Source organism: Mya arenaria, chromosome 16, assembly GCF_026914265.1.
Source record: "Mya arenaria isolate MELC-2E11 chromosome 16, ASM2691426v1".
Taxonomy (NCBI): Eukaryota; Metazoa; Mollusca; class Bivalvia; order Myida; family Myidae; genus Mya; species Mya arenaria.
Window position 1 is genome coordinate 48,332,290 of NC_069137.1, and position 72,089 is coordinate 48,404,378.

General features: G+C 36.4%; 3 protein-coding genes across 3 annotated transcripts; 1 reads left to right on the plus strand and 2 right to left on the minus strand.

The window, feature by feature from the left end:
- Positions 1–11,673: 11,673 nt before the first annotated feature.
- LOC128221061 (uncharacterized) lies at positions 11,674–33,806 on the plus strand. The gene is made up of 5 exons (XM_052929482.1): positions 11,674–11,774; positions 15,614–15,693; positions 24,552–24,668; positions 32,118–32,184; positions 33,355–33,806. Exons 2-5 carry the CDS (start codon positions 15,642–15,644, stop codon positions 33,479–33,481), a joined length of 363 nt encoding a protein of 120 aa, XP_052785442.1. The 5' UTR covers positions 11,674–11,774; positions 15,614–15,641; the 3' UTR covers positions 33,482–33,806.
- Positions 33,807–37,219: 3,413 nt separating this feature from the next.
- On the minus strand, positions 37,220–49,037 carry LOC128221748 (collagen alpha-1(XXVIII) chain-like). The gene is made up of 10 exons (XM_052930350.1): positions 48,909–49,037; positions 46,542–46,752; positions 45,257–45,321; positions 44,315–44,372; positions 43,083–43,118; positions 42,717–42,823; positions 42,303–42,410; positions 41,473–41,665; positions 39,603–39,767; positions 37,220–37,466 (listed from the first exon to the last, which is right to left on the minus strand). Exons 1-10 carry the CDS (start codon positions 49,035–49,037, stop codon positions 37,360–37,362), a joined length of 1,179 nt encoding a protein of 392 aa, XP_052786310.1. The 3' UTR covers positions 37,220–37,359.
- Positions 49,038–52,019: 2,982 nt separating this feature from the next.
- On the minus strand, positions 52,020–70,726 carry LOC128221749 (hemicentin-1-like). Its single transcript, XM_052930351.1, has 14 exons — positions 70,457–70,726; positions 67,526–67,622; positions 65,796–65,991; positions 64,982–65,052; positions 64,473–64,613; positions 63,241–63,381; positions 62,418–62,539; positions 61,941–62,091; positions 58,334–58,471; positions 57,425–57,553; positions 55,780–55,855; positions 53,807–53,870; positions 53,004–53,140; positions 52,020–52,208 (listed from the first exon to the last, which is right to left on the minus strand). Exons 1-14 carry the CDS (start codon positions 70,724–70,726, stop codon positions 52,127–52,129), a joined length of 1,815 nt encoding a protein of 604 aa, XP_052786311.1. The 3' UTR covers positions 52,020–52,126.
- Between the last annotated feature and the right edge of the window lie 1,363 nt (positions 70,727–72,089).

Below are 72,089 nucleotides of genomic sequence, written 5' to 3' on the forward strand. Positions count from 1 at the left end.
TACTTGCTCATTGTGGCTTTCATCTGCCATTTTGTCTAAGATAACGTCTGAACACTTACTTATATTTTTTCTTCGATGATCGATTATAACCAAATACAATCGATTGTCACCAATTTCAGGCCCAACCAATCGATTTTCGATTATAATCGATCATTGGAACATCACTACCCATTATGCAAATTAATGAATACCTTCCGCTTTTTCGCTAAGTGTGATGGTTTTGAAAAACAAAAATGCTAAGATACATTTTATTCATTTAATTTAAGTTGTTTTATTATATCTCCGGTTAATTAAAAAAAAAAATTCTTACAAGTTTTTAATAAGCAATGATTTTTTTGGTGCAATATACTGCCTTCTAAAGGCTGTTTCCCCTTGCGAAAAACTGTCCATTTTTCCCAAAATTTTATAATTTTTTCCCAATTTTACAAACGCAGATTACGTTTATGAATAAAAAAGCAATGAAATTCTTCAATATCGGTCAATGCTAACTAAAGTTATTGGGCAGAAACCATTTTTCTATTTTAAGTAACAGTGACCTTGACCATTTTTCTATTTTAAGTAATAGTGACCTTGACCTTAGCCCCTCCCCACTCAAAAGCATTCCCAAGCTAGCTCTTCACATAAGCAACTTACACACCAAGTTTCATCAATATCGGTCAATGCTAACTAAAGTTATTGGGCAGAAACCATTTTTCTATTTTAAGTAACAGTGACCTTGACCATTTTTCTATTTTAAGTAATAGTGACCTTGACCTTAGCCCCTCTCCACTCAAAAGCAATCCCAAGCTAGCTCTTCACATAAGCAACTTACACACCAAGATTCGTCAATATCTATAAATGCTAACTAAAGTTATTGGGCAGAAACCATTTTTCTATTTTAGTAACAGTGACCTTGACCTTAGCCCCACCCCCCTCAAAAGCAATCACAAGCTAGCTCTTCCCATAACTACCTACACACCAAGTTTCATCAATATCTATCAATGCTAACTAAAGTTATTGAACAGAAACCAATGTTTGACGCCCGCCCGCCCGCCCGTCCGCCCGCCCAACGACAACCTCATTCTAATAACCCGGTTTTCGTTGAAAACCTGGTCAAAATGTATGCATTTTGAAAGTTTTGTTTAAAACATTTGCCAAAAATAAATTGTCTAAATGTTATTTGATTCACTTTTTTACAGGGTTATATTTGCAAAGTGTAAAGATGAACTGCTTCCCTGGTGAACATACTGACAATGCTAAAAAAAAAAAAAAAAAAAAAAACCTACCTACCGACCCATCTTTTTTTCAGCATGTTACAGGAAACAGACATTTATCAATTTATTTACTATATTACAAACATTATAAAGTACATGAATACCAGTCTAGGACGTCACTTACTACTTTAAAGACAGTGTGCGAAATTAACCTTTTTTACCTGGTGGGGCTATAGACTTTGAGATTTCTGTAGCCCAAGCCAGATTTCCATAGCCCACCGGTTAACAGAAAAACACATCTTGAGTACCTAATATGGTTAAAAACAAGGAATGATATGACAACTGTACAATATCTTTTATATTTTGTATAAAATGCAAGTATGGTGGTTGTGTGGTCCTGTGTTGCCAGGGGGCTGGTGGTGGTTTGATGGGGGGGGGGGGGGGGGGGGGTGGGGGGCTGGTTCTGTCAAGGCAGTTGGATTGTTGATGAAGGGGGAGGATGGAAGTCCTGTCAACATGTGCTGCTTGTGGCATTAGTGACAGGATTTTACAAACATCTTTTTCATAATTTTCGGTGACTAAATAATCCAAGTTTATTTTAAAAAAAAACACACAACAAAAACAACATCCAAACTTTAATATCTCACTAAAGCAAAAAAAATAAGCCATAATGATTATTCAGGATAATCTGCACAAGGGCAAATCCTTTTCAACTAGAAATGTGTCCATAGGACACGGATGCCCCCACTTTGATTTTTTGTCACAGAAAATAAGCCATAATGATTATTCAGGATAATCTGCACATATAGGATAAGTTGAGTTGAGTTGGGTTTTACGGCATCGCAAGACTGTATAGGTTATATGGCGCCATTCAGGCAGGAAAAAACTTGTTGGATCCACATTGGACACATACTTTTCAAGAATTAGATTGGAAACATATATTTTTGAAGTATTTTTGGCAAAAAAGGGCCGTAACTCCTAAATGACTAAAGCGATTTCCATGACTATCGAACTTGATCAAGATATTATGGTCACAAACATGTGTTTAAAGTTTGGTGAGGATTGGACAAACAGTTTTCAAGAATTAGATTGGAAACATATATTTTTGAAGTATTTTTGGCAAAAAAGGGCCGTAACTCCTAAATGACTAAAGCGATTTCCATGACTATCGAACTTGATCAAGATATTATGGTCACAAACATGTGTTTAAAGTTTTGTGAGGATTTGACAAACCGTTTTCAAGAATTAGATCGGAAACAATCTTCGGGACGTACGTACGTACGTACAGACAGACAGACAGACAGACGTACGTACGGACAAGGGCAACCCTATATGCCGCCACTTTGTGGGGGCATAAAAATTAGATCGGATAAGATATTTTTTAAGTATTGTTGGGAAATAAAGGGCCCTAACTCCTAAATGATTAAAGCGATTTCCATGGCTATCGAACTTGATCAAGGTATTATGGTCACAAACATGTGTTAAAAGTTTGGTGAGGATTGGACAAACAGTTTTCAAGAATTAGATCGGAAACAATCTTCGGGACGTATTTTTCAAGTCTTTTTTTGCAAATAAAGGGCCGTAACTCCTAAATGACAAAAGCGATTTCCATGGCTATCGAACTTGATCAAGATATTATGGTCACAATCATGTATGTAAAGTTTGGTGAGGATTGGACACATACTTTTCAAGAATTAGATTGGAAACATATATTTTTGAAGTATTTTTGGCAAAAAAGGGCCGTAACTCCTAAATGACTAAAGAGATTTCCATGACTATCGAACTTGATCAAGATATTATGGTCACAAACATGTGTTTAAAGTTTGGTGAGGATTGGACAAACGGTTTTCAAGAATTAGATCGGAAACAATCTTCGGGACGTACGTAAGTACAAACAGACAGACGTACGTACGGACAAGGGCAACCCTATATGCCGCCACTTTGTGGGGGCATAAAAAGTATTGACAGTCCGAAATATGATTTCCGTCAAAATAATTATTTTCAAGCAGTATATAATTATATAGCGTATAATTGCTTGACAAGGGAGATTACTGCAACAGAAAATATCCATAACAATGAGAGATTATCCGGAAGTCGGTCAACGGTGTCGAGGTAAACATTTAACCGACAATTTTTTTTAACCAACAAGCCCGATGATTTCATCACCAGTCGGGCTACCTTAAAGGATTTTTTCATAGCCTGGGTCAATTTTTCGTCGCCACGGGCGATCGGGCTACCGTTAATTTCGCACACTGAAAGGTCGTCTAAATGATAAAGATTTGACGAGTCGCAAAATTATTACATGCTTTCGGATACGTTTTACCTTCGAATACGATTTGTGTACAATTGGATTTTGAAATGAAGGAGTCCAACAGACTGCCTAGACAGAAAATCCGGTAGTCCAAGCCGATTTTTAGAAGTCTCGGACTACCAACACTTTAAACCTAAATAATTTAGTTCTGAGTGAGGGGTGCAAGTCAAAAAGCAACACCCCTAACAGGGTTCGAATTTAGACTTGCATACTCGCAAAATACGAGCGACATTTGCAAATTGCAAGTGACTTTAATTCAAGCTCGCATAATTCTGCGAGTGGCTTTTTCTAGACCACAAAATGTTAAAAGGAAAGTAGAATAAACGAACTTAACTCCGCTACGTAGTCAAGTGTAAACAGCCTATAAGTGGCTTGTTACTGTACCAGTATAGATAAGACAGTACGGAGTCACGCTCTAGTAAGTTTTCAAAAATAGAACAAATACGGAAAAGGCAGTGCATCATCTTGAATATTTCCAGGATGCTCCGAGGTGTGCCCAGTACAAAGTGAATACAAGTGACTTAATCACCTACCTCAATCATTGGTTAAATTTAGAGTTTTCGCACACTATATGTAAACCCCATCAACCTTTTATTATATCCGCCCAACTGTCAAAGTGAACAATGTAGTAGTGAACTTACCCTAAGTAAGCCCCCCCTCTTACGTCCAATCCTGGACTGGAGGGGGCGTAGTTATAGTGGATTGGTGCATAAACAGGACCAACCCCACAACCCAACTTGCACTAATCAATTGTAACCTGTTTTAACCTTCCAGGTGGCCCTGCAGTGCCGGGGGAATGCGGTGGTTTTGTCTTCCCGCAAAATATAGCGGGGAATGGGACTCGCCTAGGGTCCCTGTGGGGGCGGGGGCATTTGGCGGGGATTTTATTATCAGTTTGTACCCACAGGGTGGGGATTTTACCCGGGCTTGGCTGGACCGAAAGTCATACCCCTCTATTCCCTGGACGGGGCGGGGGCGGGGTGGGGGGGGGCGTGATTACAATTGACTCAGGGCTCTCACTAGGCTGAAATTTTTGGGAGAAGTGACTTCTCCCTTCAGTCAATTTAGGGAGAAGTTGGGAGACTTTAGGGAGAAGTGATACTTTTCGTAACACCTGATACAAAAACTATGCCATACCACACACCTAAGTTTATATTCACATTCAAATTAATTGCTTATAACTATATAAAATGTTCACAAATAATGTATCATTCTTGGCTCAGCAAAAGTGTATTTGTCAATGTCACATAGTTTATCTCAAAACAGCATCTAAAATGAATCAAAAACCAAGACAGTTAAGGATTTGAAACAATCAAAATGACCTTATAAATGAACTGTCAATATAGTAGGGGGACGAATCTTATTTTGGTACGTTCAGGATGGGTACGAATGTCACATTCAGCTATGCTGTTATATACTTGTCTCTGGCTAAATAATTTTCAATATGCTGACATTTAAGAACCAAATGACTTTTAAATCACTCAACTGTTCTTGATGAAATTTTTACCAATACATGATGGGAGGTTGAGAAATTTACTCGGAAAATTGTTTCGCCGATTTTTTAAAGTCATAAACAGGAGAAAAAAATTGTAAGTAAACACTACATAAAGCAAAAAAAGAAGATATTTTTGTGTTTACAAATAATTTTCTATCATTTAATTTTATCATGAACATTTCACTAAAACCAATCAAATATTTGTTGATACGTCATGTTATTGATTTTCTTAGCGCCACCTTGCCGATGGCCCGCGATGGCTTATGACCGTCTGCTTCAAAAACAAAATGTTTAAAATGTCTTGCATTGTTTGTTCAATACATATATCAATTACTTTTTAACTTCTTTTATGCTTGACAATTATCGGATTAGGAGATTACCTAATATTATGAATGGCTTATTGCGGTGTTTTCACTAATGTGACAGTGGTAAAATACTCGCTGATTGACAGATTTACAATGTGCTAATTTTTTCGGCGAAGTCAATGTCGCTTTCATGATACAAATGGGCGAAGTCTGGGAATTTTAGGTGACCACTTCGCCCAAGTCGCCCCCTCGCGAGAGCCCTGTGACTGGTGCATAAATTAACACAATAAGATATTGTACAGTTTTCATATCATCCCTTGCCTTTAACAAGGTTACTGGACCTTAGGGTTTATAGGTCCGTGACAAAGCACTCTCATTAAGATTCCCTGTGCTTTCTAAAAACTGCTTGGCTACAGAAATCTGGCTTTGGCTTCAGAAATCTCAAAAGCCCCATAGGCTACCAGAATAAAAAGGTTAATTTCCACACTCATTTCTATGGACACCAAATTTTGAATTGTGTGGTGTTTTTTACAAGGTGACAATTTAAAAAAAAGCTTGATGGAAATTTATTGGTAAGCACCGTAACTTGCCGTAGTGTCAAAGAAATGGAATTTGCAATAATCAGCAGGCAGTTATTAAACTCCCTGTCGAAATACTGCCACAGAGGCAACAGGTCCCTTCCCGTGAAATATGTTGTATCAAATTTCTTACCACCGTGAGTGGTGCTCTAGATGCCATACTGTGAAACTTGCAGATGAATTGTACAACACAACTTGATCTTGTAGTCGAATGGATGAAAGAATCACTGAGGAAAGAATTAAATAAAACGTTAGGCTAAACGATATCACAAATCAAGCGAGTATTCATAGAAACACATAACACTTGATATCATTTACATAAATGACATTGGCATTATTAAAATACTATATTCCTACAAAATAAACAAAACAATAACCTCCTGCTTTACCAAATCCGGTGCAGACGATGATTGTGTTTTTGCGCGCACTCTTTCCATTGGCTCTTCAGCGGTATGATGTAATCGGGTTATACAACACTATTGTCACCAGACTAAAAGCAGCGGTTACTTCCCTTTGGGGTACAGGTTACTTAGTTTTCTAGTCCGGACGCATATGTATCCCATGTTCCTAATCACATGGCGTATTTAAACGGGTTAAAATATTATTTCATTTCATAATTATTTATCCATTGTATCTTTTAAACAACGTTTTTTAATGAAATATATGTGTCAAAATGTTTTTTTAAAGTATGCATTTCGTGAACGCGGTGAAAGTGCGGATATCGTCTCAACTCTTCGAGTGGGATTTATGACATCTACTTATGTACGCGTACCAGTCTTTTTTTGATATCTTAATTCTGAAATACCTTAAGACACGCGTTCCAAATAGCTGATTTTTACCCTCATAATTTTTGTAACCACTAAGGTATAACATTGTATCCTAAACATATTTGTGAATTCGTAGAGTGATTTTTTATGGAATTATTTTCACCGCATGTGCCTGTCAAATTGGGGAAAATCGACTTTGGGGAAACTACAAAATCAGGCCAAAGAAGTTTATATAATGACAAATATACATGTTTTCACTTTTTGACATTTTGTTCACATTGTAAGATGTTCCGTTATATTTCCCTTAAAGATGCACTCTTACTCCCAAATACGATTTACCACAATTAATACAATTGTTTTAATTTATCAAAAAGGATGAACACTTGTCTAAAACAATGGTTCTTATGAAGGGTTCCGAGGTTTATTTGAGAAAGTAGTGCAAAAAAACATGGTATTCTACTTTATGAGACTATATAGTACATCAAAGTAAATCTTTTAACAATCACCAATCATTTAATACTTTTGCGTTTTCAGCTATTACATACAAGGTTACAATTTTGTTACCAGTTATTAATATTTTCCATAATTGCATTATTTGGTAAAAAGGTTTATCACTCAAAATTTCGACGGATTCGTGTTTTCACACCAGGTCACCCGAAAAGTGTCCTTTAATAATTACCCCTATTTATTAAAATACAACAAGAATATATAGGATATAGACTGAACATCACTGTACGCATATCAATAATTCAAGTTCGAAAGCAACCGCAGCGGCCTTCATCGCTTACAGCGCTTTCAAATTTAAAGCTGCACTTTCACATATATACCATTTTTACAACAATTTTTGCTGACAAAAATTCAGATCGTAGATATTCATATTTCCGTTCGAAAATTAATGTTTCATGGCTTAAACCGTTACTTACGTTTTGAGAAAAATGTATAAAACATCAATTTTTGAACTTAAATGTAAAAATCTGCGATCTTAATTTATGTCATCAGTCTTATTTGAATAGTTTCCATGGTTGTTCGCAAAAATTGGCTCGTTCCAAGACAATTTAAAAAAAAAAAAAACCAGTCAAAACGTTCAATCTGTGAGAGTGCAGCTTTAAAAGTAGGCAAATATTAAAATATGTATAACTGAAGGTTTGAAATAAAATTTAATTTATTTTGATGATGATAATTGTTTGTTTTAACTAACTTCTCCGTATATTTAGATCCCTATATATGTACGTTTTCGGAAGTTTTATAAAGTAACGAAATAACAGGGGCGGTAGCTAGGCCTAAAAAACTTGTTGGCCTGATGGTTTTATGTGAGTTTGAGGAATTTGATATGCACATTACATGTAATTATATTTTCAATGATGACAATAAATTCAAGCAATTCACCCTAGACGTAGTTTAAATAAACACTAAACTTGCTTTGGTTTAAAATAAAAGAATTTTTAGAGTTGTTCAACGTATTTTATTAAGTAGCTATTTTTATCGCATTTTCGGGATACTTAAATTTGTCATTTTTCGAAAGAGTTGTAGGCCCAGGCCACTGAAATTTTGTAATCAACACAGCATAACAAAGTGCTATTGCCTTTGAACATTTTCCGTTTGAAATTCAAGTTAATCAATTAAATCAATGGTGCTTTTTCAATTAATGCACGGTTACAACTATTAGCAAAATTATAAAAACAAACAACAAAGGTTTGTAACAAGACAACAATTAGATATCTAATATGGCTGAACTAATGTATTAGAGGAGCGCAGCACTTGTATAATGTAATCAATATCGGAGTCATACGGAACTCCTCGGTCATTTTCCATCGAAAACAACCTAGGATGTAAATGGACGGTTTACAATGTCAGAAATCTTAACTTTTAACTTCGTTGCAAGAAGATCGCGTTGATATTTCAATTTAGCAGTTAAACTTGTGTGATTTGTTTGCTTGGGAATCTTAGTTATTTACGCAATAATATACTCCACTGGTAATCAATTCAAACTTAGATGTACAAAATACATATTAAAGCTGCGCTTTCAAAGATATACCATTTTTACAAATTTTTCATTTGTTGTCTTGGAGAGAGCAAATTTTTGCGTAAATATCTGCAAACCAATTATATAAGATTGCTGACAAAATATCAGATCGTAGATCTTCATATTTCCGTTCGAAAAATAATGTATTATGGCTTAAACCGTTCTTAACGGTTTGAGAAAAATGCATTAAAAATCAATTTTTGAACTGAAATATAAAAATCTGTGATCTAATTTTTTGTCAGCAATCTTATATAACTGGTTTCCATGGATTTTCGCAAAAAAATAGCTCTTTCCAAGACAAAAAATAAAAAGTTGTCAAAACGTTCAATCTGTGAGAGTGCAGCTTTAAAACATTACAATTAATGTATACTATTATTTGAAGTTTACGAACTATTTATATGTACAGGCATACATTCGAAGTTGTTTTTTGGAAAATGGCAAAGGTGTTCCGTATATATGCAAGATTCAAAAGCGTCTGCAAGGACCAATGGCGGATGATTTTTTATAAGATATTTTTAATTATTAAATTTATTAACATGTGTGCTATAAGTTAATTTAATGTCTCAACTTATCATCAAAATGGTTGTTTTCTGTATTTTTATATGTTTTTTTAATACTCGCTAATTGTACCACTGTATTTCGTTGGATGTTATTTTCTGTATGGCTATGACGTTGCCACAACATAAGTGTCACTTAAACAGAATTTTGATGCCAAAGGGGGAGTTTTACTCCCATCGGTTGATGGTTCGCCAAAGGAGTCATTTTGTACCCAAAATGCCGCGAAACCGGCGATGAATGACACACAGCGGTCACACAGCTCTACACTACTGAATGTTGTTATTGTACGGGTTATAGAAGTTTACCCGCCCACTATGGCTGCATTATGGCCTCAGCCTGTCACACCCCTGGTGTGACTGAAACATATTTTTGAGGCCAAAGGAGGAGTTTTCTTCCCACCAGTTTGTGGGATATACGCCGAACGAGTAATTTTTTATCCCAAAATGCCGCGGGCCCTTCCATGAATGACACCTAGAGTGGTCCCACAACTCTGACTTTTGGATTTTATTTTATTTCTTTGGTCTTAAATTGTAATATCGGAATTGAATAGTGCTCGCGCGTGCCTTAAAAAGCCTCGCTCGATTACCACCTTTGTCAATTGAGTGGCACGCTTCTCATGAATACAGAATAAATAAGTCTATAAACAATTAATATTTCTTACCATACCAATAACCTAAACAGTGAACAAAGTCTTTAAACTTTGAAGCAATAGCAACCACAGTGCGGATGGGTGTTTCAAAACTATATAGTATTCAAATAATGTGTTCATATCAAAACAATATACAATCGAAACCCGTTGGCTCGATATCGCTTGACTCGATTTCCTCCTTGGTCCAAACTTGATGTCCAGGACCGATTTTGTTTAGGTCTTCGTAAGCATTCCTGCTTGGCTCGAATTTTTCGGCCGGTCACATGGATATCGAGGCAACGGATTTACAATGCATATTTCATAATCATTTCACAAACATTTACTCGCTTTATAGGTGTTTTTTATACGGTGGCAAAAACGTGGCATACTTTCTTTTTATCTCGTTAGGACGATTTACGTATCTCGTTTAAACGACTTACGTTGCTCGTTAAAATGACTTATGTTTCTCGTAAGGACAACTATTGTTCCCTCGTTTTTAACCACTTCCGTATCTCGTTTAAACGACATATGCATCTTGTTTAAACAACATATGTATCTTAAATTAAAACGACTTATGTATCTCGTAAGGACGACTTTTGTATCTCGTTTAAACAACTTATGTATCTCGTTTAAACAACTTATATATCTCGTTTAAATGACTTATGTACCTCGTTTAAACGACTTATGTATCTCGTTTAAACGATTTATGTATCTCGATTAAGCGACTAATGTATCTCGTTTAAACAATAAACGAATCTCGTTAAAAATGTATTTTGTTAAAACAATTAACTTATCTCATTATTTCATTAAAACGACTTAAGTATCTCGTTAAAACAACTTACTTATTAAAACGACTTATGTATCACGTTTGAACAGCTAACGTTCGTATCTCGTTCAAACGAGTTATGTTTTTCGTTTAAACAACTAACGTATCTCGTTAAAACGACTTATGTATCTCGTTTAAACAACTTACTTATTAAAACGACTTATGTATCACGTTTGAACAGCTAACGTACGTATCTCGTTCAAACGACTTATGTTTTTCGTTTAAACAACTTACGTATCTCGTTAAAACGACTTATGTATCTCGTCTAAACAACTTACTTATTAAAACGACTTATGTATCACGTTTGAACAGCTAACGTTCGTATCTCGTTCGAACGACTTATGTTTTTCGTTTAAACAACTTACGTATCTCGTTAAAACGACTTATGTATCTCGTCTAAACAACTTACTTATTAAAACGACTTATGTATCACGTTTGAACAGCTAACGTTCGTATCTCGTTCGAACGACTTATGTTTTTCGTTTAAACAACTTACGTATCTCGTTAAAACGACTTATGTATCTCGTTTAAACAACTTACTTATCTTGTTAAAACGACTTATGTATCTCGTTTAAACAACTTACTTATCTAACGTGTGTCACCTCCATGCCATCATAGTTTTCTATCGGTCGTAACAATATAATCAGCGAATGAAATAACTTAGTGCAAACAAATTAGTAATGGCCTACCCTTCTTCGGGAAAGAAAATGCTGTATTAAAATTCCAATTTCTATTTCCGAGATATGACGTTGGTTAACTTTCCCTAAAAGTCATTATGGTTCGTAAGATAAGCACGATATTCATTTGCCAATAATATTACGAAGTACAAACAGAATAATTATTTACTCACCAAACACGCGGGCGTAAACTTCAATAGCACGGCGTACAGTAATTTCCTGGTAAATGTTTATTAGCCAATCAAATTGTCCCATACTCATTTATTTAATTATTTGGCGAATCAATGTAACGATATCAGACGCATATGCCCAAGCAGATTTCCTTTATAACTAAATACGTGAGCGACGATACTTTAAAAGTTTCGCTTATTAATTACAGCTCACTCGAAGGCGAAAGGATTTTACACTACTAGGTATGGAACTATTTTTCATTTAATTTTGTTACTTGTTTTCTGTTAGGACACTATATTTTAGGTTTAAAACTTTTTTCTTAATGAAATATATCAGTAGAGTTTTAGTGTACGTTTAAGGATGCCACAATTCTATGTATGGAATAGTTTTCTAAACAAGACATAAGCCTAACGATGGAGTTACACTCTTATTTTCTCCGTTACAGATTGTATATTTGGTATTAATTCTATATTTTAAATATGGTTATTTATTAAAATATATATTTTCTATATTTCATTTAAGCCTTTCCATTTCATTGTCATTCTTATGTACCTCAATTTTTTCATATCGTTAAAAAAACGTGTAGGATTGAGTTGATTTCAAATTTATATATAGCTGGTGATTATTTTGATAACTGGAGCTAGGGGTTGGGAACTTATTTCTTAAGGTAATCCATTTATATTTTTTCACCAAACGCTATAATAATAGTGTCATTATTGTATTATTTTAAACGAAATTCATGCAAAAATGATATAATGGTTAATCACTATTTATTTAACATAAAAAATAATATCGCCATTAAAATATAAAATTTACTATTATTTAAAGCTGCACTCTTACAGATATACAGTTTTTACAACTTTTCTTTTTTTTCTTGGAAAGAGCATTTTTTTGCGAAAATCCATGGAAACAAGTTATATAAGACTGCTTCCAAAAAAAAAATAGATCGCAGATTTTTATATCTAAGTTCAAAAATTGATGTTTTGTGCATTTTTCTTAAACCGTTAATAACAGTTTAAGCCATAAAACATTAATTTTCGAACGGAAATATGAAAATCTACGATCTGATATTTTGTAAGCAATCCTATATCATTGGTTTGCAGATATTTACGCAAAAATTTGCTCTTTCCAAGACAATAAATAAAAAAGTTGAAAAATGGTATATCTGTGAGAGTGAAGCTTTAAATAAATATCAGTCTTACCTTACGGTTTATATTGTACTTGTATGCATATAATTTTATTAAGTGTACGTAGATATATAGAACGAAATGGTAAACGAAACATTTTTTTTCTGTGATATAGAATTCGAACAAGCGAGATCGTTTTTATTTTCATCAATGACATTACAAATCATGATATAAAGGGGGCTAAATTATTATTAATAAGCATAGACGCCGATTTTTTTTGAGTTCCGTGAAAAAGGTGATCAAATTGCTTGTTTCAACGGTAAATACACATTAACATTTTAAATTATATTTGTATTTTAATAATTATGTGCACAGGCAAAGAAGAATTTGTAAACTATGTTCACAAAATATTATGGAATCCGAATATCATTCCTTGCTTTGCCGCAGATCTTTCTTAAAAAAAAGAATTACGTTCATTTATATGGCAACCAAAGAGTCGCCAGACAGAACTGAAAACATGTTAACAGTCTACTTTGCAACGAAATTAGAAAAAGAAAAACATTTTTCTTCTTAATGAAATATTTTTTAAATAACATATGGCATACAAATGTTAATAAATAGTGTAAATTCAAACGTGTTTCTACTCTGCTATTTCCATGTGTATTTGTTAATTGAACAAGTAATGCAAACTATTCCATTGAAACCTGAAGAGTATAAACTGTATAAACAATGTAACAAAATTGAACATTTTTTTAATTTCGAAAAGCGCGCTAGAATGTATTTTGAAAATTGAATCATTTTAGGCCAGAATTTACAAAGTCAGTGTGTGTAAACCACGTGATGAATAACGTCATAAATGCTACGTCGGAAGGCAATATTTTGCTTCGAATGAAGACGTTAAACAAAGATAACTTATTTCTGCAACATTTTAAATGAAACATAGCGCAGTTTACGCCGCTTACGGAGTCCCGCCTTCGGTCTTTTACAAGAGTTTGATTGAGAGTTTAGTTTCTTAAAACACTTCGGCCGTCTGACGGAGCACTGTCAGAACATTATTTTGGAAACAGCTTTGTCGAAGTGTTTGATGAAACTAATCACCTTATCAAACTTCGGTCAGAAAACGAAGGCGGGGCTATTTAAGCGGCATAGACTGACCTTTGTTTTGTTTAAAATGGTGTAGTAAAAGAAAAGATATCTTTGATTGAAGTCTGTATTTTAAGCAAAATTTTGCCTTCCTACGTAGCATATATGACGTAATTTATCACGTGATTTACACACACTGTTGTACGGTTCATAATCATTAGTCATCACAGGGTCGCTTATTCATAAAACACATTAAGTCATTTCTCATCTTAAGTCAAATTCTTAAAATGTTCTATACAGAAAGGTATAAGTGTTTTATACATTCAACTCACTGAAACAGCCACAGTAAGATATCATGAAGCGATGATATCATCATATGTTAAATGAGATAATGAACTTTACTTAAGTTAAGACGTAAGATGTTTCTCAATACCGGACCAGTTTAAAAAGAACGACAATGTCATTAACGTATTTTACTATTTTATTCAAACCACATAACATCCCCCTTTTAAACCAATATAATAAATTATCGTATCACCTGTACTGTGCTCTTATTCATATCTGTCAGATGTTCTTTCCAAGGCAGATTTATAAGGAATGTCGTTAGGGCCTGTAAATGTGTTGATTTGAAACGCGATACTCAATAGTACGATGATGAAAACGCGAAATCACGAAACTACGATGATGAAAACGCGACAGAATGATGATGAAAACGCGACAGTACGATAACAAAAACGCGATAATACGACAGTTCGTTGATGATAATGCGATAGACTACTGTCGCGTTTTCTCCATCGTAGTTTCGTGATTTCGCGTTTTCATCATCGTAGTATCGTATTGTCGTGTTTTCATCATCGTACTGTCGTGCTTTTATCATCGTACCATCACGTTTCCTTCATCGTAATGTCGTGTTTTCATCATCGTTATGCCATGTTATTATCATTGTACCATCGCCTTCCGGTGCGCATGCGCAGAGGAGAATGTGACAAAATGTCGGATGCAGGGGTGCGTTTCAGAGCAATTGTACGATCTGCCATTATCGTCAATGTACGATCATAATAACGACCAACTTAATGACAACTTTAAAGGCATTTATGAAACGTCTCTTAAACTCTCCAGTCGTTTGGGGAAAAAACTAACGATAACGCAGCGTTTAAGCGAATGTCAAAGTCTGAAGTAAAATTTATAAACATCTGGTGAAATGTACCATGTGTCGTTTTCTTGAACTCTTAATCATAGGTCTATGTTGTCAGCAATCCAATGAATTGAATTGAACTAACTTCAAAGTTTGCAAATAAAAGTTACTGTATTCGACATAAATATGTGATATATTTGAATGCCTGCTGAATTTCGATTTCTTCGATAATATTTGAAAGGGGTTTTTGTTCAGAAGTAGAAAGCGAGGGAGTCTTACATAAAACGATACAACAAACAAGTTTTTTTGGTATTTCAAAGACGTCTTAATGTCATTTACTTCCGATTTCAGTTTAATTAAAGAGCACTTATACATCGTTTTACATTTTATAACATCGTTTATGATGTTCTTTTGGTTAGCTACCTTGTGTATAAGAAATCAATAAACCAACACTGTTTGAACGTAACCGAAATTATATGGGGTCACAACACATCAACAATAACCTTAAGGTAATGAGCTTTCAGAGAATTAGCTGATTTCTGGCTCAGGTACCTTAAAGGTTTATTATTTTTTTCATGATAATAAAAGTTAATAAAAGTTGTCAGCTATAGTAAAATACTGCCACATAGGATTCGAACGTGAATAACCATTAGATTTGCTGTGTACGAGTCGTCGAATATGCTTTTATATAGTATATTAAAAAAGTAAAATATTAAAATATGGTACATCATTTCAGGACCCGTGACAAACATCGACCAATCAAAATGAAGTATACGTACCACGTGACTGCCATGCACATACTCGTTGTTCTTTCAAGTAAGTATGATATCATTGCCAAATATAGAGCATTGAATGTTTTCCTTACATGTATTCAATTAGCCAACCAGCAAACTATTGGTCAGTGACGTAATTCCATGGAAAATTAACCAATCGTTAATTGGTTTGAAATTACCATATGAATTATTACGTCACTCGCCAACCTCGCTGGCTCCATCTAGGCTTTATTGTAAATTATTCACATAAGCGCTTTTTGTCAAGATTATTTGACGAATGGTTTTCAGTTATTTTATTTCATAATACACCCGTTTGCTACGCAATGTGCGAATTGTTTACAACCTCTTTAAAGTTAAAAAAGATGCCAAAATTTAAAGCTGCACTCTCACAGATTTACTGTTTTGACAACTTTTTTATTTTTTGTCTTGGAACGAGCAAATCTTTGCGTAAATATCTGCAAACCAGTGACAAAAGACTGCTGACAGAAGATCAGATCGCAGCTTTTCATATTTCCGTCCCCAAAATGATGTTTTATGCACTTTTCTTAAACCGTTAGTAACGGTTTAAGCCATAAAACATTAAATTTGGAACGGAAATATGAAAATCTGCGATCTGATCTTTTGTCAGCAGTCTTTCATCACTGGTTAGCAGATATTTACGCAAAAAAATTCTAATTCAAAAATAAAAAATAAAAAAAAGTTGTCAAAACAGTAAATCTGTGAGAGTGCAGCTTTAAATCTTTTTTTCTTTATTACCTTTGTGAGCATATTTGGGATTTGCAGTTTTCTGTAAGAAAGTCGTGACAACTGTTTATGGAACAATAATGACATTTCCGTTCTTCAATTAAACAGTGTCATACAAAGATTACATGATCAGTATTGCCAACACTGGTTTTCCCTATTAGACACGTCATCCAAATTAAAACCTTATTGTAGTATAAAGCGTAGGTTTGGTTACGAGAATTATCTTAATTGTATTAAAAACGACAAGCATCGTATTTCGCTAACCAGATTAAGATGCTCAACTCACAAACTTACAATCGAAGAAGGCCGTTTTAGAAATATAGAACAATCTGAACGTAAATGTATATTTTGTCAAATGAATGTTGTTGAAGATGAGTTTCACTTTGTGCTTGTATGTCCTTTTTACAGAGACATACGGATTGAATGCTTACCTAGATATTTTTGTCATTGGCCCACAATGCAAAAAAATAAATTGTTAATGTCAGCTGAGCAGAATACTACACAAATTAAACTTGCTAAATATGTATATCGTTCAACTTTAAGACGAGAAAGTATCATAAACCAATAAATGTTTATATTATTTCTTTTTTTTCTTGTATTGCTATTATTGCTTGCTTTGAAACAATGTTTTTTGTTGTTTTTTAGTTGTTGTTGTTTTTATTCTTTTTTCTTCTTAAGTCTGATCAGTGAACTAAAAAAAAAAAAATAATTATGCTCTGAACAGTGGCCTTACAACGATCACTTTTCATCACTAACATACCTGTTACTGTCAAAACATGCCTGACCGCATTAGCGAGGGTGGTCAATTTATAGATATTGTTCTGTAAAGGATTAAGGTACGCCAATGTTCAAGCAATTTCACGTTAATGATTACTTTTTTACGTGAATTATCAATATCCCAATAGTGTTATTAATCTGTGTATTATAATATCATGCTCTTCTCATGTATGTAAATAAATGTTACCGCCAGAAGTAAAGGCGATGAACTTGAATGTTTGTGCTAATAAACTATTGAATTGAATTGTTTTAACTGTACTTGATTTTTTAAAATGTATCGGATCATCATTAAAATATTTCAGCATGAAAAGTTAACAACGATGTAGTTGTGATTATCGTCGTTAGGCCAACTGCTCACAAGCGGTATTGCAAACAAGTACAAACAGTCCTCATTGGTTTAAACGAGCCTGAGACGTATTCTATAAGCAACTTAGATGAACTTAAACTTAAGATTAGAAACGAGGTGTTTTGATTGGCCTGTATATTTAGCTGACCAATAGGCTGAATGGAATCACTGAGGCATGTCTACACATTATAAGGATATGATCAATATTGAATACAAGCCCTGACCATGTGATGTCCCAGGGTTGATATTGGATAAACCTTGTAATACCACTAAGCATACAACCTACTTTTCAGGCAATGGAATTGCAGATAGGCAATCATTGAGTACTTTTCAATTTCCCCAGGTGTTTCAAGGTCCGCCTACTGCCATTCATCCGATACACAGGCCCTGTGTCAGGTTTTGCGTTGACAATGAGTTCACTATTCTTAATCATTAAGATATTACTTCATGTCATCTGACTATAACGACAAACTACTGTATTGTAATACCATTGTATGTAAGGTTCATGTTAACATGTGCGGCTTGTTCTACATTCCTTTATGTCCTATTTTAGGGTGCCCAAGTGATTTTTAATCAGTGGATTTCATAAACATATAGTTTATTAATGTAGAAATATTAAAGTTATTAAATCATTTCTTTTTATTTCGTCGAATTCGTTTAAGCATGTGAAAAATTACGACAATTATTAGCTTCGCTAACGGTTGTTATTATGTAATCAAAAATATAATGGATCCATGAAAGATTTATGGCACCATTTCCAGAGAGTTTATATTCCATTTCATGTCACTGCTTCTTGTAGTAAAAATATCAAAATGAGTTATGCAAAGCATATGTCGTATTCGTCATTAAGAGTTAAAGGGTCTAGACACCAGACGATCCCAACATAAGCAAATTCGGTATTTCATCCAAACACGCCTAGAATAATAATATATGTCATGTGTTCCCGTTCCGGATAGAAAAATCCGACCCGAGGGCACCTGCGTTGCCAGGTAACGAGGCTTGCCGAGTTACGGCTACGCAGCGTGCCCGAGGGTCGGATTTTTCTATCCTGAACGGACACACATGATAGAGATTTTTTCTAGCATACCTTTAATTACATTTTTTGTGAAGAAAATACATAAGAAAGCGCGTTTTTGTACATTTCACCAAAAAGCGCGTGCGATGATGTTTACTGATGTCATGACGCGCAGTTATTTGTATTCACTGCATACGTCAATAAGTTCCTTCGATATCACGTTTTTTAAGGGTTATTTTGTTTTGTTTTTAAGGAATATTTTTGTAAATTTAATGTAATGGAACTCATCAATTGAAATCTCAAAACTATGGTTACATTTAGTGTTTAATAAAAGAAATTGAAAGTATTACGTCACAGCGCGTGACTCATCTGGCATGGGGGATGCCAGATGGAGTTTTCCAGCATGGCTGAATTCACCGGAAATGCCTATCCGGTGTGCTTGAATTGCATATACGAGCTACTATGAAACTGCGAACACATCACTTTACAGGATAAAAGGAATATGTTGTCACTGTCTCATCTTAGTTTTCCTGGTAGAAAATAGCGCATAACGGTTATCAAGTTTATAGTGTGTATATTTAGCATGTGAAAGTCACGTGATTAGTACAGATACATAAACATTTACCCAGTTAATTTTGATTTCGAAAAATACGCTTTAACTCATGCAAAAGATGCATGTGTCGTAAGCGATGTGATACATCAGTAAGTTATATCCAATGCGTTGTACATAACCATAGTGTGTATACCACGTGATAAACTACGTCATCAGTGTGTGTATATCATGTGATAATGCGCTTCGAATAAAGACTTTAAACAAAGATAACTTCACTATTTTCCCAACATTTTATGATTTTATGATACATAGCGTAGTCTGCGCCGCGTACAGAGCCCCGCTGTCGGTCTTTTACCCGAATTTGACCGAGAGTTAAGTTTCCTAAAACACTTCGACAAATTTATTCACAAAACGGCTTTCTGACGGAGCACTGTCATTTAAATCATTATTTTGGAAACAGGTTTGTCGAAGTGTTTGATGAAACTAATTACCCTATCAAACTCCGGTAATAAAACGAACGCGGGAATCTCAAAACGGTATAGTCTGCCCTTTTTTCATTTCAAATGGTGTAGTAAAAGAAAAGTACTCTTTGTTTTAAGTCTATATTTTAAGCAAAATGTTGCCTTTCGAGGTAGCATTATGACGTAATTTATCACGTGTTTCACACACGTTGATAACGGTATCTTTTTTATTTTGACATTTTTCTTTTGTTCTTGATATTGTATCATCTGGTGTCTAGTCCCTTTAATAAATGTTATGTACCGTACAATTGAATATCTATTAGCTGTTATTTGATGCAATCAAAATACCAAAAAACAAACTTCAAAGATGATATGATAAACATAATAAATAAAATGATAAAAAGATAATTAGCATAGTAAATAACAAGTTTCAAGAGTTTCCGATCGTATCCAGGCCCTTATTACTCGATACTTTTTAAATTAATAGTTTAAATTAGCCAAAATACATACTTCAGTATGATTTTGATAAATGGCATATATATATACATAATCATTGCGGTGTAGTTTGTCAACTTTGAAACAGTGGTTGTTAACATGTGTATGTTTATTGTTTTTATGTATTATTTTGAACATACAGTCCGCCTCCTATTTTTAATATTGTTATAACTCTTTTTACACGCGTTGTAAAATGAACACTGGCCAAAATGTTATGAAACTTCTTAAGTCCCTTATAACAAGATTAAGCTAGTCTCGTTATTTTTGTTTCCCTATAATTTGTGTAACATTGTCTTTTTTTCAGAGATTTTAGACTTTAAATAGTAATAATGTTTATGATAACCCCATAAACAATTTTTCATGTATCGAAATCATATTTAATGATGTATGTTGGCTTAGTGAAATGAGCTACATAGGCCTTATTCAAAATCAATACATACACATGTATTACAAACATCAGTTTTGAGTGCTAAACCTTTAACTACTCACTAAATAATGCATTTATGGAAAATATTAATTAGTAAAAACAAGATTGTAATCGTGTATTTAATAGTCGAAAACGCTAAAGATATTAAATGATTGGTGAGTGCTAAAAGATGTACAGTGATTTACTATCGTCTCGTAGAAATTCCGTCTTTTCTGCACCTTTCTTACAAATTTGAATCAGTATCGTCCATAACAAACATGGTTTTCGACATTTATTCATCTTTTTTAGCATATTGAAACATTTGATTTAATTGTGGTAAATCATATTTGGGAGTAAGAGTGCATTTTTAAGATTAAAATGTTTCGAGAAATTGGGGGCAGTTGATCAATCGACATCGTCGGCAACCACGGTACTTTCACCCGTTACACTTCATACATACACAAGAATAGCGTAGTATGTATGGCGGGTCTCCGACGATAATCAGTCGATTGGTTTCGCGTGCGATTGTATAATTAAATAAAAACCGACGGACTGGGAGCGGGGAGTTGCAGTGGGTGTTAATTATAGTCAAGGAATGAATGCACCAAATAAAAAAAGATCAATTGAAAATTAAATCATTTATCAAACCGAGATCGGACCCGTGGCATTTTCAATTTGTATATCTCATCTGAAGGACTGAAGAACATAACCAGTGGACCATTACAAATATCGATAGCAATATTCTCGAAGAAGACTCTACTTAATTGTTTTATTAAGATAAACAGAACTATTGGAAACACGATAACTTATATATCCATGGCCTCGCTTCAAAATGCCGAAGCTGCATTTTTTTTTTTGGAATTTTCACATTACTTAAATCATAGAGTCGCATCTAACTACAAAATGCCGAGTAAATAGTCGAATGAGAAAATGATGTTGTGTCATGTGATCAAAATGTCGAGCAATGATTGGACATCTCACAGATAAGCAAAAAAGCCGAACCTTCTGAAATTGTATATACAAAAAAATGTAACTTCGGCATTTTGTAAGAAATAATGTGTGATCAAATAACAAAGATTAAATACTAAAAACATTGGATTTCGAAGCTTTGACATTTGGAAGCGAGGCAATTGATTTGCTCTACCGATGATCACGAATGCCAGTTTCTCAGCGGTATCCCGGGGTCGTTTCAAAAAAATATTTTATTTGTAACCTAAATTATGTGTAAACGTGACAAATGCCAATAAATGTAAATACATTTTTTTAAACCTCAGCTAAATGTTCATTTTCAATTCTGGCTAAAGGTCAATTCGCACAAAAATAAGGAAACTAGTGCACTGAGATAATTTCAATTTATGACATAACCCGATCAAAATCTTTATTGAAACGGCCCCCTGGTACCGGACACGTCCATGGAAACCTGCAGATAGCGCTTGGAAATATCAAAAATCTTATTAATATAAATAAAAAGCAAGTTCCCATTTTACAAGTTGAAATTGTTTAAACACCACTTAAATATATCATTAAAATTAATACCTGTTCAACATCTCTCTAGAATATTGCAAGATTTAAACATAAAAAAGGGAAACCGGAAATAAAGTCCTTAGTAACTGCATTTTTGCTTCCATGCGCATGCGTTAATTCACTTTGACAATATTACGCTTTGGAAAGAACTTGTATCAACGAAATGCATTTGTAAAGAAAACTTTCGCTATTTCTTGTATTGTTATTATGTTAAAGGGTATGAAATAAAAGAATTACTATGTTAGTGTTTTTGTTTTTGAGTTGTATCATCTAGCCTTGTTTGTGTAAAGATACACCGAAGATTATAAGTATCTTCCATGGCCGAGAGCATTCGGAGCTCCTCGGCCATTTTTTCAAAAACAACCTCGGATGTATATGGACGGTTTACATACTTAAAAAGTGGTACGTTTAAGTCCGCTGCAAATAGATCGCGTAGTAATCTTATTTAGTAGTTAAAATTTATGACTTAACTCTTGGGAATCGTAATTATGTTTGCAATAATACACTTCACTGGCAATCAATTTAAACTGAGAGCAATGAATAGAACTCTTAAACACTACATTTAATTAATGCTTTTTTAAAAAAAAATACGGACTACTTCAACAGATGTACCGGCATACATCCGAGGTTGTTTTTGAAAAAGTGGCCGAGGAGTTCCGAATGGGCCGAGAGGGTAGGGTAGGTTAACCCCAACCCGAGCGTAGGTATTAAACGGGGTATACTGAGATTCCGCAGAACATCCTGCCCGAGGGTTTGAGTGAAACTGTTTTATACAAGCGATACCGTTAGATGCTCCGGTAATAAAACAAAGGCGGTGCTCCTTAAAGGCCTAGTTTAAACCTTCTACAAGTGACCCCCCCCCCCCAAAAAAAAAAAAAATATAAATAAAAAAAAATAAAAAAAAATAATTATCTAGACGATCTAGTGATTTCGTTTTCGGTTAACTTCTGTGTCATTTCAAGGAACTGCATGGACGTTCAGGACTAAAATGAAATACTATATCATGTCTTAAATTGACTTAACAGCTTTTCAGAGAAAATTTTGGTATCTCTCTCTTTTATAAGTTAGGCATTGAACAATGCATTATTCCTATCAGGAGGAAATAAAGAGTTTGATTTGACTTGATTTGAAAAGTCACTCCCCAATTGGAGTAATTTGCACTAAACCTTAAACTTAAACCAATTTTAGGTTTTGTAATATCACCTTGATTTGAATGTTTCGCTTCCCAACGAAGAAATCGTTCTTTTATAAGTTTCGTGACGTTTCCCTCTTTTCGTCAATGTAGTTCTGATTAATGTTTTGCGTCATGAGGAAACATTTGTGTTTATTATTCCTGATACATTTGAAGTATAACCGTTGTTATCAACAATTGCTACCAAGTCAGAATCCCCCACTCTCAATTAAAAAGAAATACAATGCTAAACATATCTATACGAAAAATCACGCAATATTTCGATCCTTTCTGACGCTATTCCTGACAAGTTTCCTATTAATTTAAGTTAATGATATCAGTTTCAATAGAAATCGCCACGGCCTTAAGTCCAATATTAATTTTTAGCTTAAGGAGAACACTTCAGCAGTGATTTAATTACATTTTCTCGTGCCGATATCAACAAGTAGCCCGTTTCCGGCGTTTTGCAACAATTGAAAGCGGTAAGTTTACGACAATGATATCGTTATACGGTAAATTTGTCACGTGGCATTATTTGCGCCTTGGGAGTCGCCATTGTGTCTTCAGCTGCGCGGGTTTCTTTACTCTCTTATAGTTTTCAGGATTCCCCTAGCAGAAAACAGTCTTATATTGATCTTCGGAATATAATTAACTCTGAACTCTTCACATATAATTGATCAAAATTTCACGCCTACAATAAGTCTTGTCTAGAAAAGTTGTGTCTTTATCATAGTTGATTTTACTTGCGCATTATCTTCAAGAGACGTTTGCTGCCAATAAAACTTTTGCAATGGTCACTGAAGAATAAAACTTATTATTTGCGATTTAGCTGATGTATGTTAGATTTGGTCTTTCACTCATTTATTTAACAGGTATCTTAAACGCTTAAAATCCATCTATCCGAATACTGTAGAAAAAAGACTGTCGTGGGAAAGTAGAGTTACACACACTAGCGGGTCCAAGGTGCCCCCTCCTCCCCCTGAAATCGTCAAAATTGACTTTTTATTTTGATATAGGGGCAAAAGTAATAACATACGCCCAAATTGCACCATTTAGGATTAAAAATTGTTAAAATTTTCATGGGGGGGGGGGGGTGCCAATTTGGCGTCAACGACAATAGTTCAGCATATATCAAGATTTGCTAAAGGATTAAAGCAGTCAGTATCTCGCCACGCTTTATTTCATCATACAAAAAAGTGCTTTTTACAAAAAAAAACATGACCAAGTCCCTAAGGGATTTGACAAAAATGTACCTACTCCAGGACACCACTAAGAATTTGGTGAAAAAATGTAACTTTTTTCATTTCGAATATTTAAGACCAGGAACCTACCAGCTTTGAAAGTATTGCTCAGAAGCACGGACCTCCCTTAAACGTCCAATATAAGAAAATCACATTTTCTTATTTCAGTACGAGTATCTGAAGCCCGGGATTTACGAGATTTGACAGACCTTCCACCACGGACGGGCCTCTTGTTGTCAGCGTTGTGTATTGAAGATGGGGATGTGAGGCCCGCTTGTTTAGAAGGTAACTTGGAAGGAAAACACTAAACACTTTTTGAAATAAGTACATACATGTTATATAAACTAAGAATTTTAGTATGTGGTGACTGATCATGAACACACTTCAGCTGTTTTGATCAATCGGAGCACCTCGGTCAATTTACATCGAAAACATTCTCGAATGTCTATGGACGGTTCACAATGTCAGATGTGTTTACATTTAACTACGCTGCAAGTAGATCGCGTTTTTCAACTTAGCAGTAACAGTGTGTGTATACCACGTGATAAATTACGTCATTAATGCTACGTCGGAAGGCAATATTTTGCTTCGAATGAGGACTTTAAACAAAAAATAGCTTCACTATTTCTTCTCCATTTGCGATGAAACATAGCACAGTCTACGCCTCTTAAGGAGCCCCGTTTCGGTCTTTTACCAGAGTTTGATTGAGAGTTTAGTTTCTTCAAATACTTCGACAAACCTTTTCACAATACGGCCGTCTGAGGGAGCACTTTCAAAACATTATTTTGGAAACAGGTTTGTCGAAGTGTTTGATTAAACTATTTACCTTATCAAACTTCGGTAATAAAACGAAGGCGGGGCTCTTTAAGCGGCATAGACTGCCCTTTGTTTTATTTAAAATGGTGTAGTAAAAGAAAATTTATCTTTGATTTAAGTCTTCATTTTAAGCAAAATATTGCCTTCCGACGTAGCATATATGACGTCATTTATCACGTGGTATACACAAACTGAGTAAAACCTAAGGACTTTTAGGAATCTGAATCATTTAGGCAATTAAACACTTCACTTGGAATCGATTTGGACTTAGAAGAAAATTATTATCAGTGGACTTAGAAAAAAATCGCGTTAAAACACTACAATTAGTTTATAGTATTATCAGTGGACTTAGAAAACCCCACATTAAAACACTACAATTAGTTTATATTATTATCAGTGGACTTAGAAAAAAAATCACTTTAAAACACTACAATTAGTTTATATTATTATCAGTGGACTTAGAAAAAAATCACGTTAAAACACTACAATTAGTTTATATTATTATCAGTGGACTTAGAAAAAAATCGCGTTAAAACACAACAATTAGTTTATAGTATTATCAGTGGACTTAGAAAAACCCACGTTGAAACACTACAATTATTTATAGTATTATCAGTGGACTTAGAAAAAAATCACGTTAAAACACTACAATTAGTTTATAGTATTATCAGTGGACTTAGAAAAACTCACGTTAAAACACTACAATTATTTATAGTATTATCAGTGGACTTAGAAAAACCCACGTTAAAACACCACAATTTGTTCATATTATTATCAGTGGACTTAGAAAATCCCACGTTAAAACACTACAATTAGTTTATATTATTATCAGTGGACTTAGAAAAACCCACGTTAAAACACTACAATTAGTTTATATTACTATCAGTGGACTTAGAAAAAAATCGCGTTAAAACACTACAATTAGTTTATAGTATTATCAGTGGACTTAGAAAAACCCACGTTAAAACGCTACAATTAGTTTATATTATTATCAGTGGACTTAGAAAAACCCACGTTAAAACACTACAATTAGTTTATAGTATTATCAGTGGACTTAGAAAAACCCACGTTAAAACACTACAATTAGTTTATAGTATTATCAGTGGACTTAGAAAAACCCACGTTAAAACGCTACAATTAGTTTATATTATTATCAGTGGACTTAGAAAAACCCACGTTAAAACACTACAATTAGTTTATAGTATTATCAGTGGACTTAGAAAAACCCACGTTAAAACACTACAATTAGTTTATATTATTATCAGTGGACTTAGAAAAAAATCACGTTAAAACACTACAATTAGTTTATAGTATTATCAGTGGACTTAGAAAAAATTCGCGTTAAAACACTACAATTAGTTTATATTATTATCAGTGGACTTAGAAAAACCCACGTTAAAACACTACAATTAGTTTATATTATTATCAGTGGACTTAGAAAAACCCACGTTAAAACACTACAATTAGTTTATAGTATTATCAGTGGACTTAGAAAAACCCACGTTAAAACACTACAATTAGTTTATATTATTATCAGTGGACTTAGAAAAAAATCACGTTAAAACACTACAATTAGTTTATAGTATTATCAGTGGACTTAGAAAAAATTCGCGTTAAAACACTACAATTAGTTTATATTATTATCAGTGGACTAAGAAAAAAATCACGTTAAAGCACTACAATTATTTTATATTATTATCAGTGGACTTACAAAAAAATCACGTTAAAACACTACAATTAGTTTATAGTATTATCAGTGGACTTAAAAAATCCCACGTTAAAACACTACAATTAGTTTATATTATTATCAGTGGACTTAGAAAAAAATTCGCGTTAAAACACTACAATTAGTTTATATTATTATCAGTGGACTAAGAAGAAAATCACGTTAAAGCACTACAATTAGTTTATATTATTATCATTTTTAATTTTACGAACCTTTTCTACCAATGCACCAACATACTTCCGAGGTTGCTTTCGATGGAAAATGGCCGAGGCGTTGCGATTGCAATATGTGTTCAGACTTGTAAAATAATCTTCATCATTCAAAATAGAAATCTCAGCCCATCGTCGTCAACGATGAATCTTAATCAGGCAATATATCTTGACGGTTCACCATATGACGTCTAATTTTATTACACCATGATACTTAATATTAGCGACGAATGCACGGGCATTCGTTACAGATATCTAACCGTTATTTACTGATTGACAAAACTTACTTATGACAGCAAACGGCAGACACCCCCATAAGTTATTTGAAGAATAACATTACAAAAAGCAATACCCTGCAACATTATAAAAAGCAATACCCTGCAACATTATAAAAAGCAATACCCTGCAACATTATAAAAAGCAATACCCTGCAACATTATAAAAAGCAATACCCTGCAATACAGACTAAAAATTGATCAGAAATACCTACTGACAGACAATATCCCGCATTCTTATTAAAACAAACACAGATATTTAACCTTTACGTACTGATTGACAACTTTTTCATTTGACAGGAGACAACCTTCATAAGATATTTGAAAACAACAATAATACTCTGTAATAAACTACCAAAATTGGATCAGACATAAGAAGTTAAGAACTGATCCCACCATGTGCATGTAATACTAAGACAAAATCCCGCATCCTTAATAGAAACAAATGATACATATAAGCGACGAATGTTACAGACATTTAACCTTTACTAACTGATTGACAAAACTTGCTTTTCAAAGCAGACCCCCCCCCCCCCAATAAGATTTGAAAAACAACAACAACAAAACAGCAATACACTATTAACAGTGGATCAGACAGACATAAACACTGTTCCATTCATATCAACAAAATAATAAGACAATATCCCGCATCCTTACTGGGAACAAATCAACTAATTGGTAATATCCCATATGGTAATTGTTTACATAATTGATTTATTTCTTTCATATTTGAAAATGTCCCGCCCGCTATACCTAAGTGGTATTATATTAAACGCCAAGATAAGACACATCTCTTTAGGCCCTCGTGAAAGTAATGATTTTTTTAGTAATATTGCTTTTAAAGGCCATGCCAAGTTTATCTTAGTTTAAATTTATTTATTGTACAACGATTGGTTACCAAGTAATTATAACATTTTATTAAATAACTATTAATTATTAGCCCTTAATCACAGCATTTGCCTCGTCCAACAATGCAAAAGCCTTCTCGGACAAATAACAGGGCCATTATCAAATGACTTCTTTATTTAAGGGACTGTCTTACGTATGATAAAATAGCGAAAAAAAAAATTTGTCGAAAACTGACATAAACTTGGCATCGATGCGTACATTGCATTGAAACTTACTAACTGAAGTACCACATAGTTTATAATTTATTTAAGTTTAGCAGTTATTTCGTATTTTTCCATTAAAAATTTCTGGGTATGTTTAATAGGTAGAATTTATTTCTTATGCGTGATTGGCTAGTCGGTGTTATCACCGAGGTAGGAGTATAGCTTAATTATGATTACGATTAGAAAAAGCCTTTGTAGCTCAGTGAGTAAGACGCTGGTCTTCAATTTTGGCGACGCGGGTTCGAATCCGGTCTCCGACCCATTTTTTTTTTTACATTTTGGTACTTTTTCACAATTATGATATCAAAGCATAACACATTCTATTAGATAATTGTCCTGAGATTCGTTACAGAAAAAAAAAACTTTTTTTGGTGCCAATCTGTGATACAGTCCGTTTAACAAACATACTCTTAACCACTCACGATGGTTCGACGTCACGTGACAGTGTGGTCTTTTGTTCTGGGAGTAATTAAACCCGGAGGTAACACGCTTGGCTGGCTTGGTGACCGCAAACCAAACCCACATGCTATCATGTCGGGAATCGAACTCGGAATCCATTGATAAGAAGCGATTGCCCTTACCAACACTGTGGTTATTGGGCAAAACTTTCGTATGTGAAGCGTCCTGACTTGTTGCTGTTTAAGGTCTTTGAAATGGAAATTAAAATTTAGTATTTCATTATCAAACTAAATCTCGTTTTGTCGGATACCCCCAATACAGTACACTACTGTGCTATGCTTCCGTGCGAACCGTGGTCGAATTGGCTGGGAACATCTCGTAATCACGAATAATAAAAGATGCAGTTTCATTGGTTCCGCAGTGTACCAAGGCGGAAATATGCACAAACAATCATACAAATATTTCCCGTTAAAGGTACTCTGATGAAAGCTCGAAATGAACTCGGTACGCCTTATCACTACAACTTTAAACTAGCCACTTAATTACTCGGCTCTGGAGAGAAGTGTCAATTCGGAGTTATTGCATAGTATTTAATTGTTACATGCGAATTCATTGGTAGACGAGTTGTCTCCCCTGCCTCATGCATATTCATCAAAACGAGATTTTTCCAGTCAATTTTGCCACTGTTTTTGAGTGTATCGGAAGAAAGTATTGTGGTTGCCAACGACGAATAAAACAGAGACAATTATTTTCTAGTTGGTGTTTATGGAAAAAATAATGACATCAGTCAAGAGATGTACTATAAACAGTATACACTCTAGACCGACAGTAAATAATAAACATAAAAACAATTTGGTATGGCCTATTGACATTTGTCCAGTGATATTGTCATTGTTTTACTATAATGTCAATACAGTTACGGAATATGAGATGACACCTGATTAATTCATTAAACAAGATAACAAAATATACGATAATTGTGTCCACGTACGACCGAACAAAAAAGTACATTTTCAAGCATATACAGCCGAATCCCGTTGGCTTGGACACTCGGGGACCTGCGAAAAACCTCGAGTCTCGAAAAATTCGTGCCAATCGGGAATGATTAAAGAAGAAAAAAATCAAGAAAATATTTAAAAATCGAATCTTTACATCCAGTTCGAGCCAACGAGGAATTCGAGCCAAGCGAGTTTATCTGTATTGTCATTGATAAAGCAAAAAAACAAAACACAATGCTTTGAAAGTAAATATGGATACTATTGCAATATATTGTTTACAAACATTTAATAAAGTAGCATGAAAACTAAGGCTACATTTAACAACAAAATAGAAACTAAACACATGTTTTTTACTGTTTCGACGATATGAGTACATTGAACATGTTCAATTTTGTTGTTTAAGAGTAAATTGTAACATATTTATTATCTTAAGATTTTTTGGCCTTTAAAAGGAAATTGTATTTATGAAAACATGATTTTTCATTTAGTAAAATCATGAAGTACGAAATTTGGTTTAATGAACCTACTTAAACATGTAACGCGAAGGAAATTTCGAGAAATTGAGGCCTAGGGTGGTATTCAATATACAACATAAGTAAACGTTATGGTCATACATCAGACATCATTGGCAGTATTGCTCAGTCATTAAAAATAAGTAATCCTATTAGCTACATCGTTCTTAGATCCAATTTAAATCAATATCAAATACCAGCCTAGAGCCCCGTTTTAATTATACATATAATCGTCAACCTTATCTTGCATAATTCTCCCCCGAAACATCCGTATCTATGCGATAAATATCCTAAGGATATCTATATCGAAACGCAGTTAACGCAAAAAATGTGGTTAACGCGGTTATCCCCGAAAATGTACGATCTTTAACCAAGGCCATAATTAACACAAAGTTGTGTAAATCAAAGGGGCGAACCACACACTTATGCATAACTTAAGACTTGTCTTTAATGAACATATACGATAAAACCTTATTGATGATGGTCAGACACATTTTGTTACGGTCAGTAAAAATATGAGTCCGCTGGGTGTGTTGGAGCGGGGGATGTTGAGTGAAATTTCTCTTTTCGCTGAACGTACGAAGCGATGATCCAACAATTTATAAATGAAGACATTTTATTGTGTATGAAATCTGCCATTGTTGTTATTTGACGTTTGAAATCTGTTAGACATTGACACTGTCTATATAATGTCATCGATAATGTGAGGACAATATAGTTAGCTTGCAACATGATTGTAAAAAGCCACAACTTGACAATAAATACCAAGTGGCGGTATTCTTTGACTTCAGCTCAGCATTTCACAAACTATGCGGTCGATGAGCTCTAACATTCCTTCGTAAAATAGTAATAAGGGGTAGAACGCTCACTTGGATGAATGTAATTATTTGGTAACAAGATTTGTCCCTGTAGTTCCAAGGGTAGGTTTCAAAACTTATCCCTAATACAAGTGTTGTTTTTTTTTTCAATTGTTATCAATGGATATTCCAAATACATTTACAAAATTGTGACGTTTCCTTTTATTTTTTCATTTTCGGACAAACTCACACAAAATACTTTCTCTATTGCTATCAATGTTTAAAATACGTTTTCAGATGTTTCGTCTCTATTTATTTGCCCATACATGGACAAACTCATTCCAAATACACATGTTTCCTCTATTGATATCAATGTTTAAAATACGTTTTCAGATTTTTCGTTTCTTTTTATTTGCCCATTTATGTACAAACTCACACAAAATACTTCCTCTATTGCTATCAACGAAAGTCTAAAATATGTTTTAAGATGTGTCGTCTCTATTTATTTTCCCATACATGGACAAACTCATTCCAAATACACATGTTTCCTCTATTGCTATCAAAGAAAGTTTGAATAACATTTTCAGATGTGTCGTCTCTATTTATTTGCTCATACATGGACAAACTCATTCCAAATACACTTGTTTCCTCTATTGCTAACAATGGAAGTTTAAAATACGTTTTCAGATGTTTCGTCTCTATTTATTTGCCCATACATGGACAAACTCATTCCAAATACACATGTTTCCTCTATTGCTAACAATGGAAGTTTGAAATACGTTTTCAGATGTTTCGTCTCTATTTATTTGCCCATACATGGACAAACTCATTCCAAATACAACAAATGTTTTCTCTATTGCTATCAATGAAAGTTTGAATATCATTTTCAGATGTGTCGTCTCTATCCATACGCCAATTCCTGGACAAAGTCATCGAAGGCGTTCGAGATAACCAGAGGTAAGAACGTTCATAGTCAAAATAAAAGAAATGTGTAAATGATTTTGTTACATACAAGTTTTTTGTCCAATTTAGTCAAGGGAAATATTGCAATTCAGTAATTGTTATGTTTTTATATCATGTGACCAATATTAGTAAATTACATATGCTGCTTTAAGAACACCAATCCAGCTTCCTTTATAGTGGGCGTTAAACTAGATCTCAATTTAGTTTGGATCGATTTTGATTAAGTAGCTGTAAAATCTCAATAGTGAAAAACACAATGATCGATTGATATCATATTCATTTCTATTTCTAATAACGCAATAACTATTAAACACTTGTTTTATGTTTTATGTATGTGTCTAATTTCCTTAAGCTTAGATCCCTTTTGCACACACTATATGTTCTGTTTATGGAAAACAAAATAAGCTTTACATAAGTATGGTAAAATTGTTGCTGACGTTTCTTTACAAAGACAAATGTATTCATTTAAGAAATGAATTGCGTGGTGGATGTCATTGCCGGGGTACGACTCCACGTGCACTTTAACAAGTCCAACTCTGTTCATGTCCCAGATAAAGACATCAACCATGCAATTCGTTACTTATTTTTACACAAATATTTTATTATTATTATTTCTAAAACTGTTAAAAGAATTCTTTCTTTTCCTTAAGAAAACCTTCGAGTAATTCTTTCGCACCCATTCTGTAAATAGAACAACCCGACCGTAACCAGAAACAGTGTGTCATATGACGTCATAAAACGAAAACATGAACAACTTCATAATTGAAGTTTTGCGTAGTTTACAACAATATGAAATGGAATCATAAATAAACACCTCTCAACATGTTGATTTAAGTTTGACCTGCTGATACAGTTAAAACAATAACAAGATAAAGAATTTTCAATGTACATGTATATTTCTACGCAATCCGAGTATATCCGAATATGTTGCGTTCGTCGGATGATAATCACAGCTGGCGAAAAGCCATTCTTTTGAGGAATGAAAGTTGAGGTGAAAATATATAATTACATCATCCGGCTAATATTTCCAATATTTTTTTTAGTAAATTTGCCATTTCTTTTACTAATTTAACATTCACTACACTAGTTCAAACAAATGAAACTTAATATACCGCATTGATTACAAAACCCACACAGTTCACAAAATATTCGATGTGTTTTCAGATACGGTGATATTCTACGTGATTTGGCAATAAACAAAGATGACGTCATACAAAACGACAACGTCATCCCCGAAAAACGAGGCCGATCAAGGAACGGGAATGTTTCCGGTTTTTATTCGAACTGGTGATTGGCTGATTTGAAAATCTTGCTGTCACGTGACATTTTATCTTGGTTTCTTCCAATGAAAATCGTTAACAATGCCTATTAAATATGACTTGGATACAATCAATTACATGTAGGCTTATACTACAGACATTTAATAAAATACAATATTCAAAACATAAATACAATTACATTAAAACTATCAAATGGTGTTAAATAACAGTTAAATCACCCAAAGTGTATTTGAATGATACATATGACTTTTACCGTTCTGTAATAAAATATCTTTTTTTTCACTTATGAAAACACGAATTCAGTCATTTTATCTAAATTTGAACTGTAATTTACTAAATGACGTTTAACTGAATAAAAACATTGAAATATTTGGAAGTGTTTTATATTTATGTTTGTGTCGACTCCCCATTATATATGCCTTTCTTAAACACCCATAGCTTTAGGCGACTATAAACTAATTGCTAGAGTTTCATTCTGTTTTCCAACGGCTCAATTTTATTGACTCAAATACAAATGTTGAACTTGGGTCTGTAATTGCGTATCGGTCCGGAAGTGTTCGGAAACGGCGTTTAATCATTCCAGCCAGTGTTCGTGGTTCGTCGAGAAACAAATCTTAAAGTACCTTATGCAAAAGGAAAGAGCATGAACACATATTCAACGGTGAACAGGCATCTAAGAGGAATATGAAATGAAAACAATGTTACCCGCCATTATTTTTTTTTAAATGTATGAAAATCTAGCAATTCATCAATATTGGCCTTACCATATTGTGTCCATCTGTCAATGGTATTTTGAGAAGGCTTTCTTGTTTTATAGACATTACATTTTCACAGAAAATACAACGAAAACTAAAATAAATGTTGAGGTGACCACATTAGGACGGTCAGAGAAGGGAATAATTCACTGGGGCTGTTGGGTCAATAAAGACAGATAACGTAGATACAGTAATCAATAAATGTTTGGATGACATTGGAACGGTCATTAAAGGGAACAATTCACTGGTGGCTGTTGGGTCAACAATCACTGATAACGTAGATACAGTAATCAATGCATGTTGGGATGACCGCATTGGGACGGTCATTAAAGGGAACAATTCACTGGTGGCTGTTGGGTCAACAAGTACAGATAACGTAGATACAGTAATCAATAAATGTTGCGATGACCGCATTGGGACGGTCAGGGAACGGAACAATTCACTGGGGGTGTTGGGTTAACAATCACAGACAATGTAGATACAGTAATCAATAACTGTTGGGATGGCCGCATTGGGACGGTCAGTGAAGGAAACAATTCACCGGGCTGTTGGGTCAACAAACACAGATAACGTAGATACAGTAATCAATGAATGTTGGGATGACCGCATTGGGAAGGTCAGGGAAAGGAACAATTCACTGGAGCTATTGCGCCAACCATCACAGATAACGAAGATACAGTAATCAATGAATGTTGGGATGACCGCATTGGGAAGGTCAGGGAAAGGAACAATTCACTGGAGCTATTGCGCCAACCATCACAGATTACGAAGATACAGTAATCAATGAATGTTGGGATGACCGCATTGGGAAGGTCAGGGAAAGGAACAATTCACTGGAGCTATTGCGCCAACCATCACAGATAACGTAGATACAGTAATCAATAAATGTTGAGATGACCGCATTGTGAAGGTCAGGGAAGGGTACAATTAACTGGGGCTGTTGGGTCAACAATCACAGATAACGTAGATACAGAAATCAATAAAAGTTGGGAAGACCGTATTGGGACGTCCAGTGAAGGAAACAATTCACTGGGGCTATTGGGTCAACAATCACAGATAACGTAGATACAGTAATCAATAAATGTTGGGATGATCGCATTAGGACGGTCAGTGAAGGTAACAATTCACTGTGGTTGTTGGGTCAACATACACAGATAACGTAGATACAGTAATCAATACATGTTGGGACGACCGCATTGGGACGGTCAGTGAAGGGAACAATTCACTGTGGCTGTTGGGTCAACATACAGAGATAACGTAGATACAGTAATCAATCAATGTTGGAATGACCGCATTGGGACGGTCAGTGAAGAGAGCAATTAACTAGGGCTGTTGGGTCAACATACACAGATAACGTAGATACAGTAATCAATACATGTTGGGATGACCGCATTGGGACGGTCAGTGAAGGGAACAATTCACTGTGGCTGTTGGGTCAACACTCACAGATAACGTAGATACAGTAATCAATAAATGTTGGGATAACCGCATTGGGACGGTCAATGAAGAGAGCAATTCACTGGGGTTGTTGGGTCAACATATACAGATAACGTAGATACAGTCATCAATAAATGTTTGGATGACCGCATTGGGACAGTCAGTGAAGGGAACAATTCACCGGGGCTGTTGGGTCAATATACACAGATAACGTAGATACATTAATCAATAAATGTTGGGATGGCCTAATTGGGGCGGTCAGTGAAGGGAACAATTCACTGTGGCTGTTGGGTCAACATACACAGATAACGTAGATACAGTAATCAATAAATGTTAGGGTGGCCGCATTGGGACGGTCAGTAAAGGGAACAATTCACTGGGACTATTGGGTCAACACAGATAACGGAGATACAGTAATCAATACATGTTGGGATGACCGCATTGGGACGGTCATTAAAGGGAACAATTCACTGGTGGCTGTTGGGTCAACAAGTACAGATAACGTAGATACAGTAATCAATAAATGTTGGGATGACCGCATTGGGACGGTCAGTGAAGGGAACAATTCACTGGGGCTGTTGCGTTAACATACACAGATAACGTAGATACAGGAATCAATAAATGTTGGAATGACCGCATTGGGACGTTCAGTGAAGAGAACAATTCACTGGTGCTGTTGGGTCAACATACACAGAAAACGTAGATACAGTAATCAATAAATGTTGGAATGACCGCATTGGGACGGTCAGTGAAGGGAACAATTCACTGGGGCTGTTGGGTCAACATACACAGATAACGTAGATACAGTAATCAATACATGTTGGGATGACCGCATTGTGAAGGTCAGAGAAGGAAACAATTCACTGTGGCTGTTGGGTCAACATACACAGATAACGTAGATACAGTAATCAATAAATGTCGATGACCGCATTGGGACGGTCAGTAAAAGGAACAATTCACTGGGGCTATTGCGTCAACACTCACAGATAACATAGATACAGTAATCATTAAATGTTGGGATGACCACATTGGGACGGTCAGTGAAGGGAGCAATTCACCGGGGCTGTTGCGTCAACATACACAGATATCGTAGATACAGCAAACAATTAATGTTGGGATGACCGCATTGGGACGGTCAGTGAAGGGAACAATTCACCGGGGCTGTTGGGTCAACATACACAGATAACATAGATACAGTAATCAATAAATGTTGGGATGACCGCATTGGGACGGTCAGTGAAGGGAACAATTCACCGGAGCTGTTGCGTCAACATACACAGATAACGTAGATACAGTAAACAATAAATGTTGGAATGACCGCATTGGGACGGTCAGTAAAGGGAACAATTCACTGGGGCTATTGCGTCAACACTCACAGAGAATGTAGATACAGTAAACAATAAATGTTGGAATGACCGCATTGGGACGGTCAGTGAAGGGAACAATTCAATGGGACTGTTGGGTCAACACTCACAGATAACGTAGATACAGTAATCAATAAATGTTGGGATGGCCTAATTGGGGCGGTCAGTGAAGGGAACAATTCTCAAGCAAAAATTCAAAATCTGAAGATATTTATTTACAAATAATCTATCAATCATGCTTTAAAATAAAAATTTTTGACTGTAATAGTATCAAAATACTCCATTTCATTGTTTTCTGCTGAATGTTGTTTGCTTGCATCATTGCTTGGTTGTCTATGACGCCACAGTGACGTATTTGGTTGCGGTGCCGTAATCATTGGACGCGGTACAGACGTAGTTCCCGTAGTCGGCACTTTTAGCGTTGTTTACCACGTACAGGCCTGTAAGAGAGTAAACCAGTTTAGGTTTATTAGAGGTTATTAAGGACTGTCTCTGTTTATTGGCTGCGGCATGACGTCATCCAGCCGTGAAGTCATGATGATTGAGAGCGATTTAAAAGCCAAACGTGACATGAAATAGACGTAACGCCAAATTCCAGTCACATTTAGATATTATAAGTGTTGGTAAAAGTCAGTGGAATTTAATGTACCATGGCTTGATATCTAAACACTTTCCAAAGAACTATCTTGGTCCCGTTTTCTTAATTATTTACGTCCATCATTTGAATAATTTAATCAATGTTAGTATAATTTCGTTTTATTTGTCACCTGAAGAAATCGGATTACCTCGGCCATTTTCCATCGAAAATATATGTACAGTTTACATTTAACTACTCTGCAAATAGTCAGAGATTATTTTGATATCATTATATACTACATAGGTAGAATAAAAGGGTTAATACAATTCGTTTTTTCCATTAGTGTTATTTAAAAAATGGAGAACTTGGTCACTGAAAAGGACACCAGGTGAAATTGTTACAAAAAGTATTAAGTTTCAGTACCGCCTCAGACTCAGACATGCATCTTTTGATGAAAGAAAACAAAACACATCTTTATTCCAGTCCTTTTACCAAAAATATGCAAGTATAAGTAAAATATTCAAAGTATATATAACATAGCATAAGATCTACATAAATGCTTTGCTAGAAGGAAAGTTATACTGAAATTAAGATTTACAATTTTGAGTCTTCAGTCTGAACTCTGACTTGAGACTTTTTGTAATCCTGAGAGGCTGACTATGAACAGTTTCAATTCACTTCAGACCCAAGTGGCAAAACTACAATTCTTCATTGCATATTTACCTCCCTTGTAGTTGATTATTGATGATATAAATTGCTAAATTTTTTTTTTCTTGATGCTGTCATATTTCTGTAAAAAGGAATAAAGAGAGTCAAATTTATCGGGACTTCCCAATCAACAATGTCTTGTGGATTTGTGTTGATTGCAGCTATTTTTAAAAAGATTTATGCATTTTTGTCATTCGGAACTACTCGGCCATTTTTTTCAAAAACAACCTCGGATGTATGCAGGTACATCTGTTGAAGTAGTTCGTAAAATTTTGAATTATATCATTAATTAAATGTAGTGTTTTAGAGTTGTATATATTGATCTAAGTTTAAATTGATTGCCATTGAATTGTATTATTGCAAACATAATAAAGAATCCCAAGAGTTAAGTCACAAAGTTTAACTGCTAAATAAAATTACTACGCGATCTACTTGCAGCGGACTTAAACGTACCACTTTTTGAGTATGTAAACCGTCCAAATACATCCGAGGTTGTTTTCGATAAAATGGCCGAGGAGCTCCGAATGGCATTTTTGTAACCCGGAAATGAATTTCAACCGCGAAAATTCATTATTTTCTGAATAACATTCTTATTTGACAAAATATTATCAGGATCTCTCAAGACATTGTTGGAGAAGTATTCTGTGGCATTTTGACATAATGACGAAGTACTTATGTCGACAGACTTTTTCGCAATAATGTGAATGCTTTTTGATCCATAATCCGTTAAAATCTTCTTTTTTTAATTTATTCAACTCCTTAATAACCCCAAACATGTCGCCAAAAATAAATGTTTCGACCCCCAAAAAGATCGTTTCTCAATTCCAAACATATGAGTAATTTAATAAAAGTGTTTTTCTGAGTCTGAGACTGGTTTCTTCGGAACTCCTCGGCCATTTACATCAAAAACCACGTCGGATTTACTTGTATATATATATGGATGGTTTACAATGTCAAAAATCTTTACATTTTAAATACGTTGCAAGTAGATCGCGTAGTAATTTCAATTTAGCATTTAAACTTTGACTTTACTCTTGGAAATCTTAATTATTCATGCAAATAATTTACTTCACTGGCAATCATTTTAAACAAAATGCACGTTCAAACACTATTATGAATTAATATTATTTAAATTTTGACGAACTACTTCTACCAGCATTTATTTGAGATTGTTTTCAATGAAAAATGGCCGAGGAGTTCTGAATGGTCTGATTCATGTCAGCTTTAACTGCATTTACAATCGGGCTGAAATTAAAGAACGCGTATCAAAACTATAAGCTAAGGCAGGTACCATTTTGAGAAGAGCTAGGGGCAATCGACCTTCTTCCGGTTTGTGTTTTAGCAATCGTCACAGAGGGCGATGGATTTCCGGTCGCCTGGCACGTGATGTCGCCACTTCCGCCTAACGCCACGTGCACAACGTCACTTGTGAACGGAGACAAAAATGACGGTTTCTCTGAAATAGTTTTGGGAAGCATATTTATTTGTTTTTTTGCATGTGATCGTAAAATGGTCGACAGTAATCTGTTTTTAGATGGTTAAAGGGGGACACATGTTTGGAAGTTAACTCAAAATCGCTCGGAGTCGCGTTCAAACGTAGTGACTGCATGCATATCTTTTTCTATGTCTTCATGTTCTTTCACTCTCATTTTTCAGAGATCTGATAATCATAAATCATTACGCATAGAATGCTCACCCTGGTGTTACAGTAGGAGAATGTCTTTTTTAAGAATTTGATTATCATATCTGCTTCATATACACCTCCTCTAAACGCCATCTCCACCACTTTACGGTGGTGCAAAGAAAAAGAGCTGTCGACACTTCCGTGGTGGAGCTGTGCCCTATGTTTACATGAACAAACGTGAGTATGATTTATATTTTATTTGATAATTTCATTTAACGGACATATTTCAAAAATCGGAGTACCGTGTAAGAACACGTCTACTGTAAGCTGGTTACTATTTCGTTTCAATATTGTGCAAACTGTGGTGCCAGGAGCTTTTCTCCCGAATCGGACTTGTGCATATTTTGAGATCTGATTGAATAGCAAGTACATTTCGGTGCTTACATGGATGCGAAACAGTGGCTCCAGCTCTTTTAGGAGCTGTGTATAAAAAAGAGTAAATGACACTTCCGAGCTAGAGCAAAAGAACGGATATCATCGTAAAACGCAAGTATGACTCGTTATTTTATCTAATATCACAATTATGAGGGCTTATTTGAGAAATCGGGGAATGCAGTGCCATATAAATATGTTTAATCTTCACACGTATTTCGGTTATTTTGTAAACATATTGTTTGTGGAGTTATAAAACCGATTCTCCCATCAAACAAATGCATGTTTACAAACGAAAGTAGAACATTTTCATCAATTTTCAGCTGAATTTCACTCAAGAGGCTTACATTTAAGATAAAACAGTATTATCGAGTGCTTTTATTTTGTCGGGAATAAAAATGACCGCCTGTTTACCGAAATAAGCATGTTTATACTCTTTTTCTGGGTTGAGCTGGAGACAAAGTAGTATGCACAACCAGCATAATGTTCAATGAACGATAAATATAGCAACTTTTGTATTCATTGCAAAAGCGTTTACTCTTTATATTACTTCAAGCGCAAAACATACTCGATAGCGCCACCACTACTCGACAGCGCAACCACTAGGGCAACAGCGCCACCACTTTTATAAATATGTGTTTTTTCTCTTTTTAAGAAGTGCTTATTAATTAGTGTTGTTGTGTTCAGCATTAGGTACTATACATAACAGTTATGTTTGCATGCGTGAGAATGTTCTTACGGGGTGTGTGACCACCGAAATGTACTTGCTATGCAATCAGATCTCAAAATATCAACAAGTACGATTCGGGAGAAAAGCTCCTGGCACCACAGTTTGAACAATATTGAAACGAAATAGTAACCAGCCTACAGTAGAAGTGTTTTTACACGGTACTCCGATTTTTGAAATATGTCCGTTAAATGAAATTATCAAATAAAATATAAATCATACTCACGTTTGTTCATGTAAACATAGGGCACAGCTCCACCACGGAAGTGTCGACAGCTCTTTTTCTTTGCACCACCGTAAAGTGGTGGAGCTGGCGTTTAGAGGCCGTGATATAAGCTCAATTTTAATGATATAGTATATTTTAAAAAGCTATCGTACTGTAACATTCACAATCGGCCGCAAGTGCTCTGAAGTCCTTCCCCTTAAGACCTGGAAGGCCGGCATCCCCCGGGTCCCCTTTCGTTCCATTTGCTCCGGGGTCACCTTTTGACCCGTTTATCGCTTTAAAGGGGTCTCCAGCGGGGCCGGCCGTACCGTTGTCACCACGATCCCCTTTCAAGCCGGGATCTCCCTGGAAAATAGAGGAATGTTGCTGAGAAGTAACGGTAACAAAATGGTCCGCAGTGGGACCGGCTATACTTTAGTCGCCACGATTATCTTTCGAGTCTGGCTCTTACTGGAATATACAATCGTTACAACTCGGCAATCTACGACAAGCTCGGAAATATGATTCAAGATATACACACCTTTGGTGTGGCCGCCGGCGATCAACTCAACCACTATAAGGCATATTCTTAAAACTGGTCTGGCCTGGCCTACTGACTCAACATTTTGTGTCCGGCCAGGCCATACCAGGTTTTAAAACATGCCCCATTATAACACTAATTGACCTATACGATAACGTTCACAATGCTCTCAAGTGAATTATTCGTGTCTTAAGAACGCTTTAATGATAGTTAAAAATGAATTTTCAGGACATGTATAATGTCACTTCTTCTCCTCCCTAAAACGTTATATTATGATCTCTGACCATTAAAAACAAATACAAAAAGTTATCAATAAGGCACCGCGATGATCGACTAATTTAAAAGACCTGAGGTAATATCTAGATAATAGCCGTGGTTTTTCGATTGTGGAAAAAACAAACAGAGGGTGCTGAGAAGTACGGTATCTTAATGGTTTCCAGCGGGCCCGGCTATTGCTATTACCGGAATTCCTTTGACGCCGTCAGCCCCATCATACCCGGGCGGACCGTTATCTCCATAATCGCCCTTGTCCCCTGGCGGTCCCCTCGGTCCATTATCACCACGTGACCCCTGAAATGGACATATACCGTTTAAGTTAAACTTCTAGACCACTCTTACATTTTCGAAAAACGACTGCATACATAGAAATGTCGAACCCCGTTAGCTCGAATTCCAAGTGACCGTCGAAAATACCTCGAGCCTCGGTAAAATTCGAGCCAAGCCAGACTGCTTTATAAAAATCGGTCCTTTTCATCCAGTTCGAGCCAACGAGGAGTTCGAGCCAAGCAAGTTCGAATTAACGGGGTTCAACTGTTGTTTGATAATAGCGCATCACGTAAAATAAACATCATATTCATGCTTAGTTGTAAATCTTACCTTATATCCAGTGTCCCCTTGTTCTCCCTTATAGCCCGGCTCCCCATTTGACCCAATTGACCCTTTGTCACCTTTGACCCCTGGTAGACCCAGCGATCCTTGCATACCTGGTGGTTTCGGTAATATAAGAAGTAAATTGAATGTGCAAAGGCAAACGATAAAACATGATGTGCGCATTGTTAATGGTCGTTTATCAAAGAACTAAAAATATTTTTATTCGGTTTTCACATTTTCAAATCTTTTGAGGTCGCGTCAACTCAGAAAATAACAGTTATCTGAACAAATTTCTATGTCGTGTTGATACATCAGCATGATTAAAACTGGCTAACTGCTAACACTTTTATAGACATATGAAGGATAACATACCTGGGTTTCCGAATGTCCCGTTGTCGCCTTGTGGACCTGAAGGAAAAATTTGAGTACCATTAACAAATTTATATGATCAGTCAAGGACAATACGCCCTACTTAAGCGTGGTTAAATAAAATGTGCACATGGTCGCTTATATCATGTGCCCATGAAAACTAATGGCATGTGTTCGTGGCCATTAATATCATGTGCCCATGGAAACTAATGGCATGTGTTCGTGGCCATTAATAGCATGTGCCCATAGTCACTAATGTCATATCCCCATAGTCACTAATGTCATATCCCCATAGTCACTAATGTCATATCCCAATGGTCACTCATGTCATATTCCCATAGTCACTTATGTTATATGCCCAAAGTCACTAATGTCATATGCCCATAGTCACTTATGTCATGTGCCCATGGTCATTAATGTGATATGTCCATGGCCATTAATAGCATGTGCCCATGGTCAGTAATATCATATCCCCATGGTCACTTAGGTCATGTACCCATGGTCACTAATTTCATGTGCCTATGGTCACTAATGTCATTTGCACATGGTTACTAAGTTCATGTTCCTATGGTCATCAATGTCATGTGCATATATGATCATTTATGCCATGTGCCTATGTTACATGCTCAATAAAAATAACAGGCCAGTACCGTAGATTTTTATCACAATGCATTCATTTCTACGCCTCGCAAGGCATTCTGTCAACCTTCACCGACATTTTCCGTTTGTGACATATTTTGTCTATGGCAAAGATAGCTAAAGGAATTTCAGTAGAATCAGGTTTGTGAATTAAAAAATCTATTGATATAATTAACTCGAACTCGTATCCACTTTCAAAAAAATGTAATTATCGAAATCGGTTCGAATCCCGGCCAGGTCACCAAGCCGGACAAGTGGGTTTTCTCCGGATATTTCGGTTCCATCCACAAACACAACACAAGACCGAACTCTCCCGTAACATCTTGTCAACGAAATTTATTAATGTAATATTTTAAGAACGTGTTTCACAATCGTTGTCAACTAAATAAGTTGAATATACAGTCGAACTTCGTTGGCTCGAAGTCCCAGTGACCGGCGAATAACCTCGAGCCTCGGGAATATCGAGCCAAGTGGGAATACTTACCTTCAGTATAAAGAAATAGGTCTTTTATATCCAGTTCGAGCCAACGAGAAAATCGAGCCAAGCGAGTTCGAGCCAACGGGGTTATACTGTAAATGAAATGTTATTGGCTTACCAAAGTAAATGGGACAGGTGTCATTAGGTGGGTGACAGTACTTTTCAAAGACAGCTTCCTATAAAAAAGAGATATTTAAATCGACAAATGAGTGTACAAATATACAACAGAGGTAGCGAACTTGTAACGCCCGCCCGGAAAAATCCCAACCAACCTAAGGCTATTGCTAGTGGAGTTATACGAACATTGCAAAACATGAACGTGGACATTCGACAGCTGCACGTACCTTAATTTAAAAGTAAAAGGTGTAGGAAGATGCGCAAAGGAAATGTACGATGTATTAATATAAATGCACTACAGTCAAACATCGTTCGCTCGAACTCTCATGGACCGGCAATACCTCGAGCCTCGGAAAATTCGAGCCTAGCGGGAACGTTTACCTTCAGTATAAAGAAATCGGTCCCATACATCTAGTTCGAGGCAACGAGGAAATCGAACCAAGCGAGTTCGAGCCAACGGGTTTTGACTGTATTATGTTTAACTTTTTAATATCAAACGAGTTAAGCAAAAGGTGTTTTTTTTGTGTGTGTTGAAAATATTTCAGCCAATGAGGTTGTATTCTAAGTCAGTATGATGACATGAAGTAATATCTTGATAATTAAGAATCGGCGAAGTGAGCGGAGCCAGAATAGATGTCATTCCGATCTGATCACAGTTTAAAAATCAAAAAAATCTGGCTCAAGACGTAAGCTTAAACAGCCGCCACATAACCGCAGCTATAATTGTCTATTTCCTGCAAACACAGAGGGCAGAGCGATATTTGAGAAATAGACGACTGTGCCGAGGCTCTTAGACCGGCATAATACTTTAATAAATGTTTGTATTTTCCGTCAAATCTGCTCTACATGATATGGAGCTACAGTAAATACGGTAATTCTTCGATTCCCGTTGGCCCACAAAAAAGTTCGAACACCATATAAGAATGCTACACTATTATCAAACCTGTGCTGCAAATATAAGGTCGAAGACAAGCGTGCGCTTCCTGGTCACGTGTACTTGGCCTACCGCTGAAAGAAAGATATGTAAATTTAATTGAGTATTTGAAATTAATTAACTTGATTAGGGTGTACACTCGGAACTAGACTTGGTTAAGAAAGGAGAAAAGGGTTCGTACTTTCGACACCCAACTCAAAGTGTTATTAAATTCGGATTTCACGAGACACTAGACTCTTGTTTTCATAACATATTTCGGAACGCATCGGCCATTTTCCATCGATATTTTGGAAAAGGGCCGAGGTTTTTCGAATGCATAATATGTGTCATTTTAATGGCGCACTATTTTGTTTAATGACGTCATTCTACAATCACGCAATGATATTATTTTGGCGAGATGTCAACATAGTGGAAATACGGCCGTATTGCGCTGTAGTGGACAACGGACGGTCGTAGTTACGATATATACTGCGTGTAAATTGCTGATGGATATAATTATAATAAGCATGCATAATTGTGATCATTAATATCATCAACTTATAAATATTGACTCAAGTTAGAACAGTTAGAATAACATTGCACTTGTAATGACTGATGTAAGAACATTTAGAACAACCACACCCAGTGTCTGATTCATATGTTGGGACATTAACAACAACCCAGCCCAGTGTCTGATTCGTTTGAGTGTATTAAAAACAAAGCCAGCGTTAGCCCAGCGTCTGATTCGGTTGTGCGTATTCAAAACAAAACAAGCTTTAGCCCAGCATCTGATTCGTTTGAGCATATTAAAAACAAAGTAAGCGTTAGCCCAGCCTCTGATTCGTTTGAGCATATTAAAAACAAAGCCAGCATTAGCCCAGCATCGGACTCGTTTGAGCATATTAAAAACAAAGCCAGATTTAACCAAGCGTCTGACTCGTTTGAGCATATTAAAAACAAAGCCAGCATTAGCCCAGATCTGACTCGTTTCAGCATATCAAAAACAAAGCCAAATTTAACCCAGCGTCTGACTCGTTTGAGCATATTAAAAACAAAGCCAGCATTAGCCCAGATCTGACTCGTTTGAGCATATTAAAAACAAAGCCATCGTCAGCCCAGCGTCTACCTCGTTTAAAGATATCATAAATAATCTAGACCAACGCTAGACAATGTGTAAAGACATTAAAAAATATAGACCAGCATCTGTGTGAAGACTTAGAGAACATTTAAGCCCAGCAAATAATTGGTGTAAGGACATTTAAAACAACCTAGCCCATCGCATGATTCGTATACGTGTACGGACATTAAAAACTACCTAGCCCTGCTTCCATCATCTCCGTCATCATCTGATGAAGCTGTGTCGCAACTTCCGGATCGGTACCGAATATGACGTCATCATCGGTAACACTATCGGGCTCTGACTGCCACGGTGTCTCTGGTGTTGTTTCACCAAGCTTGTTAAGAAGTGCGTCAATTTGGTCATTCAGAGCGCTGTCTTGATCGGCAATACTGGTGTTCAGTTGGTACTGGAATAATAAAGGCAAATTACACCAATTCGGAAGTGCCGACTCATTGTTACAATCATTATGTCTGTAAATTGACACATGCCAGTGAATCAAAGCATGGTTATACCACCTCAGATTATGGTAGCCACTATAATGCGTGTTTGGGGGATTTCTTTTAACATTTGTATATTCATTTTGATCCCTAAACGCCACAAGTCGACTGTTTAAAACAACTGGAAAATATATTCTTCAACTCCACAATATTTAACACTGCACTTTTAACACAATAAAAACATAAACGTTACACATAACTTATTTTTAGCCAATACTTTCTCTTATAGCACTTAAGTGTTTTATGAAAAACTAATTCAGATCGACTTCTGTCAACAAAGCATCGCCATTTTGGAACTATCTAGCAGGTGCCCGTTATCTTTCCGCTCAATATACTTAGCGCTCTGATCTGTCATTATTGGCTAGGAAAACATGAAGTGGGATATGGACGCGTAGAGTCGCCAAACAAAAAATCGTTAAAGACTCTAATGCACCAGTAAATTGTAACCACGGCCCCTCAGGTCCGGGGGTATACCGGGGGCAGCCGCGAAAATGGGCCGTGGTTTTACCTCCCAGGAGCCCTGCAGTGCCGCGTGAATGCGTTGGTTTTGTCTTCCCGCCTAATATAGCGGGGAATGCGCCTTACCTAGGGTCCCTTGTGTGCGGGGGTATTTGGCGGAGGTTTCACAGTTAGTTCGTCCCCGCAGGGGGGGGGGACTTTGCCCGGGCTTGGCTGGACCGAAAGTCAAAGTCACCACTGTTCCCCGGACCTGGGGGGGCGTGGTTACAATTGACTGGTGCATAAAGCAGATGTTTATAGGGACTAATATCATGTATAGGGGTTGAAGCTGAATCGGTTGTGAGTTCAAAAGCAGGCTGGATCTACTTGATCGACTTTCTATTGCTTACATTTTGACCTTGTACTCCAGATATTCTCATTTTACCGAATACACAGTCGTTACTTTCTACCGAGTTCATTTTTCTAAGGAGAAACGTTATTTTTTTTTAACGTTGATTAATGTTTAGTACACAAGTGGTGCTTTCACCCCATACGTGATGTTAAAGCTGCACTCTCACAGATTTACCGTTTTGACAACTTTTTATTTTTTTGTTTTGGAAAGGGCAATTTTTTGCGTAAATATCTGCAAACCAATGATATAAGACTGCTGACAAAAAATCAGATCACAGATTTTGATATTTCTGTTCGAAAATTAATGTTTTATGGCTTAAACCGTTTCTAACGGTTTAAGAAAAATGCATAAAACATCATTTTTTGAACATAAATATAAACATCTGCGATCTTATTTTTTGCCAGGAGTCTTTTATAACTGGTTTTCATGGATTTTCGCAAAAAATTGGCTCTTCCAAGACAAAAAATAAAATAAAAACTTGTCAAAACATTCAATCTGTGAGAGTGCACCTTTAAGGGTCGTAGAGGACTAGAAGTCAGTTTTAGTAATGTCGCATGCAAATTGATCAATTGACTTTATTTAGTCGTCTGTGGTTTTATAATGATGTATATTGTTTATTGAGAAGCGCGATATCTGTATTTATTAGGAAATGGACCTAATATCAATCTAATGTATTGCTACGCGGCCTTCCCTTGCACGTGAACCGAAATATCACCATTTAGCTTCTGTAATGCATTCATTCGAAAGAGTATTGCCTCTTATTTTTATTAACAATTAAATGCTGTAATGTTATGTTATTCCTTAACTCAAGAGAGTATTGCTTGTTGATTGATAATTAATTTACAATAATTTACGAAGATATACTTACATTGCTATTCTACCCCCCCCCCCGCACACACACAGCCCACGCACGCGCATCCCCACCGTCAGCCCCAACCCTCAACCCCATAGGGGTACATTAGCATTTGATATATAACCCCCCCCCCCCCACACACACAGACATACCCTAAACCAAAAAAAAAACCCAAAGAGAATGGAAAGAAAGAGATTTTTTTTTAAATAAATTGTTTAATGAAACATGTTTATCCAATTATTTTCAGAACATACGTTATTTCATCTCCTATCTCTACACATGAACACAATATCAAAGGATAACAATATATTGGGTCATTGTATTCAAGAATCACGTATTTTATTTATACAAAATCAGCTCACCAAATAGACAGAGGAAGCTATAAATCCTACGGACATCATGGAACATACGGCCGCCAGAACCGCCACACATCCGACCGCCCGGGTCCGCTCCTGTTCAACCAAACGTTCTTTGTCAGTACGACGCTTCATTTCGGATTAAGCTCGCGCTTATGGTTTTAATAAACGTAGATTAAATAAAGTCCAGATTTAATGCGTTTGTGAAACTGTTTTAACTTCTAATTGCATTTGTTTATCTTCGGTAAGGGATCGTCTGTGTCATAAACTCCATAACAGACTTCTTATCTCTGTCACAGTATAGATCCATGGTTGACCTTGCTGACAAGTCTTGAAGACATTTATATGAATTGAACACTAGCCAATCTGTGGGAAGGCGCAAACAATCGCCCAAGTTTATATTTGAATTTAATATAGGAAACACATATATCATACGCTTGCATATGCAGCACTTAGGGCTGAAATTTTTGTTGAAATTGTCTTATTCCTCCCGCCAACATTTGAAACCAAGTTAATTTCGTTCAAAGGAAGGATCTCAAGACAAATGGTTACGCCCCTTAGTTACGCCCCCCCTCCCTCACATTAATCCTGGATCAGCCCTTGGGAAATATAATATTTCACTCTAAAGTGAGTCTCGAAAAGTGATATCAACATTACTGCAGGGTAACTGCTTGGTTACTGCATGGGAACTGTATGATAATTGCATGGCTACTGCATGGTAACTACTTGGTTACTGCATTGTTCCTGCATGGTTACTGCATGGCTACTGCATTGTTACTACATGACTACTGCATGACTACTGTATGGTTACTACATGGTTACCATATGCTAACTGCATTACTACTGTATGGCGGCTGCATGTCTACTGTATGACTACTGTATGGTTACTGCATGGTTACCGCATGGCTACTGCATTGTACCTGTAAGGTTACTGCATGGCTACTGCTTGGCTACTGCATTACACTGTAAGGTTACTGCATGGTTACTGCATGGCTACTGCATGGTTACCGCATGGCTACTGCTTGGCTACTGCATTACACTGTAAGGTTACTGCATGGTTACTGCATGACTACTGAATGGAAACTGCATCGCTGCTGAATCGTGACTGTAAGGTCACTGCATGGCTACTGCATTGTATCTGTAAGGTTACGACATGGTTACTGCATGGCAACTGCATTGCTACTGTAAGGCTATTGCGTTGTTACTGCATCCTTTCTGCATGGTTACAGCATGTTTACTGCAAAGTTACTACATTGTTACTTCATGGTCACTGCATTCTGCATAGTTATTGCATGGTTACTACATGTCTATTGCATCGCTACTGCATGTTTACTGCAAAGTTACTACATTGTTACTGCATGGTTACTGCATTCTGCATAGTTATTGCATGGCTACTACATGGTTACTGCGTTGTTACTGCATCCTTTCTGCATGCTTACTGCATCGCTACTGCATGTTTACTGCAAAGTTACTACATTGTTACTTCATGGTCACTGCATTCTGCATAGTTATTGCATGGTTACTACATGTCTATTGCATCGCTACTGCATGTTTACAGCAAAGTTACTACATTGTTACTGCATGGTTAAGGCATGGTAACTGCATGGTTACTACATTATTAATGCATAATTACTGCATAGTTACTGCATGGTAACTGAATGGTTACTGTATGGTTACTGCATGGCTACTGTATGGTTATTGCATGGTTACTACATAGTTACTGCATGGTTACTGAATAATTACTGTATGGTTACTGCATGGTTACTGTATGGTTACTGGATGGTTACTGCATGGTTACTGCATGGTTACTGTATGGTTACTGCATGGTTACTGCATGGTTACTGCATGGTTACTGCATAGTTACCGCATAGTTACTGAATGGTTACTGTATGGTTACTGTTTGGTTACTGTATGGTTACTGCATGGTTACTGTATGGTTACTGCATGGTTACTGTATGGTTACTGTATGGTTACTGTATGGTTACTGTATGGTTACTGGATGGTTACTGCATGGTTACTGCATGGTTACTGCATGGTTATTGTATGGTTACTGCATGGTTACTGTATGGTTACTGCATGGTTACTGCATAGTTACTGCATAGTTACTGAATGGTTACTGTATGGCTACTGCATGGTTAATGTATGGTTACTGCATGGTTACTGTATGGTTATTGCATGGTTACTGCATAGTTACTGTATGGTTACTGAATGGTTACTGTATGGTTACTGCATGGTTACTGTATGGTTACTGCATGGTTACCGCATGGTTATTGCATGGCTACTGCATTGTTACTGCATGGTAACTGCATGGTTATTGCATGGTTTCTACTTGGTAACTGCATGCTAACTGCATGGTTATTGCATGGTTACTGCATAGTTATTGCATGGTTACCTTTAAGTTATTGCATGGTTACTGCATGGTTCGTTCGCGGTCCATACGTAGTTCATAGTTACCTCATTGTACTTACTTTATTTGTATTTGGACCTGAACAATGATTCCCCACACTTTTGCCACTCTACCAGAGAATTTATTTACCTATTATCATGGGGGAGAGGGGAGGTGGGATGGTAAAGTTCACGTTTTGTGAGTCTCCGTCGGTTTAAATTAAGTTAGGCTATTGTTCCATCGAAGAAATGTAAACAGCCTTTTTGACTCTTCTCTTATCCATTATTTCAAGTTTGAATTAGAAAAGAATAAGATAAACAGTTTATGAGAGGCTTTTCCAACAGTTGATGAATAGTGATATGCCAACATTAAGCAATTCAACTACTTTACGAAAGGGTTATCATAAGTTGTTCATCCTTATATTGTTTATTATGTTTACTATTGGATATGTATGTTGTTTGGAAACAAAATAAACCGATTTTGAATTAGTTGAACAAAACTTGCTTTGCCGAAGTCGTTGGGACCCCGGGAAATACTTCGAGATAAAGAAGTTTCGATACAACCGAAGTACGAAAAGTGTTCAACAAAGCGAGTTTCGATTGTATACCACGGTTATGATGTTCACAGATGGGAAAAGTAAGAAGCCCAGTATTTGCTCAATATACTTATTGTTTTGAAAATTTGCACAATGTATATTTTCATCAAATATTCTTATAAAAACAAAGACCATATTCTTTTGAAGTAATTTTCTCTTTAAAACAGAAGTCACCCGCATAACAAATCAACTGAAACGATAAATTTTAATCATAACAATTACACAGAAAGTAAACTCGGGAGGTTAACCAAACAGGTTGGATGCGCCGGACATGACTCGACTGTACGTGGCCGGCCTTACTACGGTTGCGGTCGACGGAGCTGACCTGAAAAAACGGCGTATTAGTGAAAGTGAGATGACATGCAGTAAATTCTTAATCATTAAAATATTACTTCAGATCGTCTTAATAACTTAGAATACAATCTCATTGGCTGAAAAATTGCCAACGCAAAATCTGATACAGGGAGTGTGTATCGGATGAGTGGCAGTGGGCGGACCTTTAAAGACTTACGAAGGTTGAAATTTTGTAGTGATTTAGTCTAGGTTCTTAATGATCTGTACATGCAGGTTATATTCTAAATGATGTTATACAACAAACCTTATACACCAGTCAATTGTAACCACGCCCCCCCCCCCCCAGATCCGGGGGGTATACCGGGGATAGCCGAGGAAAAGGGCCGTGTTTTTACTTTCCAGATGGCCCCGCAGGGCCGGGTGACCGCGGTGGTTTTGTCATAGCGCCAAATTTAGCGGAGATTGGGCCTTATATAGAGTCTCTGTGGTGCGGGGGCATTTGGCTGGGGTTTAACCATCAGTTCGTCCCCGCAGGTCCGGAGGTATACAGGGGATAGCCGGGGAAATGGGCCGTGTTTTTACCTTCCAGGTGGCCCCGCATTGCCATGTGAATGCGGTGGTTTTGTCTTCGCGAAAAAATAGCGGGGAATGGGCATTACCTAGAGTCACTTGGGTGCGGGGATATGGCGGGGATACCAGCAGTTCGTCCCTGCATGGCGGGAATTTACCCGGGCTTGGCTGGACCGAAAGTCAAAGTCCCCGCTATTCCCCGGACCTGGGGGCGTGGTTGCAATTGACTAGTACATTATTAAAGTCAATTACGCACTGCTTCGACATGCTGATCACGCCATGTGAAGTGGTGGTGGACAGGGGACCGCTTGCCCCAGTTGACGTCCACAACGCCATGTTAAGAACATTTGGTACGGTCCCTGCGTGGATAGACGAGCGGCAGATGGCGGAGTCCTGAAGGAAACAGTAAAGATAAACAACACCTCCGTTTTGGAAAATACTCATTCTCCACACAGCGGTTACTTCCCTATACTACACAGTTATTTCTGTCAATACGTATACCACGTGATGACCATCGGAATCACGTGACGTCATTTATTTATTTAGACTAGTTTCTATTGGTAACTTTGAAATCAACGTAATTTGACGGAGCTGTTCTAAGATATTGCTAACATACTTGCAAATAAAAACTAGTTTTGAACATGGTGGCAGAGATCTCCCCATTCGGAGCTCCTCGGCCATTTTTATCGAAAACAACCTCGGATGTATGCCGGTACACAAGTAGTTCGTATTTTTTAAAATTATATCTTTATCAAATGTAGTGTTTTAGAGATGTATTAATTGATCTAAGTTTAACTACTAAATAAAATTACTACGCGACCTACTTGCAGCGGACTTAAAACGTACCACTTTTTGAGTATGTAAACCGCCCAAATACATCCGAGGTTGTTTTCGATAAAAATGGCCGAGGAGTTCCGAAGAAGATCTCCTGTACTCGTCAAGGGAGATCACTGCGTTTAACATTAAATCTACTATTTACTTCTTGGTGGCAGTAATGTGCTAATAAAAGTAATGTTAAAACATATAAACATCAATTATAAGTTGAAAATCGTTGCTTACCCCACTGTATGTTTGATATCCGTATACTGGCTCGCTACTTTGGGTACAGTCTGGACATGAGCCTCTGCAAAAACGAACATTCATTCTCATTCTTTAAAACATAATTTGTTAAAGTGACACTCTTATTCAAAATCAATACATACACATGTAAAACAAACATGAATTTTGAGTGATAAACCTTAAACTACTTACTAAATAATACATTCATGGAAAATATTTATTACTGATAACATTTTTATAACCATGTATGCAATAGCTTCAAACGCAAAATTATTAAATGATTGGTGAATGTTAAAAGATTTACTGCAATCTACTATCCCCTCATAAGGTAGAAATACCGTGTTTTCTACACCTTTCTTTCGAATTAAACGCAATATCCTTCAAATGAACCATTGTTTTCGACATTTATCAATCCTTTTTAGTGAATTAAAACAATTGTATTAAACATGATACAATCTTATTTATGAGCCACAAGGGTGCATCTTTAAAGAAATGTTTTCAAAGTTTACAAGGACAAAGGTATTGTAGAACAAATAAGGGATTACCCTTGTCCTAAACCGTTCTTAAACCTCAGGGGCGAATCCAGGTTTTGACGTTAGAGGGGGCGTAACTAAGGGGCGTGCCCTTTTTACTTGCGCCCCTACGTCAAAAACGAAAGTTATTTGATTTAAATGGTTGCCAGGTGGTTGAGGGTGGTCCTCCAGGAAAATGTAAACAATTTTTAGTCCGAAATGGTCCATTTTGGGCGTATTTTATTACTTTTCTTCTCGTTTAATATCGAGATAAAAAGGAAACTTAGACGATTTTAGGGGGAGGTGGCACCGGCTGCGCCCTCCACCACCCTGAATCCGCTAGTAAAACTATAACCTTAATTTTAACAGCGCAAGTAACACCAGGCAAAGGGCAAACAGGCAGACAATGAAACCAGACACAACCAGGACAATACCAAAATAATAACATTTGTATCTGATCAAAGGTTGAACACTAAACAGGACGTGTGTATAAATGCTAACCAGTGCACACGAAATAAACATTGTTTGAAAATAAATTCATTATTAACAAGAGCTGCACGTATCGTTATCTTTGAGAACACTTCAGGCGGGCTAATACGCCCGTTCGTGTTTCTCCGTTAAAGGCCTAGTTTAAGGAATGTTTGGCATGACAATTTCCAATTTCCTATGTATTTGTTTATTGGCTCAGGGCTTTTTAGGGTCCATTTCCAGTATAAAACCTCCAAAACTGCAAAGCGGGATACTCGGATCGGAGATCTGATAAGATGGCACCAGGCAATTATATTTAGATCAATACAGAGAGGTTGTGTACTTTTTTTGACGGGGGGGGGGGGAGGGGGAGGGGCTTCACTTATAGGAGGCTTAAACTAGGCCTTTAAAGAAACTTATCTGAGGTGACAGTTAACTTTATGTAACTTGGTACATTTTGCCATTGGCCCCCAGGATATATGGGGGTTGCTGGACATATACATATCGTCTCGTCTCTATATGTTTTATTAGGATTCATTAACGTTATTTCCATTCTGCCAATTGCCGACGAAAACATCAAACATCAAGCCCATTGCGAGAACTCGGCGTTTTACCTTGACAAATATTCAAGCATAACAAACATACTCTTAGATAATAATAATAATAATAATAATAATAATAATAATAATAATAATAATAATAATAATAATAATAATAAGTAATCATGATAATAATAATAATCATAATAATAATAATAATAATAATAATAATAATAATAATAATAATAATAAAATAATAATAATAATAATAATAATAATAATAATAATAATAATAATAATAATAGTTACAATTATAATAATAATAATAATAATTATAATAATAATAATAATAATAATAATAATAATAATAATAATAATAATAATAATAATAATAGTAAAACAAGTACAGTTCAAGTAGTATATATGTTTACAGTTCTAGTTCTAAAAACCGTACCCACAAGTTTGTCCCAGGGGACAGCTCACCGAGTCGAACGTTTGAAAACAACTAAGAGCGCCAAGGTCTTTGTACACTGTAAAAGAAAATGAGATGACAAGATTTACGCCTTCATGCGTGGAATAAACATGAGGGAAAGTCACACATATATATACCACATACTTTATGGAAGAATCTTAAAGTGACTGTACATAAGATTAGCACCAAAAAAAGTTTTTTTTCTGTACCGAATCTCAGAACAATTATTTAATAGAATGTGTTACGCTTTGTAAAAAAGTACCAAAATGTAAAAACAAAATTGTGTCGGAGACCGGGTTCGAACACGTGTCGCCAAAATAGCAGTTCAGTGCTGTATCGACTGCGCTATGCAGACTTACGAGTGGTGAATCTAAGCTATTTGCCTAACATGGTAATATCATGTGATAACATCGACTAGCCAATCACGCATAAGGAATGAATTCTACTTGGTAGACATACCCATTAATCTGCTATGTAAACTATGTAGTTAGTAAGTTTCAATGCATTGTTCACATAAATACCAAGTTTATGTCAGTTTTCGACAATTTTCTTTTTTTTTTCGTGCAAATTAAAGTTCTGCAGCGATGAAAAAGTCGATTGAAGGATCAAAAATCAGAAAGATTGAAAACAATCAACTTCTATGTAATTTTGATGTTCAATATTTAACAAGCATGACTCATATATCCGATGCAACATGAAAAGCTTTCCCGGAAATGTCGTAAAGCAAAATGAAAATGTTTGTGGGTCAAATTTATCGGGACTACCCAAACAACAATGTCTTGTGGCTTTTTGTTGACTGAAGCTATTTTTAAAAAAGACATATGCACTTTTGTAACCCGAAATGAATTTCATCCGCGAAGATTCATTATCTTTCTGAATAACATTCTTCTTTGACAAAATATTATCAAGATCTCTCAAGACATTGTTGGATAAGTGTTCTGTGGGATTTTGACATAATAACGAAGTACTTATGTCGACAGACTTATCCGTAATAATATGAATGCTTTTTGATCCATATAATCTGTTAAAATCTTTTTTTTGTAAAATTTGTTCAACTTCTTAATAACCCCAATCATTTCCTCAAGAATAAAATGTTTCAACCCCAAAACAGATCGTTTCTAAAATCTGAATAAAACAAGCATTTTTAAACGTTTTAGTTTTTGACCTTCCCCACCCACTTTTTAATTGCTACCGGCCTTTAAATGGTATTTTAATGGCAAAAAGCGTTAACGGTTAACGCGAATCACTAAGATGTTTGGGGGGAGGAGAGTTTGAAAACCTACCTAAAACCGTATCCGTGTCATTTTCATAGCGTAGGGGTAGGGGGGAGGAGAGTTTGAAAACCTACCTAAAACCGTATCCGTGTCATTTTCATAGTGTAGGGGTAAGGGGAGGGGGAGAGAATTTGAAAACCTACCTAAAACCGTATCCGTGTCATTTTCATAGTGAAGGGGTAGGGGGGATGAGAGTTTGAAAACCTACCTAAAACCGTATCCGTGTCATTTTCATAGTGTAGGGGTAGGGGGGGGGGGGGGAGAGAGTTTGAAAACCTACCTAAAACCGTATCCGTGTCATTTTCATAGTGCAGGGGTAGAGGGGGGGGGGGAAGGAGAGTTTGAAAACCTACCTAAAACCGTATCCGTGTCATTTCCGTTGTGGTTTTCACCCATACACACATATACCCCCGTGTCGGTCCCCAGGGCGGGGTTCGTCAATACTAGGTTACCCCCGGGAAGCTGGATGTACTTGGCATTCCCTGGAAATTAAACACCAGGTTTGGTATTCAATATTGGTCTAAATTGGATCTTAGAACGATGTAGCTAATCGGATTATTTGTTATCAATAACTGACCAATAGGGTGAATGAAGTCAATGATGTATGACTGTAAGATTAACTTAAGTTGTATACTGAATACCACAATTGGAGCGTTTTTATTTTCTTCAGCACATTTTTCATTTGGAAAAAGTGTATATTTTCCCCGTTTAAATTTACACACTTGTTTTCCAAAAAGTATAAACAAAATTATATTTTTTTTCTGATTTACGCTCGTTACGCTGAAGTTATAAAAGCTGTTTTTGTTTAGTTTTTTGTCAATATATATTTTTGTATTTCAATATAAGATCTTTAAGTGTTAACGCACACACTACAACACTGTTAAATGTTTCAAAAGGTGTTCAATATGTATCTAAAAATGAATCTAAGTGAGAATCTAAGAATGAATTTAGTTTTCGATCTAAGTTTAAATTTCGATGGTTAACAGCGCAATGAAACGGAGAAGACATGAGAATCGTGTTTAAAAGTATCAATTTGCCTTTAAATACGTAAGGACGCGTTGTTCTTATTTAGCGATTTAAATTTCATGCCATCTTTTTAACAACCTATTTTAATGGACAAAGGGTGTACACCGTCTGCAAAACCATTTTGTTATATGTGTATATGTAGTTGAATAAAAAGTTACATTTGACTGAAACTGCCACCTAGGGCTATACATGTATTATATACTAACAAAGTCGATTGATCTAGACTTTATTCTTACCTGTAAGCGAACCACTTCCCATCTTGGACCACGTGACAGATGGACTTGGCTCACCTGAAGCTGCGCACTGAAAGTTGAGGAATGACTCACTTCCGGTCATTGGTACGAGATGTGGGCCCGCATTCACGTGCACAAGTTCTAAGAACAGATAAAACAAGTTGCCGTTTACTCGTATACGCGATTTTTAATCTAATTTACGAGTGATGATCCAAATTAATGTAAACTTTTTGTAACCCTGCACATGTAATTATATCAGGCACAAAAATTTATATAGTATATACACACATAAACTTTTATCTCGATGCTGAGAAAATTCGAGACTTCTATCATTAACCATTTAAAAAAACGGATATTAATAATACATTATTGTACTGTTTGCATTTTTCTGCTTCGTGTCATGCGCAATAATATCCAATATGGTCGTGTTTTTAGACTATATGCGCATGCGCGCAGGTAATCTTAAGACCGCAAAGTCCAAAGAACTACTTCTTTTCATGTCGTTTTAACTCATTTTTTTGTGTCAATGCGCTATATATTTAGCAGAATGACGTCGAAATCATAAAATAGATTAGTTGTATTGCGGTCCGAGTAAGAGTGCTTGCTCGTTCGGCTATTTTTGTTTATGTATCGCTTGTCCGCTTGAAATACACCATTTAAGCGTAACTTGCATTCTACGTTCAGCGTTGACATAGCAATAACGGAGCCTGAAGCGTTGATCGACGTACAACTGTGTATCGCTGTTACGCTACTTTTATAACATTACGACCTAACTTACGTTCTACGTTCAGCGTTGACATAGCAATGACGGTGTCTGCAGCGTTGATCGACGTACAACTGTGACTGTGTATCGCTGTTACGCTACTTTTATAACGTTACAACCTAACTTACGTTTTACGTTCAGCGTTGACATAGCGATGACGGTGTCTGCAGCGTTGATCGACGTACAACTGTGACTGTGTGTCGCTGTTACGCTACTTTTATAACGTTACAACCTAACTTACGTTTTACGTTCAGCGTTGACATAGCGATGACGGAGCCTGAAGCGTTGATCGACGTACAACTGTGTATCGCTGTTACGCTACTTTTATAACGTTACAACCTAACTTACGTTCTACGTTCAGCGTTGACATAGCGATGACGGAGCCGGCAATATTGGTCACCGTACAACTGTGTATACTGCTTTATACTAGTAATATAACGTTACAGTCTACGTTAAAGCTGCACTCTCACAGATGTACAGTTTTTACAACTTTTTTTAATTTTTGTCTTGGAATGAGCAAATTTCTTGCTTAAATATATGTAAACCAGTGATATAAGACTGCTGACTAAGGATCAGATTGCAGATTTTCATATTTCCGTTCATAAGATTACGTTTGATGGCTAAAAATGCAACTAACGATTAACTTTTGCACTTAATTATTAAAAACTGCGATTTTGTCAGCAGTCTTATATGACTGGTTTACATGCATTTTTGCATGAATTGGCTCGTTCCAAGACAAACAATACACCAGTTGTCAAAACGGTAAATCTGTGAGAGTGCAGCTTTAAGCATTTATAACGCGATAAAGGAGCCTACCGCATTGATGGCCGTACAACTATATGTACAGCTGTTATACTCGTAAAGTAAAGCTACATCATAACTTACGCTCTACGTTCAGCGTTGGCATAGCGATGACGGTGCCTGCAGCGTTGGACGCCGTACAACTATATGTACCGCTGTTATACTTGTTAACTAACGCTACATCATAACTTATGCTCTACGTTCAGCGTTGACATAGCGATGACGGTGCCTGCAGCGTTGGACGCCGTACAACTAGATGTACCACTGTTATACTTGTTAACTAACGCTACATCATAACTTACGCTCTACGTTCAGCGTTGACATAGCGATGACGGTGCCTGCAGCGTTGGACGCGGTACAACTATATGTACAGCTGTTATACTCGTAAAGTAAAGCTACATCATAACTTACGCTCTACGTTCAGCGTTGACATAGCGATGACGGTGCCTGCAGCGTTGGACGCGGTACAACTATATGTACAGCTGTTATACTCGTAAAGTAAAGCTACATCATAACTTACGCTCTACGTTCAGCGTTGACATAGCGATGACGGTGCCTGCAGCGTTGGACGCGGTACAACTATATGTACAGCTGTTATAATCGTAAAGTAAAGCTACATCATAACTTACGCTCTACGTTCAGCGTTGACATAGCGATGACGGTGCCTGCAGCGTTGGACGCGATACAACTATATGTACAGCTGTTATACTCGTAAAGTAAAGCTACATCATAACTTACGCTATACGTTCAGCTTTGGCATAGCGATGACGGTGCCTGCAGCGTTGGACGCCGTACAACTAGATGTACAGCTGTTTTACTTGTTAACTAACGCTACATCATAACTTACGCTCTACGTTCAGCGTTGACATAGCGATGACGGTGCCTGCAACGTTGGACGCGGTACAACTATATGTACCGCTGTTATACTCGTAAAGTAAAGCTACATCATAACTTACGCTCTACGTTCAGCGTTGGCATAGCGATGACGGTGCCTGCAGCGTTGGACGCCGTACAACTATATGTACCGCTGTTATACTTGTTAACTAACGCTACATCATAACTTATGCTCTACGTTCAGCGTTGACATAGCGATGACGGTGCCTGCAGCGTTGGACGCCGTACAACTAGATGTACCACTGTTATACTTGTTAACTAACGCTACATCATAACTTACGCTCTACGTTCAGCGTTGACATAGCGATGACGGTGCCTGCAGCGTTGGACGCGGTACAACTATATGTACAGCTGTTATACTCGTAAAGTAAAGCTACATCATAACTTACGCTCTACGTTCAGCGTTGACATAGCGATGACGGTGCCTGCAGCGTTGGACGCGGTACAACTATATGTACAGCTGTTATACTCGTAAAGTTAAGCTACATCATAACTTACGCTCTACGTTCAGCGTTGACATAGCGATGACGGTGCCTGCAGCGTTGGACGCGGTACAACTATATGTACAGCTGTTATAATCGTAAAGTAAAGCTACATCATAACTTACGCTCTACGTTCAGCGTTGACATAGCGATGACGGTGCCTGCAGCGTTGGACGCGATACAACTATATGTACAGCTGTTATACTCGTAAAGTAAAGCTACATCATAACTTACGCTATACGTTCAGCTTTGGCATAGCGATGACGGTGCCTGCAGCGTTGGACGCCGTACAACTAGATGTACAGCTGTTTTACTTGTTAACTAACGCTACATCATAACTTACGCTCTACGTTCAGCGTTGACATAGCGATGACGGTGCCTGCAACGGTGGACGCGGTACAACTATATGTACCGCTGTTATACTCGTAAAGTAAAGCTACATCATAACTTACGCTCTACGTTCAGCGCTGACATAGCGATGACGGTGCCTGCAGCGTTGGACACCGTACAACTAGATGTACCACTGTTATACTTGTTAACTAACGCTACATCATAACTTACGCTCTACGTTCAGCGTTGACATAGCGATGACGGTGCCAGCAGCGTTGGACGCCGTACAACTATATGTACCGCTGTTATACTTGTTAACTAACGCTACATCATAACTTACGCTCTACGTTCAGCGTTGACATAGCGATGACGGTGCCTGCAGCGTTGGACGCGGTACAACTATATGTACCGCTGTTATACTTGTCCACCACGGACAGTGTGATAGAGTTGTCTGGGTTTACATGTCCGTTGAGTGGAGACTTGTTTCCGGTCTGGAAGAATACAATTTTTTTATGAGGCTGATAGAGCGCAACTTCTCGGACATTTATGAATGTATTTGTAAAAGGATCAATAATTTGCTATAATATTGTACATGGTAACGTAGCTTCGTTCTACTAGAACTGCTTACATTAACCCATCGCATCGTTTATTTGGGCTGGTTTCGTAAAAAATCAAAGTGTCACTTTTATATAAATAGTAAATTTAGTGTTCTGTGACCTTAAATGGACCGGAAACATGAAAATATCACCTTAAAGTGGAGTAAACCTGTCAATCAAAAGACGTTTGACTAAACAGGGTACTTCAAAATGTCGCCTACCAGCGGATACGTCCACGTGACCGTTGCCGGAGGATCGGACAAAACGTCACACCGTAACGTCACAGTGGTACCTTCTATAACCGACTGTACACCCGGTGGTGGGTTGGTTATCTGTGGAGCACCTGCAAAACGTCAACCTCTAGTGAAATACCAATAATTCAGTTATTATATTACCTATCACACTGTGATGGGTAACACTATTGGTTAAGATGTACAGTCAACCCTGTATTAAGCGGCCACCTTTGGGTAAAGGTCAAAATGGCTGTTGAGAAAACTTGTCTTATGCTTAAAGATTGGACAGATCAATAAGTCGCAAATGAATGTTTCATTTGCATGTACAGTCAAACCCCGATGGCTCGAACTTCGAGGGACCGGCGTAAATATATCGAGCCTCGGAAAATTCGAATCAAGCGGGAATAAATACATTCAGTTTAAAAAAATCGGTCCTTAACATTCAGTTTGTGCCAACCAGGAATTCGAGTCAAGCGATTTCGAGCCAACGGGGTTCAACTGTATGTTTTTTCGTTTACTATATCTTTAGACACGTGAAATGAATATATGTATAACGTCCATGTTTAAAGATGATGTACTATTTAACTCGCTATTTCGAACTCCTTTATCTCGATGTCCTGGTTATGTCGATTTTTTCCGAATGTTTTGGGGTTTGTTATACACTGTTTGTATTTCGGTTATTTTGAAGGTTCGTCATCCCCAATTATGGTCCCAAGGACTTCGAAATAGCTAAATTTGACTGTAAGTGAAATAAACTGTCTGAAATGTTTTGTTCTGAGCTGTTCATTAATTAAGGTACATGTATACATACCTGAAACGGTGACGGTAGTTTGTGCTTGATCCGTCTCGTAAGCGTTAAACGCCTTGCAAATGTACGTTCCAGCGTCAACGTGATTCGCATTCGCAAACGTCAGTGTGTAACGTCCTGGTGCCGATACTACTACGTTTGTCACTGAAACACATATTTTGTTCCATATTATATATATCCTCATGCGCATTTGTGATTTGGCATACTGATGATCAATTCAAACATATGGATATAGAGCGGATAGTCAGTAATATCCATCCGTCTACTTGAGCGTTGATACGCATGAACTAGGTCAAACATGTTTTGTTTACTCTTAATACTGCAACTCTTAAAGCTGCACTCTGATAGATTTACCATTTTGACAACTTTTTATATATATGTAAAATATATATTTACATTTTTGTCCTGGAACGAGTAAATGTCTGAAAACCGGTGATTAAGACTGCTGGTAAAAGATCAGATCGCAGTTGTAAATATTTACGTTCGAAGATTCTAGAAGCGTTACCGATGCTTTGAGACGAATAAAGTTTTCGACAGTTTTATTACGATGTTAAAGGCCTAGTTAAAGCCTACTATAAGTGACCACCCCCCCCCCCACACACACACACAAACCGTGTACAGTACACAATCTCTGTGTATTGATCCTAATCTAAATGCCTTGATCCCTCTTATCAGATCTCCGATCTGAATATCATGCTGTGTAATTTTGGAGGTTTTATTATTGAAATGGACCCTAAATGGCACTGAGCCAATTAACACATACACAGAAAATTAGCCCCTACTGTGACACCAATGCAATTAGCAGGAGATGCACAGCAGGGGATTATCATGCCAGACATTCCTTAAACCAGGCCTTTAAACTGAAACAAACTGTCATCCTCTGGCCCCAGTTTCATGAAACTTCCAAAGCCTAGCAGGCTTAAGTAGCTTATTTCAATTAGCCAAAATACATACTTAAAATTGAGTTTGATAAATGAGAAATGGACAATTGAGATAACTTACATAATCATAACTTCTATATAACGTCTAAAAACTCTTAACGAAGTTAATATAACGCACATTATAGAAAACCAAACAAAAAGCTTAGCTTAAACCTGTTATATTATTTTTTATTAGAGGTAAGAAGTTTCGAGAACTTGGGGCCAGTTTCTATTAAAACACGTCCGAACAAGGGTAACGAGGCCGATAAATATTGAATTTGCCCACGACAAAATCGTCTTAGTGGTTAAATATACTTGGAACAGTTTTCCCGTCCATCGTGACGTGTTGCCACGTGACCTTTGGAGGTGGCACTCCGCTGACGTCACAATGTATGCTGAAGTTGTCGCCGACCGATGACGTCACTCTCGACGGACTTGTCGTTGCAACGACCGGGTCTGGAATAAAATAGAAATAACGAGCTGTATACACGCACACGTAACCGCACGCACACATGCACACAGGCACGCACACACGCACGCACGCACGCAAACACACACACTCAAACATTTTTGACCATGCAATTCTCGAGAAAAGAAAAACTTATCACACTAAAAAAGACTTAAAACTTTTATCAGCTTTGTCGAGAAAATACTGTCAGCAGGTTTACTTCCCGTCCCTTGCTTGGAGTGCGGATATTTCTTACAGCCCGGGGGCCAAATGGGATATCTAAGCCAAACTTCTAAAGCCCACGAATACTGTGCGTCCTCTCCCACCTGTACTGAAAATTGTATCTTCCGAAATAATTAGTTACCGTTTTCCTTACCTGTAATGTGTAGTTCTATGATTTTTTGTTGTTTGCCGAAAATATTTTCAACTGTACACGTGTAGTTTCGCCTGAAATGAAAACATTGTAAAAATTATTTCCCAAATATGTATTTTATTTTTTTTTCCATTTTAAGCAACAATGACATTGACCTTGACCCAAACTAGGTCATATATTATCCCAACCTTTGTCCCCACATGAGCTCGCTTAGGCCTAAAAAAATACATTTGGTTCGGGTTACCCGACCCTACCTACGGAATAGGCGCAGACCCTAACGTTTTTATAGTCAGTTTGAAAAAAAAATGAAAAACTAAAAAAAAAAAAAAAAAAAAAAAAAAAAAATCTTTTTTTTTTTGCTTTTCAATATGTAGTTTAAAACCTTAATTGCTTATATAGAAGATAACTTTAACACCATTCTCCAATGATGAAAATGACATTCTTATATAAAGCCTAATAAAAATAAAATAAAAAGCCTACCTACCCTACCTATTTTTGAAAAGGATGTAACCCTAACCAAACAATTTTTTTTAGGCCTTAGAAATAAAGTTCATCTCAAGTAACTTAGTAATGACCAATTTCTATTTTTAGTGACAGTTAATATATACATTATAAAAAGTCATAACCCAGATAGACTGCCCTTTGATTCATTTAAAATGGTGTAGTTAAAGAAAAGTTTTCTTTGTTTAAAGTCTTCATTTAAACAAAATGTTGCCTCCCGAAGTAGCATATATGACGTAATTTATCACGTGGTTTATACACACTGATGACGTAATTTATCACATGGTATACACACATTGATAACATTAAAACTTACGCATCAGAATTCATGACGTTGTTAATCTGTAGACCGCCGGGCACCTGCACATATCGACCATTTCCGGTTGGGTCGGTCGCGGGAGAGAGGCGGATGGATGGAGGCGGGTAACCACTTGCGTTACATGGCAACAAAACATCCTGTCCGCCATACACGAACACGGCCTCAGTGGGGTTTCCAGATATAGTTGGTTTAGCTGAAAGTATAAGTCCCTGCATTGTCAATACATGTATCAGTCAATTGTAAACACGCCCCCATAGGTCCGGAAGTATACAGGGGATAGCCGGGGAAATGGGCCGTGTTTTTACCTTCCAGGTGGCCGCGCAGTGCCGGGCGAATGCGTTGGTTTTGTCTTCCCGCCAAGTATAACGAGGAATGGGCATTACCTAGAGTCCCCTGGGTTCGGGGGTATTTGGCGGGCGTTTCACGAGCAGAGCGGGGACTTTGCCCTGGCTTTGCTGGAACGAAAGTCAAAGTCCCCGCTATTCCCCGGACCTGGGGGGACGGGGCGTGGTTACAATTGATTGGTGCATAAGTTGATGCCAAAAGTATCAAGTGGCATTAAAAAAATAGAACGTTTTTGATACCTTCAGGCAATAACACCTCGAAATAATGACCATGTTGCTATACAACACCCAAAGAAGCAATAATTCTTACACGTATCTGCGAAAGAGGTGTAATGGTCAGTAACTCTGCGTAGATTTATGAAGATTTGCGGTTATCTCTCTTACACGTAACCGAGAAAAAAGTGATATGATTGTGACACTCCGTGGAATTTGATAGATTTGCGTGATCACGATTAACTGATTTAACTCCCTTACACGTATCCGTGAAATTAGTGTTTATCGGTGACACTGCGTGAATTTAATCGATTTGCCTCTTTGCATGCTATCTTTCTTACACGTTTCCGTGAAAGAAATGTTATGGGAAGTAACTCTGTTGTTATTTTCCTTACAAATATCCGTGAAAGAAATGTTATAAAGGTGCCTGTAGTTTCACTATTGTTAAAATAAATTGATATTTATGATCAATATCATGAAAATTAAACAACAACGTGATTTTCTTAGAAAATTGTTTGTTGTATATACGTATATTTTGGATGTTGTTCCCTCGTCCGAGTTCAGCTGAAACTACATTTATAAAAGATGGTTCTTATGAAGGATACCGAGTATGATTGAAAGAAAGTTGCCAAAAAACACTGTAATTCTACCTTATGAGACAATAGTAGATTACAGTTAATATTTTATCACTCACCAATCATTTAATATTTTTGCGTTTTCAGCTATTAAATACACAGTTACAAACTTTTTATCAGTAATTAATATTTTCCATAAATGCATTATTTAGTAAGTAGTTAAAGGTTTATCACTCAAAATTTATGTTTGTAATACACGTGTATGCATTGACTTTGAATAAGAGTGTCACTTTAACTCTGAAGTAAAATGTTTACCGTTAATTGAAAATTATAATCTAGTAAGCTGTCTGAAGTGGTTTGACTTTTGCCCAATATGTTCTTTTCAAGCCCAAATACATCACTTGTATACGGGTGCCTTGTATTTCCAAAAACGAAATGGTGCTCTCTTTTATTTGATATATCTTTCCTTGCCATAATTAAAACCTAGCCAAGCACCATGCAACACTGGTCCACAAAAGCTCTATATGTCAAAAGTCAAATCATGTTGTTCTGATCTCTTAGCACGGGTATATCTTTTTTGCATAACAGACCTTACCAAGCGCTAAGCAGCATTGGTCTCCAGGAGCTCTGTAAGTCAAGTGATGTTCTCTACGATCCTTTCTTTCTGGGATATCCCTCTTTTGTACCTCTGCCTACACAGAAATGAAAATCACAACAAAGTTCGGTAAATATACACATCAAATTCAATAAAACAATGAAAAATAAAGGGAAAAGACCAGATGTCGAAAATAAAAAAATGAAAAAAACACACATAACAAACTGTTTACGAGTACAAACCATACAGGAATTACTGGGAAGATAGTGAGCAGTTGATATAAATAAAGAGGTTGCACATACGATACCATTCGGAATTCCGAGGCAATTTTTATAGAAAACAACCTCGGATGTACATGTATGCCGGTACATCAGTTGAAGTAGTTCGTATTTTTTTAAAATTATATCATTAATTAAATGTAATGTTGTATTTATGGATATAAGTTTAAATTGGTTGCCAGTGAAGTGTATTATTGCAAACAAAATTAAGATTCCCAAGAGTTGAGTCATAAAGAATAACAGTTAAATAAAAGTACTACGCGATCTACTTGCAGGCGGACTTAAACCTTCCGCTTTTTGAGTATGTAAACCGTTTCATTCGGAGCTCCTCGGCCATTTTTTTCAAAAACAACCTCGGATGTATGCCGGTACATCTGTTGAAGTAGTCCGTATTTTTTTTGAATAAAAGCATTAATTAAATGTAGTGTTTAAGAGTTGTATTCATTGCTCTCAGTTTAAATTGATTGCCAGTGAAGTGTATTATTGCAAACATAATTACGATTCCCAAGAGTTAAGTCATAAATTTTAACTACTAAATAAGATTACTACGCGATCTATTTGCAGCGGACTTAAACGTACCACTTTTTAAGTATGTAAACCGTCCATATACATCCGAGGTTGTTTTTGAAAAAATGGCCGAGGAGTTCCGAATGAAACCGTTTAAATACATTCGAGGTACATCCGAGGCATTCGGAACTCCTCGGCCATTTTATCGAAAACAACCTCGGATGTATGCCGGTACATCAGTTGAAGTAGTTCGTATATTTTTTAATAATATCATTAATTAAATGTAGTGTTTAAGAGTTGTATTTATTGATCTCAGTTTAAATTGATTGCCAGTGAAACATAATTAAGATTCCCAAGAGTTAAGTCATAAAGTTTAACTGCTAAATAAGATCACTACGCGATCTATTTGCAGCGGACTTTAACGTACCACTTTTTGAGTATATAAACCGTCCAAATACATCCGAGGTTGTTTTTGAAAAAAATGGCCGAGGAGCTCCGAATGACATCCGAGGTTGTATTCGATAAAACTGGCCGAGGTGTTCCGAATGATACGATACATACGTGTATTTGTACTTGTCGTTTTGAGTGAACTCCCCCTTTGGTATAATAGTGCCTGTATTTTTTACTACTGACATTTAGCCTTACAGGCTTTTTATGCCTTTCGTATTTTTCTGACACATTCGGAACACGTCGGCCATTTTCCAATGAAAACCTCGGATGTATACGGACGGTTTACAATGTCAGAAATCTTTACAGTTAAGAACGCTGCAAATAGATTGCGTAGTAATTTTTCAATTTAAGAGTTACATTTCACAACTTTACTGTTTGGAATCTTAATTAGTTTATGCAAGTATACCCTTCAGTTGCAATCAAATTAACTTAGTAATATAAAACCCACGTTAAAATACTACAATCCGGCGCAGATCCAGGAATTGACGGTAGAGGGGCCTGACTTAGGAGCGTAACCTTTTGACATGCGCCCCTCCCTCAATTCCTAAAGTGTATTGCACCAACGGTTTGCATGGGTGTTTAGAGATTTTAGAGGGGGCGCCCACCGGATGCGCCCGCTCCCCCCCTCTCAACCCGCGAGTTAATTAATAGTATTATCTAAGATTTTACGAACTACTTATACTGATTTACCGGTATACATCCAAAATTCTTATCGATGGAAAATGGCAGAGGTGTTACGAATGTTTCTGACATTATAATGCATAGTTATTTTATGCTGTATCGTTCGTAGGGGTGACCCCTTTGATAAATCTGAAGAAAAAATAAATACTTTAAGGTTAAATGTCACTAATATTTTACAGGTCAAAAAAGCCTAAGTACTTTACTAGTAATCTTAAAGGTTTATTCAATAATACACTTCACTTAGAATCAATTTCAACTAAGTAAAAATAATTACACGTTAAAACACCGCAATTAATTATTATCATTATTATTATTATTATTATTATTATTATTATAATTATAATTATTATAATTATAATTTTAATTATTATTATTATTAGCTGGGACGAATGAATGCTTTACCCATTTAATGGTATTTGACTTCAGTTATAAAATGAATGTCTGTATAACTTTGTTTATGGTTGATTGTTTTTAACTGTAAAACCCTGTATATGACCTTTTATCTAGATAAATAGATTGATGATCTACTTTGTTTATGTTTTTAATTTATTTTAGATCTAGACCGGTGTCTATTTTGTTTATGGTATTTTGATTTTAAATCTAGAGCGAACCAATGTTCTACTTTGTTTATGGTATTTTGACTTAAGCTCTAGAGTGAAACAAAGTTCTACTTTGTTTATGGTATTTTGACTAAAGCTCTAGAGCGAAACAATGTTCTACTTTGTATTTGATATTTTGACTTTAGCTCTAAAGCGGTCCATTTTTCTACTTTGTCTGTAATATTTTGCCGTTAGATCTACAACGAAACAATGTTCTACTTTGTCTGTAATATTTTGCCGTTAGATCTAGAGCGAACCAATATTCTACTTTGTTTATGGTATTTTGACTTAAGCTCTATAGCGAACAGATGTTCTACTTTGTCTGTAGTATTTTGCCGTTAGATCTAGAGCGAACCAATGTTCTACTTTGTTTATGGTATTTTGACTTTAGCTCTAGATTACTTTGTCTAGCCTACCTGCATCAGGTGTGATTCTACGAAGGAATCTTCAAGAAATTTGACCCTTTGTCGTAGTGTGTTGATCTCCGTAAACTGGATGTAGAAAACACCAAGCACTAGTGTCAACAGTGTTGTCGAGGTCAGGAGCCAAACCAATGCCCGCGCACACTGTAACGTCCTGCTCTGTTCAACACGGCACGGTGACGGGGATTCATTTGTGACTTCAGTTCCACTATTCTTCTCGTCATTAACAATGCCTTTAGAATTTGATGTCCTAAATCCTCCCATTGTAAAGTCCTTAATATAAACTGTGTTGCTGTTATAAAATTATCTTAACATTAAACGCAAAGATAATAGTGGAGCAAAGATTGCAGATTTAAAGGGACTAGACACCAAATGGTCCCAAAATCGGCTTATACAGTATTTCTTAAAAACACGCCTATAATTGTCAATATAAGCTAGTGTGGTACCGATAATACACCATTTTACATGATTTTAAGAATATTTTGTCGCTGTCTTAACTGTGTTTACCCGTTTGAAGATAATGGTTTCCCAATATAGTGGGGATATTTATCACGTGATTAGCCCAGATAAATATACCGACGTTGTTTTTAAATTCATGGTGATTAATGTGGTAAAATTTCGAATTGGAAAAATACACAAAAACAGCGAAAGCTTCATGTGTCGAAAGCGATGTGATACATCAGTAAATTATATTCAATTTCGCTGTACACAACGATATCAATTTGACTATTTCTTTTTCTTGCAATGCTATCATCTGGTGTCTAATCCCTTTAAGAACTGTCCGTATTGCTATATGCTTCTTTATCATGCAGAGGTCCACAAAGGTCATCGTTCAGACATCATTACTCAACTGTAAAGGTTGGGCTGGCTTTCTTATCTTTTCTGTGTAAGACAAAAGTCATACCACTAAATGCTCTATATAAAGCCAATTTAATTGAATTGACTTTTATTTGCATTGAGTGTACGTATGAGTTTGTAAATTGATTCAACAAATGTCCGTCCAAATGAGTATATTTTGTCAATAACTTAACGTCCAATTAATTACTAATAATGAGTATGCTACAAGGAGCCGTTTAAATGAAGATGCAAGTCGTTTAAGTCGTAAATTGAAATTATCTTAATGACATAGTTTTTGATACGCATTTGTATGAAATGAACTTTTTTGGCCAGTATCAAAGCTGAACTCTCACAGATTGACCATTTTTACAACTTTTGATATAAGATTGCTGACAAAAAATCAGATCGTAGATTTTCATATTTCCGTTCGAAAATGAATGTGTAATGGCTTAGACCGTTACTAACGGTTTAAGAACAATGAATGCATAAAACATCAATTTTTTAACTGAAATGATCATCTGCGTTCTTATCTTTTGTCAGCAGTCTTATATAACTGTCGTCCATGGATTTTCGCAAAAATGGCTCGTTCCAAGACAAAAAAAGTTGTCAAAACGTTCAATCTGTGAGAGTGCAGCTTTTAAGGGACTCACTCATGGCACAAAAATGTTTCGAACGGTAATACATCTGAAAAAAAACTTATATTATAATAAGTTTACTCTTTGATACCGAAATCGCAGAAAAAATAAATATTCAGGTATAAAAAATATTCTGATTATAGTGGTGACCGTAC

Bases quoted from the DNA above. Each gene is read 5' to 3' on its own strand.
- LOC128221061 (XM_052929482.1), top strand. From the start codon at position 15,642: ATGAAGTATACGTACCACGTGACTGCCATGCACATACTCGTTGTTCTT. The intron at 15,694-24,551 runs GTAAGTATGATA...TTCTTATTTCAG, and splicing joins CATACTCGTTGTTCTTTCAA to TACGAGTATCTGAAGCCCGG. The intron at 24,669-32,117 runs GTAACTTGGAAG...TATCATTTTCAG, and splicing joins GAGGCCCGCTTGTTTAGAAG to ATGTGTCGTCTCTATCCATA.
- LOC128221748 (XM_052930350.1), bottom strand. From the start codon at position 49,037: ATGAAGCGTCGTACTGACAAAGAACGTTTGGTTGAACAGGAGCGGACC. The intron at 43,119-44,314 runs GTAAGCCAATAA...TTTTTCCTTCAG, and splicing joins CACCTGTCCCATTTACTTTG to GTCCACAAGGCGACAACGGG. The intron at 37,467-39,602 runs GTACCTGCCTTA...ACTCTCTTACAG, and splicing joins CCCTAGCTCTTCTCAAAATG to GCCTGTACGTGGTAAACAAC.
- LOC128221749 (XM_052930351.1), bottom strand. From the start codon at position 70,726: ATGGGAGGATTTAGGACATCAAATTCTAAAGGCATTGTTAATGACGAG. The intron at 67,623-70,456 runs GTAGGCTAGACA...ATTTCTGTGTAG, and splicing joins TAGAATCACACCTGATGCAG to GCAGAGGTACAAAAGAGGGA. The intron at 53,141-53,806 runs GTAAGCAACGAT...TGTTTCCTTCAG, and splicing joins GATATCAAACATACAGTGGG to GACTCCGCCATCTGCCGCTC.